Genomic DNA, 72,089 nt, shown 5'->3' with positions numbered 1-72,089 from the left:
CTAAGTCCCCGAGTGCGACGTTTAGTGCACACTCGGAGAAAGTTAGTACGTAGGCGACTCTGGTTCGCAGCTAAGTTTTTTTTTTGAGATCGGAGTCTGCGACCGCGGAAGAATTTTGAATCTGCAAAAACTCAATCTGCTTTGTATTACTTCAACGATACTTGTTCTTTACATTGCTTCAGTCGACGGTCACGTGTAGAAGCGCTTTAGGAGATCTCCTTTCATGCTCGCGGCTCGTCCGTTTCCCTGTCGAGGTTGTAGAGTCGATATGCTCCGTTGTTCAGAACCTTGGAGATGATGAAGGGTCCTTCCCAGGAGGGAGCCCATTTATGAGGTCTGTGCTGATCCACTCGGAGCACCAGGTCGCCTGCTTGGAATGTACGACTCCTGACGTGTCGCGCGTGAAAGCGCCGCAGATCTTGTTGATAAATGGTTGAGCGAGTCAATGCCATCTCGTGCTCCTCCTCCAGAAGATCCACTCCGTCTTGCCTTGCTTGCTATGCTTCAGCTTCGGAGAAGAGTTCAACTCGTGGACCGTTGTGAAGCAAGTCACTCGGAAGGACTGCCTCTACTCCGTAAACGAGGATGAACGGGGATCACCCTGTAGATCTATTTGGGGTTGTGCGGAGACCCCAAAGTACCGAAGGCAGCTCGGTGACCCATGCGCCAGCGGCATGTCCCACTTCTCGCAGGAGTCGAGGCGTCAAACCTTGCAGAATAAGTCCATTCGCCCGCTCTGCTTGCCCGTTTGTTTGGGGATGCGCCACAGATGCAAAATCCACTCGGATACCTTGGCCTGTACAGAAACCTTTGATTCTGTCCGAGTCAAAGTTTGTTCCGTTGTCAGTGATCATGCTGTGAGGTACCCCGAATCTGGAGATGATGTCCCTGACAAACTTGATGGCCGTAAGGGCGTCGAGCTTCTTGATGGGCTTGGCTTCAATCCACTTTGTGAACTTGTCGACTGCCACCAACACATGTGTGAATCCCCCTTGGCCTGTCCTGAGTGGACCGACTGTATCTAATCCCCATACCGCAAACAGCCAAACAAGAGGGATTGTCTTCAACACAGATGTTGGCTTGTGGGACTTGTTAGAGTAGAACTGACAGCCTTCACATCGGTCGACCATATCTTTCGCCATTTCATTCGCCTGCAGCCAGAAGAAGCCAACTCTGAATGCTTTGGCGACGATTGCTCTTGAAGAGGCGTGATGACCGCAGGTTCCCGAGTGATTTTCTTCCAGGATTAACTGTCCCTCCTTAGGGGAGATGCATCGTTGAAGGACGCCTGAAACGTTTTCCTTGTACAACTGGCCATCAATGACAGTGAACGACTTTGACCTGCAGACGATTTGTCTGGGTTGGACTTCATCTTCTGGTAATTCTTTCCTCAAGATGTATGCAATGATCGGCACAGTCCAATCGGGGATGATGGCAAGAATCTCCATGATCAAATCAACCACAGCAGGTACTTCGACTTCAGTCGGATCTGTCGAGCTCTTTGGTTGTACTGGTTCCTCTATGAAAGGATCTTCTTTAACTGAGGGAAGGTGGAGGTGCTCGAGGCAGACGTCACTCGGGACTGGTCTCCGAGTGGATCCGAGTTTTGCTAACTCATCAGCTGCTTGGTTTTTCAGTCGCGGAACATGGTGGAGTTCTAGACCTTCAAACTTTTTCTCGAGCTTCCTCACTTCATTGCAGTATGTGGTCATGGTGGGATTCCTGATGTCCCACTCCTTCATCACTTGATTAACCACCAAATCCGAATCGCCATAGACCATCAGGCCACGAACGCCGAGTGCGATGGTCATGCGCAGTCCATAAAGGAGAGCTTCATACTCTGCCTCGTTGTTGGAGGAATCAAAGTGTATCTGAAACACATACTTGAGTTTGTCACCCTTTGGCGAGATGATCACAACGCTAGCGCCGGAGCCATTCAAAATCTTGGACCCATCGAAGAACATTGTCCAATGAGCCGAGTAGATGTGGGTCGGTTGCTGTTGTTCTACCCATTCTGCTATGAAGTCAGCCATAGCTTGAGACTTTATAGCTTTCTTGGCCTCGAACTTGATGTCGCAGTATAACATCTCCATTGCCCACTTCGCCACTCGACCCGATGAGTCCCGATTGTGGAGGATTTCCGACAACGGAGCATCAGAAACGACAGACACCGAGTGGTCTTGGAAATAATGAGCCACCTTCTTCGCAGTCATGTAAATCCCGTAGATAAGTTTTTGATAGTGGGGATACCTCTGCTTGGAAGGAGTCAGGACTTCGGAGACATAATACACTAGCCGCTGAACCTTGTATGCTTTGCCTTCTTCTTCCCGTTCGACTGTGAGAACAGTGCTGACGACTTGATTTGTAGCCGCGATGTACAGAAGAAGGGGCTCTTTACTAAGCGGAGCAGTAAGAACCGGCTGGGTGGAAAGTAGGACTTTGAGGTCGTCGAATGCTACTTGGGCTCCGTCTGTCCACTCAAAAGTATCTGATTTCTTCATGAGTCGGTACAGAGGAAGCGCCTTCTCATCGAGTCGACTGATAAACCTACTCAATGCCGCTAGGCAACCTGTGAGCCTTTGAACATCGTGTATTCTGACCGGCCGCTCCATTCGGACGATGGTCCCGATATTTTCGGGGTTGACATCGATCCCTCGTTCGGAAACAAAGAAACCGAGTAACTTTCTGCTGGGAACGCCGAATGAACACTTGGCTGGGTTGAGCTTGGTATCGTACCTACGAAGGTTGACGAATGTTTCTGCCCAGTCAGTCAGCAGGTCGGAACTTTTGCGTGACTTGACTACGATATCATCCATATACGCCTCCACATTTCGACCGATCTGGTCGAGGAGGCATTTTTGGATCATGCGCATAAAGGTTGCTCCCGCATTCTTCAAACCAAATGGCATAGTGATGTAGCAGAAGCACCCGAATGGGGTGATGTAGGCTGTTTTCAATTCATCGGGGCCATACAAACGGATCTGTTGATAGCCCGAGTAGGCATCAAGAAATGACAAATGTTCGCAACCCGCAGTCGAATCGACAATTTGATCGATGCGGGGGAGCGGAAAATGGTCTTTCGGGCAGACCTTATTGAGATGCTTGAAGTCGATGCACATTCGGAGCGACTTGTCCTTCTTGGGCACCATGACAACATTGGCGAGCCACTCGGAGTGGTGTACCTCGCGAATGAAGTTGGCTGCCAAAAGCTTGGCCACCTCTTCTCCGATTGCCTTCCTCTTGTGCGCGGCGGACCGACGCAGGCGTTCCCGGACAGGCCGAGCGGCGGGATCCACATGCAGTCGGTGCTCAGCCAACTCCCTAGGTACACCTGGTATGTCAGCGGGCTTCCATGCGAAGATGTCCCAGTTCTCACGGAGGAATTGGATGAGCTCAGCTTTCTATTTAGGATCGGGGGTGGTGGAGATGTTCGTCGGGGCAGCGGGGTCGTCCGGCGGGTGGATGCTGACCTTCTTCGTCTCTCCCGCCGACTAGAATGCGGACTCCAAAGCTGGCTTCTTCGAACGCATCAAGTCAGCGGGGTTGACTGTCTTCTTGTACTCGTCAAGCTCGAGGACAACCATCTGCTGATCGGCGATCCTCGATCCCTCCTGCAGACACTCCTCGGCCCGGTGCCGATTGCCTGTGATAGTGATCACACCTTTCGGGCCTAGCATCTTCAGCTTCAGGTACACGTAACATGGACGGGCCATGAAACGCGCATATGCCGGGTGGCCTAGAATTGTGTGGTACGCACTCTGGAAGTCCACCACCTCGAACGTCACCTTTTCCTTGCGGAAGTTCTTGTCGGAGCTGAAGACGACGTCCAACGCGATCTGGCCGAGTGACTTGGCCTTTCGTCCAGGGACGAGTCCATGGAACTGCAAGCTGCTCTCGCTATGTTTGGACATCGGAATGCCCATCCCCTTGAGAGTGTCAGCGTACATGATGTTCAAACCACTGCCGCCGTCCATGAGGACTTTGCGCAGTCGGACTCCTTCCACCACCGGGTCGACGACTAGAGCCTGCCTCCGTGGGGTGGGTACGTGTGCTGGATGATCCGACTGGTCAAAGGTGATCGTAGTCTGAGACCATTTGAGGAACGTGGGGTTGGTCGGCGTGGCCATGTTCACCTCCCTGTTCACCAGCTTCAGTCGACTCTTGCTCTCAACGTCAGCAAAAATCATCAGTGTTGCATGGACTTGGGGGAACGAATCCTCCTTGTCCTCCTCATCCTGTTCATTGCCCTTTTCACTCGGTTGCCCTTCACCGAACCCCCGGATCAGGAGGCGACATTGCCGAGTGGTATGCTTCGGATATATGGCGTTGCCCTCTTCATCCATCTTCGTGTGAATCGGACAAGGCTGGTCCAGGATGGGGTTTCCGAACTGCTTCTTCTTGGGGGTGAACTGAGCCTTCCCCTTGCCCTTGAACTTGGCATTAGTAACGGCTGCGGCCTCTGCCTGCGGAGTGGACGGAGCTTTCTGCTTCTGCTTCCGAGTGTTGTTCCCATCTCCATCGGCGACTGCTTTGTGCTTGCCGCTACGAATGCGGTCCTCTTCTTCGCCATTTGCATAGCGCGCCGCTATCTCCATCATCTTACTCGTGGAGATGTCGCCTGTTCTACCGAACTTCAGGTACAAATCTCTATACCGCATGCCTGCCTTGAAGGCGCAGACTGCTTGGTGCTCTGTGACGTTCTCCACCGTGTGGTAGAGGGTCGTCCAACGCTGAATGAAATCGCACAGGGGCTCATTCTGCTTCTGGACACAGTGCTGGAGCTCCACGAGGCCATCAGGGCGTTTGCACGTCCCTTCGAAGGTCCTGATGAAGACTCGGCCAGATCTGCCCAGCTGTAGATGCTTGAGGGAGCCAACTGGTTTAGCCACGCTCGTGCCGAGCCGTCGAGCATCAGAGGGAGGTGTTTCATGGCGACGTGGTCGTCCCCTCCTCCGATCTGGACTGCCACTCGGTAGTCGTCTAGCTATGTTTCTGGCTTGGACTCTCGTGTAAACTTGCTGATCCCCGTCGCCAATCGGAAGTTGGGAGGGATGTCAGCCGAGCGGATGGCTCGACTGAAACACTCGGGACCAGAGACGATGGTCCTGCTTCCACTCGGACGGTCCATATCGTGACAATCACGGTGGGCCCGGCCCCTGTCGACCCTCCTCTGAGCGATATGCCCTCTTGCGTTGGGCCTTGGATCATAAGTGTCACCGACTGAACGCCGATCATCAGGATGTCGGGGCCCGTAGGGCCCACCCCGCGGAGGGGTGCGTGAACGGCAACGATCTTCGGGATTTATGGAACGGCTGCCTCCCCTGTGTCGCTGATGAGAACCGGGGCTGTGAACTGACCAATGCGTGTTTGCATGAACAGAACTATTGTGGATCCTGTTGTGCAACTGGGAGATCGCCGAATTTTGCTGCTGCGCCGTGTGTAGCAGGGCACGGATTTGCTCGATCCCCCTGCCAGCCTCTGAATCAGTCGGCTGGAGGGAATCGGCTATCTTGGCGGCGGCAGCCAGGTTGAGGACGGGTGTGCGGAACACCTCCACGTTGCTCCGCCAGTGTGCCGACTGGCAGAACGGCGGGGCTGACGGCGAGCGCCGGATGTTTCGCCGACCTCGTGCTCGTTCCGGCCAGTTTGGCAGGGACTTTCATGGGAGTTGGCCATGTGCACTTCAGCTGCAGGCCCGCGACCCAAGTACTCGGAAGGAAACTCAGTCGGAACTGAGTCCGAGCGCTGGGACAGCGGCGCAACCACAACCGACTCTAGGACCGCCACTTGTGAGGACGTGTTCTGGCGCGCCTGGGCGTGTTGCACCTAACGCTGGAGCCGCGGATGGCAGGACCGCTTGTTGCGGCGCGCGACGGCGGCGTAGGTTGACACCGGAGCCGACTGTTGGAGAAGAAGAATACCACGGGCGCCGGCACGGAAGTGCGTAGCCCCGCGACTGGGGAGCGCCTCGACGTCGAGAGGGGCATCCCGAAGCCGTGCCGAATCATCGACGATGAAGGAGAGAGCGCCGAAGAGGATCTCGTGACCCATGCTCAAATCTCCACCGGATGACATGACAAAAAGATGTAGTCGCAAACTCGCCGGAAGTCGCTTAGACGCCTGCCCCACGGTGGGCGCCACCTGTCTTGGGTATAAGTCTGACAGTAGATGTGTAGGGTACGAAAGGATGGGCAGAGCCTTAGCTACGGCGAGGTTGTATGAGTTCAGGCCCCTCTACGGTGGAGGTAAAAGCCCTACGTCTCAGTGCCCTTGGGAGCTTGTTGTCGAGTGGAATATGGATTACAATGAATTGCTAACCCCTGCACCAGTGGGGATGGGCGGCTTATATAGAGTGCGCTGCCCTTCACAACAGTTCGGTGTACAGGGGTGGAGTAGTGTCGTGGGTATAAGTCTAACAGTAGATGTGTAGGGTACGAAAGGATGGGCAGAGCCTTAGCTACGGCGAGGTTGTATGAGTTCAGACCCCTCTACGGTGGAGGTAAAAGACCTACGTCTCAGTGCTCTTGGGAGCTTGTTGTCGAGTGGAATATGGATTACAGTGAATTGCTAACCCCTGCACCAGTGGGGAAGGGCGGCTTATATAGAGTGCGCTGCCCTTCACAACGGTTCGGTGCACAGGGGTGGAATAGTGTCATGGGTATAAGTCTGACAGTAGATGTGTAGGGTACGAAAGGATGGGGAGAGCCTTAGCTACGGCGAGGTTGTATGAGTTCAGGCCCCTCTACGGTGGAGGTAAAAGCCCTACGTCTCAGTGCTCTTGGGAGCTTGTTGTCGAGTGGAATATGGATTACAGTGAATTGCTAACCCCTGCACCAGTGGGGAAGGGCGGCTTATATAGAGTGCGCTGCCCTTCACAACGGTTCGGTGCACAGGGGTGGAGTAGTGGCGAATAAATGCCTACATTACAGGTAATGTATGTCTTAAATGCTAATAAAGGTACATGGAAACGTATGACCGTTGCCCTCCAGGGGGGTTACGATGCACAGAGTGGAATCCAGTCGGTAAGTTTGATACGCTCCGAATGCTCATCTCCGACTGGATGATGGAGGAATCGTCACCAACTGGATGATGGGAAGTCCTTAATTCAGTCGGAACTGACTAAGGGCCTTATCCCTTATGAAGGGTAGTCCTTGGGTAGGACCCATAGGGCAGGCCTATGACCCTACCCTAGGACTATAACCCCATCAACTGTCACTGTTTGAAGAATTTGCTGAAGACTTTCTCTGAAATTCCTCAACCCCAAATTCTTCATGCTAGTTAATCCTTATCTGTTTTCTGCGTGCTTGCTTACTGTGCAATCTGTTTTCACATTCCTCATACTGAAAAACTGTTGTAGTGAAACTTTGCACTCGTGATCCTTTACTGTTTCCGCTATAAGTTAGTCATCAGTGAGGAATTTTCTCAAAAGGAATTTCCTCAGTGATGAAATTCTAAAAATATCCTATTCACCCCACCCCCCTCTAGTCGATATAACGCACTTTCAATTGGTATCAGAGCAAGGTACTCCCTTGTTATGTGTGATTTTGGTTTAACCACCTGGAGTTTTAGTTATGTCGACTACAGGCATGATTAAGGTTACTGCAACATGTCCTACTTTTGAAGGAAAGAACTTTCCCTTCTGGAAGACCAAGATGCAGATGCATCTACAAGCTATTGACAATAATCTCTGGTATATTGTGGAACATGGCGTCCCCATCATCTCTGCTAGTGTCTCTGGTGCTTATGTGAAGAAATTCAAGCAACTTGATTCTCAAGCGAAGAATATCATCTGTGGCCATCTTAGCCCAGGCCAGTTTGGAAGAGTGAGTGCTTTTGGCTCAGCGACACTTATCTGGGAGAGACTGTGCAAAGTAAATGAAGGAGTATCAACCCAGCGTGATTCTCGTGTTGATGTTCTTCGCAATCTCTTCAATCGCTTCAAGAGGCTTGACAATGAAAGCTGCCAATATACCTTTGATCGCCTCACTGACATATCAAATGAACTGCAAGCACTGGGAGCTCGAGACATTACTGATCACGAAGTTGTGAAGAAACTGCTAAGATCTTTGGATTCTTCATTTGATACTTTAGTCCTGATGATTCAAGAAAGACCAGACTACAAGATGCTTGATCGAGCTGATATACTCGAAAGACTCAATACTCATGAATTCCAGTAAGAAGAAAAGAAAGATCTATATGGAACAAACTATTATAGACCACGTGCACTGAAGGCTAGAGCAATTTCCTCATCTGAAGAAGAAGACTCGGATGATAGCATTGGTGACCTTGAAGAATTTGGACAGGAGCTTGCAATGCTCGTGAGGAAATTCCAGAGGTTAACATGACGTTGCCAGTTCCGTAAATCTTCAAGAAGAGATATGAGGAAATCAGAATCTTCATGTGAGGACTACAAGAAAAGAACCTGCCATAAATGCAAGAAATCAGGTCACTACATTGCTGATTGTCCCCGTTGGGGAAAGGAATCAAAGAAGAAGAAATACAAGGATGACAGTTCTGATGACTCGAAGAAGAAGAAGAAATCTTCAAAATCCTCATCTTCAAAGCCCTCATCGCACAAGAAGACTAGTTTCAGAAAGACTAGGGCACTTATTGGCAAGGAAATGGATTCCGAGGGAGAACTAGAGGAATGTGATGAAGAGGAGGGTTCTGATGAAGACTCGGAATATGAACAGGCCAGTCTTGCACTTGCAACAACTTTCGTCAGCAAGTCAATCTTCAACCTTGAAGAAGATGATAACACCATCCACACTGATGACTATCCTGATGACTTCGCTCCAACCTATTGCTTCATGGCAAAAGGTCCAAAGGTACCGAATGATGCTTCCTCCTCTGATTCAAGTGACTGTGAACCTGATGATTATAAAAAACCTAGTTACAGTAAACTTGCTATCATTGCCACTAAACAACAAACTGCCCTGGAAAAGCTTCAGAAACTGCTAGATAGAAGTGATGATCTGTTGAATGATGAAATGAATCTTACCCAAATCCTCACTGAAGATGTGAAAATTATTCAGTCTAGATTTGATAATCATCAAGATCGTTATGTTACACTCCTCACTGATCATGAGAAACTTTCCTATGAATTTCTTCAAAGGAAGCTTAATCTAGAGAAGCTGAGGATTTCTCATGATGATCTTCGTATTGAAAATGATTCATTACTAGCTCAACAGATCAGCGCTGCTCAAGCTGAATTCATTCCTCCATGTCTTAAATGCATTGAACGCGAAACCGCTAATTCTTCACCAGAATCATCAAATGCTTCAATTGCTACAAATTCTTCAACTGCTCCTATAGTGTCAAATTCCTCACTTGAGGAAAACACAAATGTCACTGATGAAAATGCAGGGCTGAAGGAATTGTATGTGACATGCATATACAAAAGCCTCAAAGGACATCAAACCCTTTGTGATGTGCTCAAAAAGCAGATCTTGAATAGGAACCTGAGGAAAGAAGGAATTGCCTTTGAGAGGAAATTGAATGCTGATGGATCTTATTGGAAACCTGAGCAGTATACCAAAACCTCATGGGTTGCTGCTACTGGGCCTCCTTTTGATCCATCCAATCTAACTGGCTTTTCATGTGAATTATACTATTCTTTAGATGAGTCATTTGACTCCAACTATAAACTATTCAAAAATCAAGCTGGTGAAGTATTTGCTCGATATGTTGGAACTAACTGCAGGAATGGCCCTCCCCTAAGGAAAATCTCGGTTCCCAAAAGTTGTCTTGAAAAACTTCAGGTGAATGTCCTCATGACACCACCAATGAAGAATCTGAACCCTAGATCAAATTCCTCAGGAGGACCAAAGACTTCAAGAGGATCAAAATCCTCAACTGGTCAAAACTATGCTCGTGCCCGTGCTAATGCTTCTAACATACAGGGAAACTACAAGGAATATGAATATGAGCGTTACTCTTCAAATCATTATGTTCATAAATCCTCAAACCAGTTCTCTGCATATTCATATGAGTACTTTAACCCCCTACTGCTAAGAGAAGTGCATTAGCTTCAATGCCTCCTTTCTCATATGGTGCTCGCAGGATGATGAATGCTTTACCACCCCTTTAGATGTGTGTGGTGAAGAAATTGAACTAATTTCTTCTGCAGGACAGGTCTCCAGATGAAAATCATCATCTGAAGAATTTGCTGGAGACCTGAGGAAACGCTCGATAGGACGCAAGCTAATATTGATGAAATAGAAATATTTCACACGTCCTTATAATTTTGTTATGATGAAATTCCTATCTAAAGAAATTGATATCATATTCTTCAAGTTTGAAGCATATGAGATGGTAAGCTGTACTAATTCATCTGCAGGATGAAAAAAGCCAAGAGTACTGAGTGGGTTCTTGATAGTGGCTGCACACATCACATGACTGGTGATAAAAGCTTGTTGATGAATATGCCACTAATTCCATCACCTCTGAAGCAAATCACATATGCTGACAAAGGTAAAAGCAAGGTATTGGGACTTGGCAAAGTGGCTGTTTCCAAGGATAGGCATATGGACAAAGTGATGCTTGTTAAATCCCTTGGATTTAACCTCATGTCAGTCTTGGTGCTTTGTGATCTTGATATGATTGTTATCTTTGGTAGATATAGATGTGTTGTGATCATGGAATCTGATAAATCCAAAGTCTTCGAAGGTGTAAAAAGAGGGGATTTGTACATTGTTGATTTCTCTACAGGTCCTCAACCAGCCACTTGCCTACTAGCAAAAACCTCAGAAGGATGGCTGTGACACCGAAGACTAGGTCATGCAGGCATGAGGAATTTGCACATGCTCGCGAAGAAGAAGCATGTCATCGGCATCGAATCAGTCAAATTCCTCAAGGATCATCTCTGCGGTGCATGTGAATCTGGGAAAATGACCAGACCCAAGCATCCCTCGAAGACTATCATGACCACTACTCGTCCCTTCGAATTGCTTCATATGGATCTATTTAAACCTACTCACTATGCCACACTAACCAATGCAGCATCTTTATATGGCTTTGTCATAGTTGATGATTATTCCAGATATAGATGGGTGCATATCATCTTATATAAAACTTAAGTGCAGGAAATCTTCAAACGATTTTCTTCAAGGGCCTCGACGAACTTCGGCATCAAGATCAAACATATCAGGAGTGATAATGGAACAGAGTTCAAAAACACTGGTCTTGATGATTATCTTGATGAACTTGGTATTACTCACGAATTATATGCTCCTTATACTCCTCAACAGAACGGTGTCGTCGAAAGGATGAACAGGACTCTGGTTGAGATGGCTAGAACCATGCTTGAAGAATATCAGACTCCTCGTCGCTTTTGGCTTGAAGCAATCAACACTGCATGCCATATCATCAACAGAGTATATCTTCACAAATTCCTCAAGAAAACCTCATATGAATTCCTCACTCATAAGAAACCCAATGTAAGTTATTTCAAAGTCTTTGGTGCAAAATTTTGGATTAGAGATCCTCACCATAGCTCAAAATTTGCACCTAAGGCACATGAGGGTTTTATGCTCGGTTATGGAAAGGACTCACACACCTACAGAGTCTTCAACAACTATCACAACAAAGTTGTTGAGACTGTAGATGTGCGGTTCGATGAAACTAATGGCTCGCAAAGAGAGCAATTGCCTTCTGATCCAGATAAGTTGTCTCCTGAGGAAGCAATAAAGCTCAAACCTACTGAAGACATAGTTCCCACTGAGGAAATTGATGAAGAAACCATCCCCATCACTGACGAAAATCAAGAAGGTGCTCCTGAGGAAATTGCTCGAGAACCACTTCCTCAGCCCAGACGAAATCCTCAACCAGCTCATTCGAGGATTGCAAATGAAGTAGAACTTGACAAAATCCTCAATGACATCAACGCGCCAGGTCATCTCACTCCCTCAAAAGCTTCACACTTAGTTAAGTTTTGTGGGCATTTCTCCTTTGTATCTATCACACAAACCTCAAAAGTTACCGAGGCTTTCCTGGAACCGGAGTGGATCCAAGCTATGCAAGACGAACTTCTTCAATTCAAGCTGAATGACATATGGGAGCTCGTCAAACGACCAGATCCTCGCAAGCACAACATCATCGGAACCAAGTGGATTTTCCGAAACAAGTAAGATGAGGATCGTCAAGTGGTGAGGAACAAGGCACGACTTGTAGCCCAAGGCTACACCTAGGTTGAAGGAATAGATTTCGATGAAACTTTTGCACCTATTGCTAGACTAGAAGCTATTCGAATACTAATTGCTTATGCTAATCATCATAACATCATATTATATCAAATGGATGTGAAAAGTGCATTCCTCAATGGTAAGCTTGAGGAAGAAGTATATGTTGCTCAACCCCCAGGTTTTGAGGATCCAAAGAATTCAGACAAAGTCTTCAAACTCAAAAAGGCGCTCTATGGCCTCAAGCAAGCCCCTCGGGCATGGTATGATACATTGAAGGAATTCCTCATGAAGAAAGGCTTCAAACCTGGTTAACTCGATCCAACTCTTTTCACTAAATCCTATGGTAATGAGCTATTCGTGTGCTAGATATATGTCGATGACATTATATTTGGCTGTAGTGACAAACGATACAGTGATGAATTTGCTTACATGATGAGTGAAGAATATCATATGTCTATGATGGGGGAGCTAAAATTCTTCTTAGGTCTTCAGATTCGTCAACAATGCAATGGAATCTTCATATCATAGGAGAAATACCTCAAGGATGTTCTGAGGAAATTCGACATGCATGAATGCAAAGGTGCCAAGACTCCAATGCCTACCAACGGCCACCTCGGCACTGATGAAAATGGTAAAGAATTCGATCAACATGTATATCGCTCTATGATTGGCTCTTTATTGTATCTATGTGCATCTAGGCCAGATATAATGCTTAGTGTTTGCATGTGTGCACGTTTTCAAGCAAAACTGAAGGAATCACACCATAAGGCTGTGAAGCATGTTCTTCAATACTTAGCTCACACACCAACACTAGGATTATGGTATCCCAAGGGCTCAAATCTTCATCTGGTAGGGTGTTCTGATTCTGACTATGCTCATGACCGTGTGGATCGCAAGTCAACATCTAGCACATGCCATTTCCTCGGAAGATCACTAGTTTGCTGGTCCTTAAAGAAGCAGAACTGCGTATCACTCTCCACTGCCGAAGCTGAGTACATTGCTGCTGGTTCATGTTGTGCTCAATTGTTGTGGATGAAGCAAACCCTCAAGGACTACAACATCAACATGAAGAATGTGCCTCTCTACTGCGACAATGAGAGTGCAATCAAGATTGCATACAACCCAGTACAGCACTCGAAGACCACGCACATCCAGATTCGTCATCATTTTCTTCGGGACCATGTCCTCAAGGGCAATATCCTCATCGACCATGTGAAGACTGATGATCAACTGGCAGATATCTTCACTAAGCCCTTGGATGAGAAAAGGTTTTGCAAGTTGCGGTGTAAGCTAAATATCTTAGAATATTCAAATGTTTTGTAGAAACATGCACACATCCTAACACTTATGCAAAATTGATGACTTAGATGTGCAACACACGATGAATCGATTTTCTTCAACTAATGAAGAATATCACTCTGAGTGTGAAGAACTCAACGAAGAAATTGATTCTCAGGGCCCTACGATAATTGTACGCGGCGTCTATAATCAACGTTGTTATATGGTGGGTCACGCCACCGCCCAACGTGAAATTCCTCAAGTTGATTTTCTTCAGAGTTCAATCTCTTCAAAATTTGATTTTCTTCAAAAGATTGTTCTTCAAAATCATTTTTCTTCAAAAACACTTGATGATTTTCGATTACCTAGATAGACTGTGATTTCAAGTCCTCAACAACATTCACTTATAGCTATTTCTTCAAGTTCATATTTCATCTAAGTGAATGTAATCGGACCCTACTTTCCCTCTATGCTATTCTCATCCAGTCTATTCAATTCTTCATATGCGTTCTACTTGAAAATTTGTTCGAAATCCTCACTTCGTCCTTGTGAGCTGATGATTTTGTAACAAAATCCTCAAATATTCAAAAATATTTTTTAAATGAACAGTAACTGAAACCCACTTTCCTCGTTCGGATAACCACGATCTCCATCGCTTTGCCCGCAAGCTACACGTGTCCTGCGGAGACGTAGATGCAGGGGCTATTTGGTCTGATTTCTTCACGCCAACAGTAACTGCCTGGCTATAAATATGTCCCCATCCCCCTCGGTAAAACACTTCTTCGCTCCATCGCACTCCTGCTACAGCAAAAGCACCGAACCCTAGCGCCACCGCTGGAAGTCTCGTCGCCGGCGAAGAAGAGCTTCACTGCCTCGAATTTTCCATCGCCGAAACCACGCCGGAGTCGGACCATCCTCGTCCGCCGCCGCCGTAGACGTCCTCTGCTGTCGGGTTAGGGTGCATTGGACACGCACCAAAAGAGCTTCTCCCTGCAACTCTTCGCTGTTCTTCGTGCGCGCCATTTAGGGTAAATAAAAACCCTATTTTTACAGAAAGTTTGATCTACTATTTTACCTCTGAGATGTGAAATCTGTTTTTCCAGAAGAATCCATATACATCTGATTCCTCAAACACTGCCTATCACCACACTATTGATGAACTTCACTAAGCATCTAAGATTTTCAAGAGATTCCTCACTTGTGCGAATTTTTGGATCTGTACAACTCTGGAACCCAAGAACAGTATGCTTAGCCAAATTCCTCAACCACTGGTCAAATTCCCGAACTGTCAATTTTTTTCATTTTCTTCAAATCTGAGAACGCATATGACCTCTCCAAATTCCTCGCAACTATACTCTATTCACAGGTACACACATGCCAGCTGATGAATCTCTCAGTTCTCATCAAATTAACTCATTTGCAGCATTTCTTGAAGAAAATCTTCAAGTCTCATCTGAGTCCTCAAGAGTTCAATCTCATCAGCAAAATCCTTAGTTGAAGAAAATGGAGGATGACAGGAAGCAAAAGGGAGGCAAGAAACTTGAGCAGAATACAACCTTAGACATTCCTCAGGATATATACCTGGATTATTGCACCCCTGATGAACATGAAACTATGGCCAAGAGAAAGATTCGGCGTCAGAAGATAGAACGCCGATGGGCTAAGGAGTGGAAGGAATGCAGATTCGTCACTCCTAAATATGCGAAGAAATTCGCTCTGAAGCCTCCTGGCAAACGGGCTCCACTTGAGGAGTATCAAGAAGCACATCCATCAAGCCCCAAGACGCTTTATGATTATCCTGATGAAAAGTAAAAGCACTTGGCAAAGCTCAAGAAGCAGGCAGAGGCTGCTGTGAGGAAATTCAACGAATCATTTGCTGCTGCTTCAACTGCCGCTACTTCCTCTGCTGCTGAGACTTCTGGCTCGGCAATTCCTCAACAAAAGTCTGTGCCATCAAAAGCAAAGGCTTCAAATCGTCAAGAGAAACCAACTCCAGCATCAGCTCCAAAACCATCAGCGCCAAAACCCTCAGCTCCAAAATCCTCAGCACCACCACAGGCTTCAAAAACAGAACAGAAGCCCATAGTGAAGCCACTGCCAGCTACCTCAAGCTCCTCACTCCCAGCTACAACCAGCTCAGAGAGAAAGTCTTCACCAACTCCTCTGAACACTAAGGTGACTGCTGGGAGAGGAACAAGACCCAGCCCAAGGAAAATCATCACGGTCCCTTCTGCATCAGAGGGTAGTGATGAATATGATGATGAAACCTTGCAAGCAATGATGAGAAACAAGCAGGAGAGGGTAGCTCAAGATTCTGGCAGCTCCATTCCTCTATCCATGGACCCAAAAGTCCTCCTAGACTACATCAATATCTGGTATCAGGACCCCAACACTCCGCTTGATGATTTGAAACTTCCCCCTGGGATCACCAACATGGTGGCCACATTCATCAACGAGGCCAAGTGGAAGGAGGAGCAAGCTAAACAGGCCAAGGTGGCTAAGCTCAAGAAGGAGAAATTCCTCAAGTAGAATCCCCTCAATCTGAGGCCTGATGATCTTGTGTCAACACAGGCAGACTTGAAGACTTTGACAGATAAGTACTCCAAGCTTTCTGACCGTCAAAGTCTCAAAAGCAATTTCATCAAACTTGCTACTGAAGCTGTTAATAACTACAACAAGAAAGGTGCCCCTCTAGTACCAACTCCTCAGCCTCTGATTGAAGAACTAGCTGATGAAACTCCTCAAGTTAAGGAAATCCCTCAAGAAAGCCATGTGGATGAACCGGCAATTGAGGAAATCACCACGGAAAATCCAGCTGATGAATCTGCTACAGCAGGTGAGACTGACCCTGCTTCAGCTGCTGCTTCAAAGCTAGCTGATGACTCTGCTCCAGCTGCTGCTTCAAAGCAAGCTGATGACTCTGCTCCAGCTGGTTCCTCAATGCCAGCTGATGAATCTGCTGAGAAAACACCTTCACCAAAAGCTTCAAAGGTGAAGAAGATGACTCCGTATGCATCAGACGTGAAGAAGACAAGGGCTGCTGAAAAGGAAGCCAAGAAGAGAAAGGCTTCTTCAGCAGAAGAAAACACTGAGGCCAAACGCCTCAAAGCACTTGAAGAAAATGCTCCACTGGACCCTGTGCCTCTTAACATCGCTCCATCCTATGAAATGGTCACCTTTGAAGACCAGGAGAAAGGGACAGATGAGGAGATGAAGGATGCTGCATCTGACGAACATACTAACAAACAAATTCGCATTGACGACAATCCTCAGCCCTCTATTCCTCATGAAGAAACTGCACAAGGATCAGCTGCACCAGCTGATGAATCTGGCTCTGTCACCAAGTAAGCTGAGGAAGAACACAGTGAAAATCCTCAAGCTGATGAAATTCAGAGCCTTGAGAAAAATCCTCATCATGAGGATCAGGCTGCCCCAACTCCTCCTGAGCAAGATCCTCAAACTAAGGCACAGGGTGAACCCATTCCTCCTCCGGAGCAAAAACCTCAACAAGATGTTCCAGTTGATGACATTCCTTAGCCCGAAGCTCAGCCAGATCACATTCCTTAGCCTGATGCACAACAAGAGCATGCTCCTCAGCCTAAAGCTCACGCTGATGAAATTCCTCACCCCGAGGACCATGCTGAGGAAAATGCACCAGATCAAGACAATGCTTTCGTTGTGCTCAACCCAGAGTCTGCAATTGTCGTATCCCCTCAAGTCCAACATCAAAATGTTCAGCCAATGCAGCGTCAGCCATTCTCCAAGCGGTCAAAGTTTCAAAAGGAGAACTTCTTTGAAGAACGCATGTACTTCATTGGAGAAAATCCCTATGACAAACCTCAAATTAGGCATCTGAAGTCTTGGACGAGGACACAACTCAATTACTATGCCTCTGTGCTGTGTGGAAGAAACAAGATTTTCCAGCACATGCATATTCCTCATGTTGAACTTGAAGCAATACCTTGCCTAGCTCCAGTCCTCAACGTCCTTCATGAAGCTGGACTTTTCCCATGTGCTCTGATATCTGTTATTGGAACAGTGAGCTTATTCTTTACTTTTATTCCACTCTTCACATATCTGGGGATCCAGCAGATATCAACACTTGGGTGTTTGACTGGATGACACAAACAACACACCACAAGGCTCCTGCCATTGAGCTTCTACATGAACTGCCAATATCAATTCCTTCAGAACAAGCCGTGAAGCTTTATGATGAACGTGAGCTGCCCAACGGGATGATGGAAGTCCTCATGAAGCCTTTGGATAAAGGGAAATCACCGAGAAAAACCTTTCTCGTCCATGAGCTCAAATATGAACCAAGGTCTGTTTACAGAATCCTCTGCAACGTCCTTGCGCCAATCAAGGGACACGATGATGAAGAAGATGTTGTAGGCCTCATGCAGAATATCCTCTTCAACATCATTCATGGTATTCCTATCAACATCCATGATTTCTTCTTGAGGACTTTGGCCGACAATGCGATGTGTCCTTTTGACCACAAGATATATGCTCCATGGATCATGAGATTCATCAGGAAAAGGACAGGCATCAACTTTCATGTGGATAGCAACAACCATGTTGGTTACATGCCTTCTATCCAGGTCAACAAGAAGACTTTCGAGCCAGTTGAAGTAAAAGGCAAGTCTGTCATTGATGAAGGAAGTAGGCCCCTTGATGGTCAGTTCAGAGAGTCTGAGCCATATTCCTCATGGGATGATACTGAGACCTTGAAGACAGTTCTTTTTCTTCATTCCACACTGCTGAATCTGATGAAGAACAACAAGACACTGCCACCGGTCCAAGGAAGAAGACTACTCCCAAGAATCCTCACGTGTCTTCATCAACTCCCAAGGAGTGAAGTCTTCAAGAGCGTTAGTCCTCGGTTTGTCCCTTTTTGTCACTTAATGACAAAGGGGTAGAAACTTGAGAGTTAGTCTTCAAGCGGGATATTTTGGGGCTTCTGAAGTGTTTATGTAATGAGTTGTAACTTAAGCCCAATGGTACTCCGAGGCTTTTGAACGTTTTTATTCGCATGCTTATTCCTCAAAATTTTAATGCACGCATGCTGGAATTCGTCAGATACCATTTTTCATCATGCATCTTCAGTTTCTCAATACTATATGTCATATGTATGCATGATTTACAAGACTCAGGGGGGAGATCTCCATGATATAAATCATCAATGTGCATTTGTTGTGAAAAGAAAAATCTTCAAGATATGCACATCTTCAAGGGGAGTCTCTCTGAATCTTGTTTTCAAATTCCTCAAATGAGTATTTACACTTCATATTTTTATCCCTGTTGAAGACTTAACCTGATTGTCATCAAACACCCAAAAGGGGGAGATTGTAAGTGCATCTAATGCCCCTTAGTGATTTTGGTGGTTTGAAGACTTATAGGTTAAGTATCTATAAGTCTTCGATTGAAGAAATTGTCTGAAGCTGAAGAATTGAATCGTGAAGAATCTGCGATGAAATTGATATTCCTCATGAAGATATTTAAATTGAGGAATTCGGTGTGTCCCGAAGAAAATAATTCTGAAGACTTTGAAGCATGAAGATTTACTCTTTTTGTTTTGTTTTCTTCACACTTGAGTAACAGGAACACCGTACTGTTAAAGGGGGTCGAAGTTACACTTTGGAATGAATTTCCTCATGATGCTCAACCCAAGCCTAATCCTACCAAAAGCCTCAAGTGAGGAATACGATTGACATGAGGACTCTCACACTTGAGGGTTCCCACCGTTTCGATAGCCACGCCACATCATTGGTCTTATCCACACCAACGGTCATATTATTTAAGGGCATTAGTGTCAAATCATGTCGGGATGCTCCCAGGCTATAAATAGCCACCCCCACAACCATTAGCTGGTTGGCTGCTCCGTTAGAAACTGACACTTGTCATAAGAGCAACCCAATTCCTCAGAGTCTTCGAGAGTAATTCATTAGTGAGGAAATACCCCAAACACCAAACCACAAACCGAGAACCAAGTGATTGAGCATCACTAAAGAAGTTTTTCTTGTGTATGACTGAAGCCTTTTACCTTTGATGACTGTGCATCCTCTAGACGGTTAGGCGTCCTGGTCTAGAGCAATCCAACAGTCAATTGTGGATCGCCGGGTGACCAAGTCTGTGAGGGTTTGGAAGTCTTCCCTGAAGACTTACCACGAGTGTTGGGCGAGGACTGTGTGTTCTTAGCCCAAGGAGAATACGGTAGGGACTGTGTGTCCCAGGACTGTGTGTCATTTGGTTTCAATACCAAGCCACTCCAAACCAGATGAACAACTATCACAGCAGTTGGAACTGGGTCATCAACTACTGTCTTCGCTGTGAAACAGATTCTAATTCCTCAACTCTTTATATTGCTCACATTATGTGTTGATGATTTCCACTGTCACTGTTTGAAGAATTTGCTGAAGACTTTGTCTAAAATTCCTCAACCCCAAATTCTTCACGCTAGTTAATCCTCATCTGTTTTCTGCATGCCCGCTTACTGTGCAATCTGTTTTCACATTCCTCATACTGAAAAACTGCTGTAGTGAAACTTTGCACTCCTGATCATTTACTATTTCCGCTGTAAGTTAGTCATCAGTGAGGAATTTCCTCAAAATGAATTTCCTCAATGGTGAAATTCTAAAAATCTCCTATTCACCCCTCTCTAGTTGATATAACGCACTTTCAAAACTATTCCTTTGAGGAGTTTGTTCGGGGTATCTTCACCACGAAAGGAAGCACGAGGAGTTATTCCTCAACCTGAGGTACCTACTGAAAATATCTTTTATGAAATTCCTTCGGGTATGCTTGAGAAACTCCTGGCTAATCCTTTCACAGGAGATGGATCTTCACATCCAGACTTGCATCTGATCTATGTAGATGAAGTTTGCGGTTTATTTAAGCTTGCAGGTTTGCCCGAGGATGAGGTAAAGAAGAAAGGCTTTCCTTTATCTTTGAAGGATAAGGTGTTGACATGGTATAGGCTATGTGATGATACTGGATCATGGGGCTACAATCGGTTGAAGTTGGAATTTCATCAAAAGTTCTATCCTATGCATTTAGTACATCATGATCGGAACTTTATTTATAACTTTTGGCCTCGTGACAGGGAAAGCATAGCTCATGCTTGGGGAGGCTTAAATCAATGCTATATTCATGCCCCAATCATGAGCGCTCTAGAGAAATCATCACTCAAAACTTTTATGCTTGGCTTTCTCATGAAGATCGTACCATGCTTGACACTTCTTGTACCAGTTCTTTTATGAAAAAGGATATAGATCACAAGTGGAATTTATTGGAAAGAATCAAAGGCAACTCTGAAGATTGGGAGCTGAAGGAAGGTAAGGAGTCAGGTATGAATTTCCAGTTTGATTGTGTTAAATCTTTTGTTGAGACAAACACTTTTAGAGATTTTAGCGCTAAGTATGGACTTGACTCTGAGATAGTAGCTTCTCTATGTGAATCTTTTGCTGCTCATGTTGATCTCCCCAATGAGAAGTGGTTTAAATATCATGCTCCTGTAGAAAGCAACATATCCAAAACCAATCTAGTTGAGGAGAAAGTCATTGCTTTTAGTGATCCTGTTGTTCCATGTGCTTACATTGAGAAACCACCATACCCTGCTAGGATAAAGGATTATTCTAAAGCCCCAACTATGATACGTAGGGGTTACATTAGACCACTTGCACCCCCTGAGGAGATTAGAGTTGAACCTAGTATTGCTATTATCAAACATCTCATAGCCGAAGACGTAGACGGGCATGTTATCAAATTCTGTGAGGACTCTGCTAGAATTGCTAAACCTCACGCGAAGGACAAATACATACCTGTAATTGGCCTGCCCGTTGTTTCTGTCAAGATAGGAGATCACTGTTACCATGGTTTATGTGATATGGGAGCTAGTGTTAGTGCAATACCCCGTTTTCTATATGATGAAATCAAAGATGAGATTGCACCTGCTGAGTTAGAACCCATTGATGTCACTATTACACTAGCTAATTGAGACACTATCTACCCTTTGGGAATTGTGAGAGACGTAGAAGTCCTGTGTGGTAAGACGAAGTATCCTATTGATTTCCTCGTCCTTGCTACTGCACAAGATAACTTTTGTCCCATCATATTTGGTAGACCCTTTCTCAACACTGTCAATTCTCACATTGATTGCATTAAGCAGACTGTCACAGTTAGTTTCGAGGGTGTGTCTCATGAATTTAACTTCTCTAAGTTTGGAAGACAACCCCATGAAAAAGAGTCGTCTGGTAGGGATGAAATCATTGCTCTTGCCTCTATTGCCGTACCTCCTACGGATCCTTTAGAGCAATACCTGCTTGAGCATGAAAATGATATGCATATGGAGGAGAGAGATGAGATAGATAAAATTGTCTTAGAACAATATCCTATTCTCAAGAATAATCTGCCTGTTGAACTGCTTGGGATCCTCCCCCACCAAAGGGTGATCCTGTTTTCGAGCTCAAACAGTTGCCTGATACTCTTAAGTATGCCTATCTTGATGAGAAGGAGATATATCTTGTTATTATTAGTGCTCTCCTCTCAAAGCACGAAGAGAAGAAGTTACTAAGAACTCTGAGGAAGCACCGTGCTGCTATTGGATATACTCTTGATGATCTTAAGGGTATTAGTCCTACTCTATGTCAGCACAAGATTAAAACCGATCCTGACTTTAAACTAGTTGCTGATCATCAAAGGAGATTAAATCCTAAGATGAAAGAGGTCGTTAGAAAAGAAATATTAAAGCTTGTGGAAGCAGGAATCATTTATCTTGTTTCTCATACTGATTGGGTAAGTCCAGTACATTGTGTACCTAAGAAGGGAGGTATCACCGTCGTTCCTAATGATAAGGATGAACTAATCCCACAAAGGATTATTACCGGCTATAGGATGGTGATAGACTTCCGGAAACTGAACAAGGCAACCAGGAAAGATCAGTATCCTTTCTCGTTTATCGACCAAATGCTAGAAAGGATATCAAAACACACACACTTCTGCTTTCTAGACAGTTATTCAGGTTTCTCGCAAATACTTGTTGCACAATCTGATCAGGAGAAAACCACTTTCAGTTGCCCCTTCGGTACCTTTGCTTATAGACGTATGCCTTTTGGCTTATGCAATGCACCTCCCACTTTTCAAAGATGTATGATGGCTATATTCTCTAACTTTTGTGAAAAGATTGTCGAGGTTTTCATGGATGACTTCTCCGTTTACGGGTCTTCCTTTGATGATTGCCTCAGCAACCTTGATTGAGTCTTACAGAGATGCGAAGATACCAACCTCGTCCTGAATTGGGAGAAGTGCCACTTTATGGTTAATGAAGGTATTGTCTTAGGACACAAAATTTCTGAGAGAGGCATTGAAGTTGATAAGTCTAAGGTTGATGCAATTGAGAAAATGCCTTGCCCCATAGATATCAGAGGTATACGAAGTTTCCTAGGTCATGCTGGTATATATAGAAGGTTCATTAAAGACTTCTCTAAGATTTCTAGGCTTCTTACCAACCTCTTGTAGAAGGATGTTCCTTTTGTTTTTGATGAGGATTGTGAGGAAGCTTTCGAAATACTTAAGAAGGCTTTGATAACCGCACCTATTGTTCAACCACCTGACTGGAACTTGCCCTTTGAAATCATGTGCGATGCTAGTTATTATGCTGTTGGTGCTATTCTAGGACAAAGAGTTCACAAGAAGTTGAATGTTATTCACTATGCTAGTAAAACTCTAGACAGTGCCCAAAGAAACTATGCCACTACGTAGAGGAATTTTTAGCAGTCGTGTTTGCATGTGAAAAGTTCAGATCTTACGTAGTTGACTCCAAAGTCACTATTCACTCTGATCATGCTGCTATTAGGTACCTTATGGAGAAGGACGCTAAGCCTAGACTGATCAGATGGGTTCTCCTGCTACAGGAATTTGATTTGCACGTCGTTGACCGAAAGGGTGTTGATAACCGTGTAGCAGATAACTTATCTAGACTAGAGAATGTCCTTGATGACCCACTACCTATTGATGACAGCTTTCCTAATGAGTAACTAAATGTCATCCGCATTTCACATAGTGCACCATAGTATGCCGATTATCCAAACTATATCGTAGCCAAATACATACCACCCAGTTTCACCTATCAGCAAAAGAAGAAATTCTTCTTTGACATGAGACACTACTTTTGGGATGATCCTCACCTTTATAAGGAAGGAGTAGATGGTGTTATTAGACATTGTGTGCCTGAACATGAACAGGGACAGATCTTGCAGAAGTGTCATTCCGAAGCCTACCGAGGACACCACGCTGGAGATAGAACTGCCCATAAGGTATTGCAATCAGGTTTCTATTGGCCCACTCTCTTCAAGGATGCCCGTAAGTTTGTCTTGTCTTGTGAAGAATGCCAAAGAATAGGGAATATCAGTAAGCGCCAGGAAATGCCTATGAACTATTCACTTGTCATTGAACCATTTGATGTCTGGGGCTTTGATTATATGGGACCCTTCCCGAGTTCCAATGGGTACTGTCGAGTGAATTAAGGGATTACAGCAAGTGCAAACCCTTGTACCAGTCGTGAAGGGAGGCTTATATAGAGTGTGCAGCCCTTCATAATGGCCCGGTGGACAGGGGTGGAATAGTGGCGAGTAAAGGCTGGCGTTACTAGTAACGTAAGCCTTAAATGCTACTTATGGTGTATGAAAAAGTATGACCGTTGCCCTCCTGGGAGGTTACGACGTACAGAGTGGATTCCATTCGGTACGTTATATATGCTCCGAGTGGACCGTCGCCGACTGGATGATGGGGGCGTCCTTAGTTTAGTCGGAACTGTCTAAGGTCCTTGTCCTCTATGAAGGGTAGTCCTTGGGTAGGACCTATAGGGCAGACCTATGACCCTACCCTGGGACTATAACCCCATCATTAGACCCCGAATGGATCGGGGCTGGAACGATGAAGTGAAGTCCGGAGTTTGGAGCCGACTGGTATTGAGGTGATCTTAGCGTTGTCTGCCTCGATCTATTTTATCTTTGTGACAAGTGATCCGAGTGAAAATGCAAGCGAAACGAACCGTGAGTGACCGATTGCTTCCGCGGAATCTTTCGACGTGACCGGTCATACTGACAGCACCGGATTTTCCGGGATCCTCAAATTTCGGTTGCCACGCGCTCAACGGGGATGACGACATCGCCATCGAGTAGATTTCGCCTCCTCGATTACCGCGCCGCGATCTTCTGCACTAATGTTGCAGCGGCTGGTTGGGCGGATAAGATCCTGGGCCCACCTGTAGGTGACTCACTCGGAGGCCTATTAAAGCTTTCCCGGCGGTCCTTCCTGTTGTGCTGCTCGTCTTCCTCCCATCGATCTCGCCTCCCCGCAACTCCCTGCACATCTCTAGCCACCTCCTTCCTCTCCTCCTCTGCGGATCCGTTGCCCTCGCCATGACGAAGGGGCAAACCAGCAAGCTCGAGGCGAAGAAGAAGAAGAAGGGGTGGCCCCCACTCAGCAGCGTCAGCGGGCGTTGCTGGCGGGCTGGATCCAGGGGGACTTCCTCCCCTCCACGGTGACGGAGAACGACGTGCTGGAGCTGGTGGAGCACGGCATGGTCTTCAACAAGTCTTCGAGGCTGCCGTAAGGCGAGACGGAGCCAGCGCCGAAGGAGGGGGAGCGCGTTCTGCTGCTCAGCCACGTGGCTAGAGGTTTCTCCTTGCCTCCCCATCCTTTCTTCCGAGGTATCATGAATTACTTCGGGGCGCAGCTCCATCACTTTCCGCCGAATGCGATAGCTCACCTTTCCGCAATTATCACCCTCAGCGAGTGCTTCATAGGATGTCCTCCTCACTGGGGGCTCTTCAAATATGTTTTCTCCGCTAGATCCCAAACTGTTAAGAAGCTTAGCTAGTCTGATGATAAGACACACATCCTCCAGCTCTGCGGGGGTTCAGGATTTCAGAAGAAATCGAAAAGTAGTTATCCCTCCCTTCACCTATCCGAGTCGGTTAGGAACTGGCAATCGTCCTGGTTCTATTGCCAGGACATTGCCTGCCCGAATGCTTCGAGTGGGTTACCACCCTTCAGTTTAGACCGTCCGGGCCCTCCCAGGAAGCTAGCGCTCTCTAAGGGAGAAAGAACCCAGATCCAGCCTTTTGTCGACGCGCTGATAGCCGTTGTCCGGAGGGGAGTCACCGGCATGGACCTGTTGGAGACTTTTCTGAGTCGACGCATCCAGCCGCTCCAAGCCCGAGAACATGCAATGTGGCATTACACGGGGCCTTCGGATACCACTCGGTCTCATCCTCAAGACGTGAGCAAGGAGACCGTGAGTGCGTGGGTCCGCAGCATCACGGGCACATGTGATAACCCCGTGGGAGCTCGGCGGGTGAAGGCCTTCCGCGCCGAAAATCCTCCTCCGAATGAGGTGAGTACATGTTGTCGAGTGCTTTTAACCTTCTCAGTTTTATTGCTTTTCTTGTCTAGCTGACTGACGTTGCCGACTATGTTTTGTGCATGAGTGGACGAATTGGCATTCTGTAGTCTCAAATGGGAATCCTGTCGAGGTAGAAGAAGGCAGCATGGAGGGTAGCGCGGGTAGTGCCGAGTACGTCTCTGACAGTAGGGAGACGGAGGAGGAAACAGAAGAGGAGGAGGAGGAGAGTGAAGAGCAGAGCTCGTCATCCTCACCACCAGAACACCGAACGAAGCACCGTCATGACCCCGCTGTTCCGCCGGCTCCTCCCGTGGCTCCGAGTGCTCGGAGTGTGAAGAGAACCAAGGGTGCTTCTGCCGAGCCCGTGGATCAGCCGTCCAAGGGGGCTAAACCCAGCGGGTCTAAACCTCAGAAAGCTTTGCCTCGGATGAGGATCGCTGTTCCGGTCGCCTCAGCGTAAGTGTCTTTTCTCTTCCATCTTCCTTTAGTATCCGATTGGACTCTTCTTTTTGGGAATTCATGTTTACCCGTCGAGTGGATTTCACTCAACAGAGCTGCTACCTCCGCCACCTCTCTGCCACATCAGGATGATGATCCCATGGACACTAATAACGCCGCCACGTCCCAGCAGGGTACGTTGTCACGACTCCGAGAGCTGTATTACCGTTTCGTGAGTGCTATCTTTGTGTCACATCCCTGACACCTTAAGCAAGTCAGCTTGTGCTCATGTTTTCTTTGCATTGCATCTAGGAAACTATCAACAAGAACAAAGCAAGTGGTGAAGGAAAATTCTAAAACCCTAGACATTTCTTAAAATAAAGGAAATTCCAAACTAGTTAAAATCAATGAACCCAAAATGGCCTCAAGAAAAGTTCAATCTTTCTGTTAAATCATGAAAGTAAATGAGCAATGAAGAAAACCATTTTCTTGACACTTTAAGCATTTTAAATAAATGCAAAAAGCTACTGGTTTCAAGTTTTAAATTTGAAATCAGAAACTTTAAACTTTAAAAAATATTGAAAAATTTGGGAATGGTTGGAAATATTCCAAAAAATATTCTGGTGTGTTTAAAATAGCTTTTACAAACTATTTGGGAGTTGAAATAGATAGCAAGTTAATGAAATAGCAAAACAGAAACAAATCAGAAAAAAATAAAAGAGAAAGAATGAGAAAACTCTTACCTATCGCCTGAGGAGGCCCAGCCCACCAGGGGCAGGGTCGTCTTCTTCTTCTGCCTTCTGGCAGAGGGGAGATCGAACACGGCGGCCCCCTCCACGTCCTGCTTCGCTGTGGCGACTCCAGAGCCCCCCAAGGACAGCGCGACAACGGGGATAACCTCCCCGAGGCCGTCCCTATCCGTTCCCCAGCTCCAGTTCCCCCTCCTCTCGGGATCTCTCCTCCCTCCTTCTGCCGCCATTGCCACGAGCTCGAGCTCGAGCCGCCGCGCCTCTAGCCACAGGAACCTCCCTCCGAGTAGACCAGCAGCTTCGCCTCGTCGAGCTGGTTCTCTCTGCAATGGCCGAAGTCTCCCCGAGCCCTGCAACGCCCCCAACGCCATCGTCTTCAACCTTCGGTCGCCGGAGAATCGACGGTGAAACGCCGGCAACAGCCCTTCCCCGAGCCGTCTAAGCCCTGCTCTGCACTCCCCGTATGCATGCGGTCGTTTCCCCTCTCTTTCCCCTCGGATCCGAGCCTCCTAGCCACTGGACCATCGAACCCGTACTCCGGCAGCCGCCCCGGCTCGTCGCCGGCTTACTCCGGCCACCTATAGCTCTCCCTGAGGCCAGCGTTGGATGTGGTCGAGCCTGGAGATCACTCCAGTGCTCTCAACATTCTTTTCCGAGCACCACAACACGTTTTAGCGTGTCTATGGCGAGGTTCTACTGCGGATCTGGTCGCCGCCGGCCAGGCTCCGGCAAGGGCCGACGTGGCCAACCTAATCGAGCAGTTTAAATGCTTAATCTCTCGCTGGCAGTGGGCCCAAGGCCAAGTCAAACTCAGTTAGGGGCTGGTCAGCGTGGGATTAACCCCTGAGATGCTCACCAGTGGGTCCCCCCTGTCAGGTTTGACCTGAACAGGTCAGTTGACCTGCTCATGTCAGGCTGATGCAATAAAGGGATTTTCCAGTATAAGAATAATTCCAGAAATGTTTAAAACTTCAAAAATTCATAGAAATTAATCTGTAACTCCAATGAAAATAATTTATATATGAAAAAGTATCAGAAAAATTCAAGGAATCTGACTATACTGTTTTCAATCATGTTTAAAAAATTTACAGAACCCAAACATGTAGATTAATGAATAAGATAATCCTTATAAATACTTTATAAATGAAATTTGGAAAATATTTAAATTTCACTATGAATGGCATGATCAAACACTGTTCTAATTATAAACCAGCAACTTAACATGTTAACAGCAAGTTGATCTGAGCATCAGGTCGAATCAATTAAAGTGGTATCCGAGAATACCTCGTTTGAAGTGATATTTGAATTTGATTCAAATCAACTTCAAACCTAATATATGCTAAATATATTAGTTTTTCACCTTGCATTCTCATGCCATGCTCATGCATCATCTTGATTGCATATGTTTGTTATTGATTGTTGTCATTCCTTTCGGTAGGCTCCGCTCCCCCGGATTCAACCGAATATCCGTCTGACGGATATTGTCACTCCTCTAAGCAACAAGGCAGGCAACCATTTTGATCATCCCGATAAATCCCATGTTCTTGCTCCTGCACTTACTTATTGCATTAGGATCAAATGCTTCAACTGCTTTTGCCACGTTAGTTGAACCCACTTCATTTGCATGACCTATCCTTGTCACAGTAAATAGCCAAACCTTGCAACCTAGCATACCTGGTAGTTGCTTGAGCCATGATGTGCCTTATCCTGCTATGCATGCTATGCTTAGAGTTGTGTATGGTCTGTCATCTGGGAGATGAACAGAATTGTGAGAATGTGTTCGGTAATCAAAGGTTGTGTGTTGAACCTGATTTGGTAAAGGTACCAGTGAAAGGCTGTGTAGGAGTACATGGCGGGTTGTTTCATTGGAACCGTCCTTAGGAACTGAGTTCCGTGTATGCAATCCAAGACGAGATACTACCACATGCTGGGCCCTGAAATATGACCCCGCTCGACCTATTAATCGCTTAGTACTCGGTCCAGGAGTTGCAAGTAGTTTCTGGTGTTTATAGTCATGCTGGAGGCCGTGCATAGAGCTGACCTGAGAGGTGGGCTGTGATGCGGTAGGCAGTGGCACGATGTACCAAGTGGCACCCGGATGGTGGGCTTGGGAACCCTGCGCACATCGTTTGAGGCCGTGGCGGAAACCTCTGCCGGACTTCTGTACGGGTTACTCTTAGATAGGCGATAAACCTGGACTAGGTACTAGTGTGGTTAACGGTCGTGGCCGACTCCCTCGCTGGGCTTCCGCTTGAAGGTTGCCGAGGTGCATGACGTGCACATGGCGATAAGTGGCGAGAGCGTGTGTGACGAAGTACACCCCTGCAGGGTTATGATCTATCCGAATAGCCGCGTCCGTGGATATGGACTTCTTGGAGACATATGTTGTTCATAGATAACTTCAATGGCTACTCATAAAATTGTCAAGATAAGCGTGAGTGTCGTGGACGGCATTTCTGTATGGAGACGGAATGGTTCCACGATGGAGTATTGTTGTGGTGTTAGTGGACTCGTGTGCGAGAAATCAAGTTGTCAAAATTATTTAAAAATGCAATTTGTCTAGCCACAAGTCAAATGCTGGCTTTCCGCTTGAAACCCCACCATACCTTATTGATACTTTGCATGAGTAGTTAGTTATCGTAAAGTCTTGTTGAGTACCTCCGTACTCATGTTTGCTTAATAAATGTTGCAGAGGTTGCGAATGACCCTAATGCAGGGTACTTCATAGACATCGACGACGACGAGTAGCTGGTGTCCCAGCTACTATCTGGCCCTAGGTTGGGTCTGTAGTATAGTCAGGCCATGTGCCTTCTAGTTGCACCTGTCTGTACTCAGACAGTTTTAAACTCTTCCGCTGGCTTGTAACTGAATGACTGCTATTATGGGTCGTGAGACCCTTAATGTGTAATATTATGTGTGTGGCTCTTCCGAGCCTCTTAAATAAAGCTTGTATGTTATGGTTATGTTGTGATGCCATCGATGAATCTATACATATCGGTATACCATGCGTACGTGTGTCGTACTTGATATGTATGGGGTTCGATTACCTAGTCGTGAACTTTAGTAGCACTCCTTACAAGGAAATGCCCCTTTGTGATCCAACGAGCCCTGGTAGTTCGCTACTGTTCCAGACACATTGGTTGACCGACATGTGTCCTTCTTAGCTGCTGTGTCTGTCCCCTTTGGGGAAATGTCACGCGATGTAATGGAGTCCTTGTAGCTTGCTACGACTCGTCTACACTCGCTGGTGACCAACACCTGCTTTGTTGGGTCATGTATGCCTGTCCTTGTGCGGTACTGCCACTTTGGTTTGTGACTAGACTTGTCGATCCGGGTTCTTTGACATTGGAATGCTAGCGACACTGTTGCATACGTGAGTCAAAAGATGCAAACGGTCCCGGCTAAGGTAAGGCTGCAGCCGTGGAGTTAACCGTGCGTGAGACCGCAAAGGGATGCAATGTGTTACAGGCTGGATTCCTATGACTTAGGATCGGGGTCCCGACAGCGTTGGTATCAGAGCCTGACTGAATGTAGGATTACTAAGCCAAACTGGTCGAAGTTGAGTCTAGAATTGCTTTAGTTATATATAAGGGAATTGTTTGTGGAAGGGAACATAAGACTCTTGTTCTCTTCTCAAGTTATTCTATTCTGCTCATCCTCGTCTTTTCTGCGGGAATTAAGGACTAGGTTACTCATCTTCTTCTAGGCTCGTGTTTCTGATCGGTAGATTATAGGACTACGGGTCAAGAGATAATTGGGTTTCTTTCATTCCTAGGAAAAGGGAAGTAAGTTTGATGATCAGAGAGTTGAACTTGATAGTTGAGTGGTTACGCTATTCCATTTTGGGTTGTCTCAAAATTTATTTTTGAGCATTTACAGTCGTTATGCTGCCCAATTTTGCATTCGGAGCTCTAATGCTTTTGCATTACTCTCTATTTACAGATGCCTGGTCGTCCTTCTCGACAGGTGGTATGTCTGACCAGGTGCATTAATGTACCAGGTCATATGGCCGTGCTGGTCAGGGTGATGTCGTTGTGCGGTTACCGCTGGTACCCCGAGTACACTGTGGAGGAACAGTACCAAGACATCAACCAGAGCCAGTACATCTGCACTGTTAGGGTATTTCCAGACTACCCTGGAGCTGAGGAGCCAATCCATTGGTCCTATGGGTTGGGAGTCACTGTTGACATGGAAGTACAAGATGCTGCCTATTCAATGCTGACCATTATGAGAGCGAGACATGCACTGCTGCAGAATTCAGAGTTCTCCTATGTTCCGGCCTCTCAGCCTGGTGAAGAGGGATACCTCAGTGGAGTCTATTTTGATTCTTCTATGGAGGATCCACTACTGCAGTCCACTGTTGAGATGCTAGAGAACAGAGACAGGGATGCTCGTGCTCTCCGCATGGAGCTTTATGCTACCCGTGCCCGTCTGTGGACGGCTTTGACGCAGCTGGCACCGGTAGTCCAGACAGGGTACGGAGATATGGAGATGCTGAACCCTGTTAGGACCCATCTTCCGGCCCACGTTGACTGGCCAGCTATAGGAGGAGTCACCCCTCTTCGGGGGCCCCTCTTACCACCAGTCAGGGGACCAAGGCCACATCCGTGTCCTTATGGATCCCAGGGATCTCAGGCTAGGGTGTTTCCTGATCCGCAGGTTGAGCTTCCAGGTCATGGAGGTAATCTCTATGAGATGTTCTATGCGGATGCCTGAGCTGTGAGCGGAAGGATAGTATGGTAGTAGCCGTACGTTCACAGTCCTGCGTGACTTGTGAAGTGTGCATGTGATGTGAAATGAATTCCGGAGGCTTAGATAAATAATGTATAGGAAGCTTGTAAGCCTATGATGAGTAGTTTCATAATTTCAGTAGTTTGCTCCTCGAGTAAGTTTGTACTGAACTATGTAAGGGTGTGTATGAACCATGGTGTATATATAGCAGTTGCTTGTTACCATGTTGTTCGGGTATTCATTTCCGCATTCCGTGTCTTCAGTACATTCTTAATCCATAGCTAGTATTGATATGATATTGGTCTAAGCTATCAGTTTGTTTGTCAGGATGGTGTTCACCAGGTTGAACCGTGCCCCTGGTCATGAGCAAGGCGAGGGTAGTCAAGCGTCGCAGGAAGACCTGCCTCACCCGCCCTCTCTGGCGGAAGTTATGCTTGAGGCAGAGAGAAACAAAAGGGAGACCAACCGACTGTTAGAGCGTATTGAGAAGAATATGGCTCGTCAGCCTAGGAATGCTAAAGTGTCCCTCAACGACTTTGTGAAGCTGAATCCTCCAAAGTTTCATCATTCCGTCGATCCCCTCGACGCTGATGACTGGCTGTGCAACATCTCACGCAAGATTCGCTCTGCGAATGTTTCTGCGGCCGACAAGGTGACCTTTGCGGCGTATTTCCTGGAAGGACCCGCCAATCTGTGGTGGGAGAACTTTGAAGCTATGCGTCCTGCTGAACCAGTAGCCACATGGGCAGACTTTAGTGCAGCCTTTCGTCTGCACCATATTCCAGAGGGCCTGATGGACAGAAAGAGAGAGGAGTTATGTGCCTTCACTCAGGGCAAGTTGACTGTGGATGCCTATAGCCGCGAGTTCGGTAACCTCACCCGCTATGCAACAGAGGAGGTGTCTACTGACGCCAAGAAGCAAGCAAGATTCCGTAAGGGTCTGAGCCCTGAGCTTCGTCGTTATCTGCGCCTCCACGAGTGTGCAAGCTTTCAAGCCCTGGTCAACAAGGCGATCAGTGCCGAGACTGGCCATACTGATTTTGAAGCCACAAGGAAGCACTCCCGTGACATTGGCTCGTCTTCTGGTTCCGCGTTTCCAAAACGCAGGCTGTGGGTTCCCAACAGTTCTCTGCCACCAAGATACACTCCGAGGCCATCCTACGTGGCGCCTCAGACGAATCAGACCAACCCTCCAGCAAAAACTTATAGTAGTCCAGCTAGCAATGCTGCACCACGTGCCAACCAAGTGATATGCTACAAGTGTGGAGAACCAGGGCACTATTCCCGTGAGTGTCCTCAAAATGTGGGTGCCAAGCAACCCGGAAAGACCGTCGGGCAAGGCAAGTCGGGCAAAGCTTACTACGTGAAGCCAACTCCTGCACGTGGCCGTGTGAACTATGTCTCAGCAGAAGAAGTTGCAGAGGATCCCGACGTCATGCTGGGTACGCTTCTTGTTAATCATCACCCAGCGTCTGTTCTCTTTGACACTGGGTCTTCTCATTCCTTCATTTCAGAAAGTTATGCACAGTTGCATAACATGTCTTTTTGTGATATGCCAATTCCATTGGTTGTCCAAACTCCTGGTAGTAAATGGCAAACCTCTAGGATAACCCATGACAATGAAATTCTAGTAGACAGGCTAGTTTTTCTAGCTTCATTGATAGCCTTGAAATCTTTGGATATTAATATCATCTTGGGCATGGACTGGATGTCAGCTCACTATGCCAAGATTGATACTCATTCTGGAAATGTCCAGCTTACCCATCCCTCGGGTGAGATAGTAAATGTCTCTACCCGAGTTGCCAAATCCCAACTCTATTCCTTAAATGCCAACCCTCTTCCGGAACTTGAAGACATTCCGGTAGTCCGTGACTTCCCGGATGTTTTTCCAGAGGAATTGCCAGGAATTCCACCTGACAGAGATGTAGAGTTCGTGATAGATCTTGTTCCGGGAACTGTCCCAATAGCCAGAAGACCATATAAGATGGCACCCCTGGAGCTAACCGAACTTAAGAAGCAACTAGATGAGGCCTTGAATAAAGGTTTCATTCGTCCTAGCTCGTCTCCTTGGGCTTGCCCCATCCTCTTCATCAAGAAGAAATACGGAACGGATCGGATGGTTGTAGATTACCGACCAGTTAATCTGGTCACCATAAAGAACAAGTATCTGCTCCCCAGGATCAACGATCTGTATGATCAGCTCGCTGGGTCCTCAGTCTTCTCCAAAATGGATTTGAGGTTGGGTTACCATGAAATCAAGATCAAGAACGGGGACATTCCAAAAACGGCTTTTGTTACTCGTTATGGCCAATACGAGTACACCGTCATGTCCTTCGGTTTAACCAATGCCCCAGCCACCTTCTCTCGTCTGATGAATTCAATCTTCATGGAGTATTTGGATAAATTCGTCGTGGTATACCTCGATGATATTCTCATCTACTCGAAGAACGAACAAGAACATGCCGAGCATCTAAGGCTGGTATTGATGAAACTTCGAGAGCATCGCCTTTATGCCAAGTTTTCAAAATGTGAATTTTGGTTACCAGAAGTGACCTATCTAGGTCACGTAATCTCTGGTAAGGGTATTGTTGTCAATCCCGAGAGAGTTCAAGCTGTCCTTGATTGCACTCAACCTGAATCGGTTAGGCAAGTTAGGAGTTTTCTTGGTCTAGCGAGCTATTGTCGCCGCTTTGTCAAGAATTTCTCCAAGGTTGCAAAGCCTCTAACTGAACTCCTCAAGAAGGATAAAAAGTTCGAGTGGACACCATAGTGTGAGCATAGTTTTCAGGAACTGAAAAGACGCCTGACTTCCCCAGCTGTGTTGCTACCACCAGATTTTTCTAAGGACTTTGTTATCTATTGCGACGCCTCACGACAAGGATTAGGTTGCATTCTCATGCAAGATCGTCATGTGATCGCATACTTATCTCGACAGTTGCATCCACATGAGGATAATTATCCCATACATGACCTTCATCTTGCAGCTGTGGTCCATGCACTAAAAACCTGGCGACATTACCTTCTGCGTAATCGTTGCAAAATATTCACTAATCACCAAAGTCTGAAATATATCTTCACCCAGCCGGATTTGAATCTCAGGCAAAGACGGTGGGTTGAGTTGATCTCGGATTACGACTTAGGGATAACTTACACCCCGGGGAAGGCCAATGTTATGGCCGATGCACTAAGTCGTAAATCTTATTATAACAATTTGATGCTACAACAAGGTCAACCACATCTCTATGAGGACTTTCGGAAGTTGAATCTTCATATTGTTCCTCAAGGATTCCTTTCTACCCTGGTGGCGAAGCCTACCCTTAAGGATCAAATTATAGATGGCCAAAAGCGTGACAAGGGTATATCACGGATCAAGGATAATATTTTTAGCGGAAACGCTAAAGAATTTTCCATGAACGATCAAGGTGTTGTGTTCTTCCAGAATCGTCTAGTGGTTCCTAAGAACCCACATCTAAGGGAGTTAATCCTTAAGGAGGCCCATGATTCTCCTCTCACCATTCATCCCGGTAGTACTAAGATGTATCAGGACCTACGCCAGAGGTTCTGGTGGACTAGGATGAAGAGAGAAATTGCTGAGTTCGTTGCTAACTGCGACGTTTGTCGCCAAGTTAAGGCAGAACATCAAAGGCCTGCTGGCACCCTTCAACCTCTAGCTATTCCTGAATGGAAATGGGATAAAGTTAGCATGGATTTCATTACCGGATTTCCCAAGACCAAGAAAGGAAATAATGCTATCTTTGTGGTCATTGACCGTCTTTCCAAAGTGGCTCATTTTCTTCCCGTTCGTGAGAGTATAACAGCTAGCCAGCTAGCAGAGTTATATATCTCTCGAATAGTGTCTCTTCATGGTGTTCCCCTAGAGATTAACTCGGACCGTGGGAGTATCTTTACTTCTCGTTTCTGGGAAAGTTTTCAGAATGCCATGGGGACTCACTTGTCTTTTAGCACTGCTTTCCATCCCCAATCAAGTGGTCAAGTAGAAAGAGTAAATCAAATCCTAGAAGATATGCTCCGAGCTTGTGTTATATCGTTCAGTATGAATTGGGAGAAGTGCCTTCAATTCGCCGAATTCGCTTATAACAATAGTTACCAATCAAGCTTGGGCAAAGCTCCTTTTGAAGTTCTCTATGGACGAAGATGTCGAACACCTCTTAATTGGTCAGAAACCGGAGAGAGGCAACTCTTTGGCCCGGATATGATCCAGGATGCAGAAGAGCAGGTTTGCATTATTCGTGAAAAGTTGAAAACAGCCCAGTCTCGTCAAAAGAGCCAATATGATCGTCATCATAAGGCTGTGACCTTTGAAGTTGACGAGAAGGCTTACCTTCGGGTTACACCTTTGAAGGGTACCTATCGATTCGGTATCAAGGGCAAGTTGGCTCCTCGTTACATTGGTCCTTTTCGCATTCTTGCCAAACGAGGAGAAGTTGCCTACCAGTTGGAACTTCCTCCGCATCTTTCCAAGGTTCAAGATGTCTTCAACGTCTCGCAACTCAGGCGTTGCTTTTGGATCCTATCCGTGAAGTGGACCATGAAACACTTGATCTCCAAGATAACCTTTCATATCGAGAATACCCCGTGCGTATTCTTGATCAAGCTGAGCGTACCACTCGACGTTGAAACCTCAAGTTTCTTAAAATTCAATGGTCAAATCATTCTGAAAAGGAGGCAACTTGGGAAAGAGAGGATCGTCTCCGACTTGAGTATCCTGCGTTATCCCCGTCGACTTCTAAATCTCGGGACGAGATTCTTTTGAGTGGGGGTGAGTTGTCACATCCCTGACACTTTAAGCAAGTTAGCTTGTGCTCATGTTTTCTTTGCATTGCATCTAGGAAACTATCAACAAGAACAAAGCAAGTGGTGAAGGAAAATTCTAAAACCCTAGCCACTTCTTAAAATAAAGGAAATTCCAAACTAGTTAAAATCAATGAACCCAAAATGGCCTCAAGAAAAGTTCAATCTTTCTGTTAAATCATGAAAGTAAATGCGGAATGAAGAAAACCATTTTCCTGACACTTTAAGCATTTTAAATAAATGCAAAAAGCTACTAGTTTCAAGTTTTAAATTTGAAATCAGAAACTTTAAACTTTCAAAAATATTGAAAACTTTGGGAATGGTTGGAAATATTCCAACAAATATTCTAGTGTGTTTGAAATAGCTTTTACAAACTATTTGGGAGCTGAAATAGATAGCAAGTTAATGAAATAGCAAAACAGAAACAAATGAGAAAAAAATAAAAGAGAAAGAATGAGAAAACTCTTACCTGTCGCCTGAGGAGGCCCAGCCCACCAGGGGCAGGGTCGTCTTCTTCCTCTGCCTTCTGGCAGAGGGACGATCGACCACGGCGGCCCCCTCACCCTCCTGCTTCGCCGTGGCGAGCTCCAGAGCCCCCCAGGACAGCGCGACAATGGGGATAACCTCCCCGAGGCCATCCCTATCCGTTCCCGAGCTCCAGTTCCCCCCTCCTCTCGGGATCTCTCCTCCCTCCTTCTACCGCCATTGCAACGAGCTCGAGCTCGAGCCGCCGCGCCTCTAGCCACAGGAACCTCCCTCCGAGTAGACCAGCAGCTTCGCCTCATCCAGCTGGTTCTCTCTGCAACGGCCGAAGTCTCCCCGAGCCCTGCAACGCCCCCTACGCCATCGTCTTCAACCTTCGGTCGCGAGCAAATCGACGGTGAAATGCCGTCGACAGCCCTTCCCCGAGCCGTCTAAGCCCTGATCTGCACTCCCCGTGAGCATGCGGTCATTTCCCCTCTCTTTCCCCTCAGATCCGAGCCCCCTAGCCACTGGACCATCGAACCCGTACTCCGGCAGCCACCCCGGCTCGTCGTCGGCTTACTCCGGCCACCTATAGCTCTCCCTGAGGCCAGCGTTGGATGTGGTCGAGCCTGGAGATCACTCCAGTGCTCTCAGCATTCTTTTCCGAGCACCACAACACGTTTTAGCGTGTCTCCGGCGAGGTTCTGCCGCGGATCTGGTCGCCGCCGGCCAGGCTCCAGCGAGGGCCGACGTGGCCAACCTAATCCAGCAGTTTAAATGCTTAATCTCTCGCTGACAGTGGGCCCAAGGCCAAGTCAAACTCAGTTAGGGGCTGTTCAGCGCGGGATTAACCCCTGAGAGGCTCACCAGTGGGTCCCCCTGTCAGGTTTGACCTGAACAGGTCGGTAGACCTGCTGATATCAGGCTGACGCAATAAAGGGTTTTTCCAGTATAAGAATAATTCCAGAAATGTTTAAAATTTCAAAAATTCATAGAAATTAATCTGTAACTCCAATGAAAATAATTTATATATGAAAAAGTATCAGAAAAATTCAAGGAATCTGAATATGCTATTTTCAATTATGTTTGAAAAAGTTACAGAACACAAACATGTAGATTAATGAATAAGTTAATCCTTATAAATACTTTATAAATGAAATTTGGCAAATATTTAAATTTCACTATGAATGGCATGATCAAACACTGTTCTAATTACAAACCAGCAACTTAACATGTCATCCCATGCATGTTAACATCAAGTTGATCTGAGCATCAGGTCAAATCAATTAAAGTGGTATCCGAGAATACCTCGTTTGAAGTGATATTTGAGTTTGATTCAAATAAACTTCAAACCTAATATATGCTAACTATATTAGTTTGTCACCTTCCATTCTCATGCCATGCTCATGCATCATCCTGATTGCATATGTTTGTTATTGATTGTTGTCATTCCTTTCTGTAGGCTCCGCTCCCCCGGATTCCACCGAATATTCATCTGACGGATATTGTCACTCCTCTGAGCAACAAGGCAAGCAACCATTTTGATCATCCCGATAAATCCCAAGTTCTTCCTCCTGCACTTACTTATTGCATTAGGATCAAATGCTTCAACTGCTTTTGCCACGTTAGTTGAACCCACTTCCTTTGCATGACCTATCCTTGTCACAGTAAATAGCCGAACCTTGCAACCTAGCATACCTGGTAGTTGCTTGAGCCATGATGTGCCTTATCCTGCCATGCATGCTATGCTTAGAGTTGTGTATGGTCTGTCATCTGGGAGATGAACAGAATTGTGAGAATGTGTTCGGTAATCAAAGGTTGTGTGTTGAACCTGATTTGGTAAAGGTACCGGTGAAAGGTTGTGTACGAGTACATGGCGGGTTGTTTCATTGGAACCGTCCTTAGGAACTGAGTTCCGTGTATGTAATCCAAGACGAGATACTACCACATGCTAGGCCCTGAAATATGACCCCGCTTGACCTATTAATAGCTTAGTACTCGGTCCAGGAGTTGCAAGTAGTTTCTGGTGTTTATAGTCATGCTGGAGGCTGTGCATAGCGCTGACCTGAGAGGTGGGCTGTGATGCGGTAGCCAGTGGCACGGTGTACCAAGTGGCACCCGGATGGTGGGCTTGGGAACCCTGCGCACATCGTTTGAGGCCGTGGTGGAAACCTCGGCCAGACTTCCGTACGGGTTAGTATCAGATAGGCGATAAACCTAGACTAGGTACTAGTGTGGTTAACGGTCGTGGCCGACTCCCTCGCTGGGCTTCCGCTTGAAGGTTGCCGAGGTGCATGACGTGCACATGGCGATAAGTGGCGAGAGCGTGTGTGACGAAGTACACCCCTGCAGGGTTATGATCTATTCGAATAGCCGCGTCCACGGATATGGACTACTTGGAGACATATGTTGTTCATAGATAACTTCAATGGCTACTCATAAAATTGTCAAGATAAGCGTGAGTGTCGTGGACGGCATTTCAGTATGGAGACGGAATGATTCCACGACGGAGTATTGTTGTGGTGTTAGTGGACTCGTGTGCGAGGAATCAAGTTGTCAAAATTATTTAAAAATGCAATTTGTCTAGCCACGAGTCAAATGGTGGCTTTCCGCATGAAACCCCACCATACCTTATTGATACTTTGCATGAGTAGTTAGTTATCCTAAAGTCTTGCTGAGTACCTCCGTACTCATGTTTGCTTAATAAATGTTGCAGAGGTTGCTAATGACCCTAATGGAGGGTTCTTCATAGACATCGACGACGACGAGTAGCTGGTGTCCCAGCTACGATCTAGCCCTAGGTTGGGTCTGTAGTATAGTCAGGCCATGTGCCTTCTAGTTGCACCTGTCTGTACTCAGACAGTTTTAAACTCTTCCGCAGGCTTGTAACTGAATGACTACTATTATGGGTCGTGAGACCCTTAATGTGTAATATTATGTGTGTGGCTCTTCCGAGCCTCTTAAATAAAGCTTGTATGTTATGGTTATGTTGTGATGCCATCGATGTATCTATACATATCGGTATACCATGCGTACGTGTGTCGTACTTGATATGTATGGGGTTCGATTACCTAGTCGTGAACTTTAGTAGCACTCCTTACAAGGAAATGCCCCTTTGTGATCCAACGAGTCGTGGTATTTCGCTACTGCTCCGGACACATTGGTTGACCGGCATGTGTCCTTCTTAGTTGCTGTGTCTGTCCCCTTTGGGGAAATGTCACGCGGTGTAATGGAGTCCTTGTAGCTTGCTATGACTCGTCTACACTCCCTGGTGACCGACACCTGCTTTGTTGGGTCATGTATGCGTGTCCTTATGCGGTACTGCCACTTTGGTTTGTGACTAGACTTGTCGATCCGGGTTCACATTGGAATGCTAGCGACACTGTTGCATACGTGAGTCAAAAGACGCAAACGGTCCCGGCTAAGGTAAGGCTGCAGCCGTGGAGTTAACCGTGCGTGAGACCGCAAAGGGATGCGATGTGTTACAGGCTGGATTCCTATGACTTAGGATCGGGGTCCCAACACTTTGATCTTGACCTTTTTCTGTATTTTTATTTTGTTTAGTCGGGCTTCCTTCGGAGGTGATCCATCCAGACTAGCAAGCCTCGCAACGGTCGACTATATCTTTTTCCATTTCATTTGCCTCCAACCAGAAGAAACCAGCTCTGAATGCTTTGGCGACGATTGCCCTTGAGAAGGCATGATGGCCGCAGGTTCCCGAGTGAATTTCTTCCAAAATTAACTGCCCCTCCTCAGGAGAGATACACCGCTGAAGGACGCCTGAAACACTTTCCCTATATAAGTGTTTACATTCCTCTTGGTGCCCACTAGGGGTTTCAGCGAGATACTCGGATACAGTAGGTTGATTTTCCAGTGGGTTCACTCCGAGTGAACCCACTGGGTGTAGTCCCCGAGACTTCTGTCGAGTGCTTGCACCGGCAGTTGTCTTTATATGTATTTTCCATAATCTCTACAGATCAGAGCTGATCTACCCGAATGGTACCAGTGGGGGCACGCCGAGTGCACCCACTGGGTGTAGTCCCCGAGAGTAGTGTTACTCGGGTCGAGTAATAGTAATCTCATAGTGTTGTTGGTTTGCTATGGAGCTCAATGGGACCGACCTGTTCGAGCTTCATACCAGTGGGGTCACTCTAAGTGAACCCACTGGGCGTAGTCCCCGAGACCGCTGTCGATTGCTTGCATCGGCAGGGGTCTGAAGAATTTTGATTTTTGATGGCTTTGTCATATCTGTCGAGACTTTTTTCCTTGTTGAATCTGGCTGATCCTCCCTTTGTGTCTCTTTGACAAAAGACTTATGAAATGGGATCGGCCTATAATGCTCTGAAGGCTGAGAAGACTCAACTTGTTGCCGACTTGGAGGTAGCTGCGAATGATCTGGCTGGCATGAAGAAGGCCCTTGCTGAACGAGAAAAATCTTTGGAGGAATCTCGGGAGACTAACAAGGCACTGCTAGCCGAGGTAGAAAAAATGAAGAAGGAGAGATCTTAATGGATGGGCCAACTGAAGTTAATGAACACTCGGTGCAGAGCGCAGGAGAACTACGTCGGCGACTGGGCGAAGAAGATGGTCTTACTGCTTGGTGGTAAGTTGCTTGCCGAGTGCTCTTTGACTTTGGAGTTCACTCCGCGCTTATTTTCTCCCTGTCTTTTCTTTGCAGATTTCTGTCGGGACGTTGAAGCCGAAATTGCTGAAATTGAACAGTCGCTTGGGCAACCGAATGTTCCAATCGGTGATGAAGCTAACCGGGACATGTTCCGAGTGAGTTCCTGCCTTACCAAGGTGGGTCCTTTCATTGGTCACCTGAGAGGAGTTGTCGGCCGAATTGACAAAGAGCTCTGGCCTCAAGATGACTCCCGGAATGAGATAGAGGGGCTGATGACTCGGTTTGAGGATGTTCCAAGCAGAGTACAGGCATGGAAGAAGTCTGTCGCTCGGTGTGGCGCGGACGTGGCGCTGTCTCTGGTCCGAGTGCATTGTAAGGAAACCCGCGAAGACAAGCTGAAGACGTTGCAGGTCGCCAACGCCAAGAATCTTCAATTTGAAGACTTTATCGAGACCTTCCTCGACACGGCCACTCGGATTGCAGATGGAATCGACGTCGACACATTCGTGGAGCCTGCCAGCCCCGGCGATGCTTGATTGACGTTATGCTGAACGCACATTTACCTCGGTATGCCGAGTGGAGTTTGTATTAAACTTTGGCCACTGCTGTTGGCCGGTACATTCGTGGCTCAGTGTGGATAAACTTGATTCAGACCGAGCCGACTGATCATAGAACTCAATTTGAATTCGAACAGTATCTTTTTCTCTTCTTTCGCTGAGTTTTTTTGACACGATTTTAGCTCGTGGTTTTTGTTTAGGCGACTCAGCTAAGCCTCCGAGTGTAACTCGAGTGCCCACTTGGAGGAAGCTCTTTACTTAGGCGACTCTGGGTCGCAACTAAGTCTCCGAGTGTGACTTTTGGTGCACGCTCGGAGCAAGTTTTTACTTAGGCGACTCTGGGTCGCACCTAAGTCTCCGAGTGTGACTTTTGGTGCACACTCGGAGCGAGTTTTTACTTAGGCGACTCTGGATCACAGCTAAGTCCCCGAGTGTGACTTTTGGTGCACACTCAGAGCAAGTTATTACTTAGGCAGCTCTGGGTCGCAACTAACTCCCCGAGTGTGACTTTTGGTGCACACTCAGAGCAAGTTTTTTACTTAGGCGACACTGGGTCGCAGCTAAGTCTCCGAGTGTGACTTTGGTGCGCACTCAGAGCAGGTTTTTTTACATAGGCGACTCTGGGTCGCAACTAAGTCTCCGAGTGTGACTTTTGGTGCGCACTCGGAGCAAGTTTTTTACTTAGGCGACTCTGGGTCGCAGCTAAGACCCCGAGTGTGACTTTAGGTGCACACTCGGAGCTAGTTTTTACTTAGGCGACTCTGGGTCACAGCTAAGTCCCCGAGTGTGACTTTTGGTGCACACTCGGAGCGAGTTTTTACTTAGGCGACTCTGGGTCGCAGCTAAGTCCGCGAGTGTGACTTTTGGTGCACACTCGGAGCAAGTTTTTTACTTAGGCGACTCTTGGTCGCAGCTAAGTCTCTGAGTGTGACTTTTGGTGCGCACACGGAGCAGGTTTTTTTACATAGGCGACCCTGGGTCGCAGCTAAGTCTCCGAGTGTGAGTTTTGGTGCGCACTCGGAGCAAGTTTTTTACTTAGGCGACTCTGGGTCGCAGCTAAGTCTCCGAGTGTGACTTGAGGTGCACACTCGGAGCGAGTTTTTTCTTAGGCGACTCTGGGTCACAGCTAAGTCCCCGAGTGTGACTTTTGGTGCACACTCGGAGCAAGTTTTTACTTAGGCGAATCTGGGACACAGCTAAGTCCCCGAGTGTGACTTTTGGTGCACACTCGGAGCAAGTTTTTTACTTAGGCGACTCTGGGTCGCAGCTAAGTCTCCGAGTGTGACTTTTGGTGCGCACTCGGAGCAGTTTTTTTTTACTTAGGCGACTCATGGTCGCAGCTAAGTCTCTGAGTGTGACTTTTGGTGCGCACTCGGAGCAAGTTTTTTACTTAGGCGACTCTGGGTCGCAGCTAACTCCCCGAGTGTGACTTTTGGTGCACACTCGGAGCGAGTTTTTTACTTAGGTGACTCTGGGTCACAGCTAAGTCCCCGAGTGTAACTTTTAGTACACACTCGGAGTTAGTTTTTTAGACCCGAGTCTGCAAACACGGAAGAATTTTGAATCGGCAAGAAATTAATCCGCTTTGTATTACTTCGATGACATTTGTTCTTTACATTGCCACCGTCTCAGTCGGCGGTTATGTGTAGAAGCGCTTGAGTAGATGTCCATTCCATGCTCGCGGCTCGACCGTCTCCCTGTCGAGGTTGTAGAGTCGATACGCTCCGTTGTTCAGCACCTTAGAAATGATGAACGGTCCTTCCCAGGCGAGAGCCAACTTGTGTGGTCTCTGTTGATCCACTCGGAGCACCATGTCGCCTACTTGGAACGTGCGGCTCCTGACGTGCCACGCATGAAATCGCCGCAGATCTTGTTGATAAATTGTTGAACGGATTAATGCCATCTCGCGCTCCTCTTCTAAAAGGTCTACTTCGTCTTGCCTGGCTTGCTCTGCTTCGGCTTCGGAGAAGAGTTTGACTCGTGGAGAGTTGTGAAGCAAGTCACTCGGAAGGACCGCCTCTGCTCCATAAATGAGGAAAAACGGGGATAGCCGTGTCGATCTATTCGGAGTTGTTCGGAGGCCCCATAGCACCGAAGGCAGCTCGGTGACCCACGCGCCGGCGGCATGTCCAACTTTCCGCAGGAGTCGAGGCTTCAACCCTTGAAGAATGGGTCCATTCGCTCGCTCCGCTTGTCCATTTGTTTGGGGGTGCGTAACGGATGCAAAATCCACTCGGATACCTTGGCCTGCGCGAAAACCTTTGAACCTGTCCGAGTCAAAGTTTGTGCCATCGTCAGTGGTTATGCTGTGAGGAACCCCGTATCTGGCGATGATGTCTCTGATAAATTTGATGGACGTAAGGGCATCAAGCTTCTTGATAGGCTTGGCTTCAATCCACTTGGTAAATTTGTCGACTGCTACCAGCACATGGGTGAATCCTCCTTGGCCTGTTCTGAATGGTTCGACTGTATCTAATCCCCACACGGCGAATGGCCAAGAAAGGGGAATTGTCTTCAGCGCGGAAGTTGGCTTGTGAGACTTGTTTGAATAGAACTGGCAACCCTCGCAACGGTCGACTATATCTTTTTCCATTTCATTCGCTTGCAACCAGAAGAAACCAGCTCTGAATGCTTTGGCGACGATTGCCCTTGGGAGGCATGATGGCCGCAGGTTCCCGAGTGAATTTCTTCCAAAATTAACTGCCCCTCCTCAGCAGAGATACACCGCTGAAGAACGCCTGAAACACTTTCCCTGTATAAGTGTTTACATTCCTCTTGGTGCCCACTAGGGGTTTCAGCGAGATACTCGGATACAGTAGGTTGATTTTCCAGTGGGTTCACTCCGAGTGAACCCACTAGGTGTAGTCCCCAAGACTTCTGTCGAGTGCTTGCACCGGCAGTTGTCTTTATATGTATTTTCCATAATCTCTACAGATCAGAGCTGATCTGCCCGAATGGTACCAGTCGGGGCACGCCGAGTGCACACACTGGGTGTAGTCCCCGAGAGTAGTGTTACTCGGGTCGAGTAATAGTAATCTCATAGTGTTGTTGGTTTGCTATGGAGCTCAATGGGACCGACCTGTTCGAGCTTCATACCAGTGGGGTCACTCTAAGTGAACCCACTGGGCGTAGTCCCCGAGACCGCTGTCGATTGCTTGCATCGGCAGGGGTCTGAAGAATTTTGATTTTTGATGGCTTTGTCATATCTGTCGAGACTTTTTTCTTTGTTGAATCTGGCTGATCCTCCCTTTGTGTCTCTTTGACAAAAGACTTATGAAATGGGATCGGCCTATAATGCTCTGAAGGCTGAGAAGACTCAACTTGTTGCCGACTTGGAGGTAGCTGCGAATGATCTGGCTGGCATGAAGAAGGCCCTTGCTGAACGAGAAAAATCTTTGGAGGAATCTCGGGAGACTAACAAGGCACTGCTAGCCGAGGTAGAAAAAATGAAGAAGGAGAGATCTTAATGGATGGGCCAACTGAAGTTAATGAACACTCGGTGCAGAGCGCAAGAGAACTACGTCGACGACTGGGCGAAGAAGATGGTCTTACTGCTTGGTGGTAAGTTGCTTGCCGAGTGCTCTTTGACTTTGGAGTTCACTCCGCGCTTATTTTCTCCCTGTCTTTTCTTTGCAGATTTCTGTCGGGACGTTGAAGCCGAAATTGCCGAAATTGAACAGTCGCTTGGGCAACCGAATGTTCCAATCGGTGATGAAGCTAACTGGGACATGTTCCGAGTGAGTTCCTGCCTTAACAAGGTGGGTCCTTTCATTGGTCGCCTGAGAGGAGTTGTCGGCCGAATTGACAAAGAGCTCTGGCCTCAAGATGACTCCCGGAATGAGATAGAGGGGCTGATGACTCGGTTTGAGGATGTTCCAAGCAGAGTACAGGCATGGAAGAAGTCTGTCGCTCGGTGTGGCGCGGACGTGGCGTTGTCTCTGGTCCGAGTGCATTGTAAGGAAACCCGCGAAGACAAGCTGAAGACGTTGCAGGTCGCCAACGCCAAGAAGCTTCAATTTGAAGACTTTATCGAGACCTTCCTCGACACGGCCACTCGGATTGCAGATGGAATCGACGTCGACACATTCGTGGAGCCCGCCAGCCCCGACGATGCTTGATTGACGTTATGCTGAACGCACATTTACCTCGGTATGCCGAGTGGAGTTTGTATTAAACTTTGGCCACTTCTGTTGGCCGGTACATTCGTGGCTCAGTGTGGATAAACTTGATTCACACCGAGCCGACTGATCATAGAACTCAATTTGAATTCGAACCGTATCTTTTGCTCTTCTTTCGCTGAGTTTTTTTTGGCACGATTTTGGCTCGTGGTTTTTGTTTAGGCGACTCAGCTAAGCCTCCGAGTGTAACTCGAGTGCCCACTCGGAGGAAGCTCTTTACTTGGGTGACTCTGGGTCGCAGCTAAGTCTCCGAGTGTGACTTTTGGTGCACACTCGGAGCAAGTTTTTACTTAGGCGACTCTGGGTCGTAGCTAAGTCTCCGAGTGTGACTTTTGGTGCACACTCGGAGCGAGTTTTTACTTAGGCGACTCTGGGTCACAGCTAAGTCCCCGAGTTTGACTTTTGGTGCAAACTCGGAGCGAGTTTTTACTTAGGCGGCTCTCGGTCGCAGCTAAGTCCCCGAGTGTGACCTTTGGTGCACACTCAGAGCAAGTTTTTTACTTAGGCGACTCTGGGTCGCAGCTAAGTCTCCGAGTGTGACTTTTGGTGCGCACTCGGAGCAAGTTTTTCACTTAGGTGACTCTGGGTCGCAGCTAAGTCTCCGAGTGTGATTTGAGGTGCACACTTGGAGCGAGTTTTTACTTAGGTGACTCTAGGTCACAGCTAAGTCCCCGAGTGTGACTTTTGGTGCACAATCGGAGCAAGTCTTTACTTAGGCGACTCTGGGTCGCAGCTAAGTCCCCGAGTGTGACTTTTGGTGCACACTCGGAGCAAGTTTTTTACTTAGGCGACTCTGGGTCGCAGCTAAGTCTTCGAGTGTGACTTTTGGTGCGCACTCGGAGCAGGGGTTTTTTACTTAGGCGACTCTGGGTCGCAGCTAAGTCTCTGAGTGTGACTTTTGGTGCGCAGTCGGAGCAAGTTTTTTACTTAGGGGACTCTGGGTCGCAGCTAAGTCCCTGAGTGTGACTTTTGGTGCACACTCGGAGCGAGTTTTTTACTTAGGTGACTCCGGGTCGCAGCTAAGTCCCCGATTATAACTTTTAGTACACACTCGGAGTTAGTTTTTTAGACCGGAGTCTGCAAACGCGGAAGAATTTTGAATCGGCAATAAATTAATCCGCTTTGTATTAATTCGATGACATTTGTTCTTTACATTGCCACCGTCTCAGTCGGCGATTATGTGTAGAAGCGCTTGAGTAGATCTCCATTCCATGCTCGCGGCTCGACCGTCTTCCTCTCGAGGTTGTAGAGTCGATACGCTCCGTCGTTCAGCACCTTAGAAATGATGAACGGTCCTTCCCACGCGAGAGCCAACTTGTGTGGTCTCTGTTGATCCACTCGGAGCACCAGGTCGCCTGCTTGGAACGTGCGGCTCCTGACGTGCCGCGCATAAAATCGCCGCAGATCTTGTTGATAAATTGTTGAACGGATTAATGCCATCTCGCGCTCCTCTTCTAAAAGGTCTACTCCGTCTTGCCTGGCTTGCTCTGCTTCGGCTTCGGAGAAGAGTTCGACTCGTGGAGAGTTGTGAAGCAAGTCAGTCGGAAGGACCGCCTCTGCTCCATAAACGAGGAAAAACGGGGATAGCCCTGTCAATCTATTCGGAGTTGTTCGGAGGCCCCATAGTACCGAAGGCAGCTCGGTGACCCACGCGCCGGCGGCATGTCCAACTTTCTGTAGGAGTCGAGGCTTCAACCCTTGAAGAATGAGTCCATTCGCTCGCTCCGCTTGTCCATTTGTTTGGGGGTGCGCAACTTTGGCCTGTGCAAAAACCTTTGAACCTGTCCGAGTCAAAGTTTGTGCCATTATAAGTGATTATGCTGTGTGGAAACCCATATCTGGCGATGATGTCTCTAATAAATTTGATGGAGGTAAGGGCATCAAGCTTCTTGATAGGCTTGGCTTCAATCCACTTGGTAAATTTGTCGACTGCTACCAGCAGATGGGTGAATCCTCCTTGGCCTATTCTGAATGGTCCGACTGTATCTAATCCCCACATGGGGAATGGCCAAGAAAGGGGAATTGTCTTCAGCGCGGACGTTGGCTTGTGGGACTTGTTTGAATAGAACTGGCAACCCTCGCAACGGTCAACTATATCTTTTGCCATTTCATTCGCCTGCAACCAGAAGAAACCAGCTCTGAATGCTTTGGCGACGATTGCCCTTGAGGAGGCATGATGGCCGCAGGTTCCCGAGTGAATTTCTTCCAAAATTAATTGCCCCTCCTCAGGAGAGATACACCACTGAAGGACGCCTGAAACACTTTCCCTGTACAACTGGTCATCAATGACGGTGAAGGACTTCGACCTGCGAACGATCTGCCTAGCTTGGACTTCGTCTTCCGGTAACCCTTGCCTCAAGATGTACGCAATGAATGGCACAGTCCATTCGGGAATGACAGCTAGAATCTCCATGACCAAGTCAACCACAACGGGAACCTCGACTTCAGTTTGATCTGTTGAGCTCTTTGGTTGTACAGGTTCCTCTATAAAAGGATCTTATTATACCGAGGGGAGGTGCAGGTGCTCGAGGCAGACATCACTCGGGACAGGTCTCCGAGTGGATCCAAGTTTTGCCAATTCATCTGCTGCTTGGTTTTTCAGTCGGGGAACATGGTGAAGTTCCATACCTTCGAACTTCTTCTCGAGCTTCCTTATTGCATTGCAGTATGCAGTCATGGTGGGGTTCCTTACATCCCACTCCTTCATTACTTGATTAACCACTAGATCTGAGTCGCCATAGACCATCAGGCGACGGACGCCGAGTGTGATGGCCATGCGCAACCCGTAAAGGAGAGCTTCGTACTCTGCTTCGTTGTTGGAAGAATCAAAATGGATCTGCAACACATACTTGAGTTTATCACCTTTCGGGGATATGAGCACTACGCCGGCGCCGGAGCCATTCAACATCTTGGACCCATCGAAGAACATGGTCCAATGAGCCGAGTAGATGTGAGTCGGTTGCTGTTGTTCTACCCATTCTGCTATGAAGTCAGCAAGAGCTTGAGTCTTTATAGCTTTCTTGGCTTCGAACTTGATTTCGCAGTACAGCATCTCCATTTCCCACTTTGCCACTCGGCCTGATGCGTCCCGATTGTGGAGAATTTCTGACAACGGAGCATCATATATGACAGATACCGAGTGATCTTGGAAATAATGAGCCACCTTCTTTGCAGTCATGTAGATCCCATAAATAAGCTTCTAATAATGGGGATACCTCTGCTTGGAAGGAGTCACGACTTCGAAAACATAATATACTGGCCGCTGAACCTTGTACGCTTTGCTTTCTTCTTCGCGTTCGACTGTCAGAACGGTGCTGACGACTTGGTTTGTAGCCGCGATGTACAGAAGAAGGGGTTCTTTACTGAGCAGGGCAGTAAGAACCGGCTGGGTGGAAAGCAGGGCTTTGAGGTCGTCGAATGTGGTTTGGGCTTCGTCTGTCCACTCGAAGGTATCGGATTTCTTCATGAGTCGGTACAGAGGTAACGCCTTCTCGCCGAGTCGAGCGATAAACCTGCTCAAAGCCGCTAGGCAACCTGTGAGATTTTGTACGTCATGTACTCTTACCGGCCGCTCCATTCGAACAATGGTCCCGATCTTTTCGGGGTTTACATCGATCTCTCGTTCGGAAACGAAGAAACCGAGTAACTTCCCGCTGGGAACGCCGAATGAACACTTGGCTGGGTTGATCTTGATATCGTACCTACGTAGGTTGGCGAATGTTTCTGCCAAGTCAGTCAGCAGGTCGGAACCTTTGCGTGACTTGACTACAATATCGTCCATGTATGCCTCCACATTTCAACCAGTCTGGTGTAGGAGGCATTTTTGGATCATTCGCATAAAAGTTGCTCCCGCATTTTTCAAACCAAATGGCATAGTGATGTAACAGAAGCACCCGAATGGGGTGATGAAGGATGTCTTTACTTCATCTGGACCATACAGACGGATCTGATGATAGCCCGAATAGGCAACAATGAAGGATAAGCGCTCGCAACCCGCAGTCGAATCAACGATTTGATCAATGCGGGGGAGCGGGAAGTGGTCTTTCGGACAGACCTTATTAAGGTGCTTGAAATCGATGCACATACGGAGAGACTTGTCCTTCTTGGGCACCATGACAACATTAGCGAGCCACTCGGAGTGGTGCACCTCGCGAATGAAGTTGGCTGCCAGAAGTTTAGCCACCGCTTCTCCGATTGCTTTCCTCTTGTGCGCGGCGGACCGACGCAGGCGTTCTCGGACGGGCCGAGCGGCAGGGTCCACATGCAGTCGGTGCTCAGCCAACTCCCTGGGTACACCTGGCATGTCAGCAGGCTTCCATGCAAAAATGTCCCAGTTCTCATGGAGGAATTGGATGAGCTCGGCTTCCTATTTTGGATCAAGGGTGGTGGAGATGTTTGTTGGGGCGATGGTGTCATCCGTCAGGTGGATGCTTACTTTCTTCGTGTCTCCCGCCGACTGGAATGCGGACTCGGAAGCTGGCTTCTTTGAACGCATCAGGTCAGCGGGGTCGGGAGTCTTCTTGTACTCATCCAACTTGAGTACAGCCATCTGATGGTGTGCAATTCTCGACCCCTGCTACAGACACTCCTCGGCCCGCTGCCGATTGCCGGTGACAGTAATCACGGCTTTGGGACCAGGCACCTTCAGCTTCAAATATACGTAACATGGACGGGCCATGAAACATACGTATGCTGGACGGCCCAGAATGGCATGGTATGCACTCTAAAAGTCTACCACCTCGAATGTTAACTTCTCTTTGCGGAAGTTCTTGTCAGAGCCGAAAACAACATCCAACGCAATCTGGCCGAGTGATTTGGCCTTTCTTCCTGGGACGACTCCATGGAACTGCATACTCCTCTCGTTAAGTCTGGACATCGGAATGCCCATTCCCTTGAGAGTGTCGGCGTACATGATATTCAAGCCACTGCCACCGTCCATGAGGACTTTGCGCAGCCTAACTCCTTCCACCACCGGGTCGACGACCAGAGCTTGCCTCCCTGGGGTGGGTACGTGTGTTGGGTGGTCTGACTGATCAAAAGTGATTGCAGTCTGTGACCACTTGAGGAACGTGGGAGTGGATGGGGTTGCCATGTTTACCTCCCTGTTGACCAGCTTCAGTCGACTTTTGCTTTCTACATCAGCAAAAATCATTAACGTTGCATGGACTTGAGGGAACGGATCCTCCTTGTCCTCATCATCTTGCTCGGTGTCTTTCTCACTCGGTTGTCCTTCACCGAATCCTTGGATCAGGAGACGACCCTGCCGAGTGGTATGTTTCGGCAATATGACATTGCCTTCTTCATCCGTCTTCGGGTGGATTGGACACGGTTGATCTAGGATGGAATTTCCTGACTGTTTCTTCTTGGGGGTGTACTGTGCTTTCCCCTTGCCTTTGAACTTAGCGTTTGTAACGACTGCCGGCTCTGCTTGCGGAGTGGATTGAGCTTTCTGTTTCTGCTTCCGACTACTGTTCCCATCTCCATCGGCGACTGACTTATGCTTGCCGCTACGTATGTGGTCCTCCTCTTCGCCATTTGCATAGCGCGCGGCTATCTCCATCATCTTGCTCATGGAGATGTCGCCTGTCCGACCAAACTTCAGGTATAGATCTCTGTACCGAACGCCTGCCTTGAAGGCGCAGACTGCTTGGTGCTTTGTAACATTCTCCACCATGTGGTAGAGGGTAGTACAATGCTGGATGAAATCGCGCAAGGGCTCATTTTGCTTCTGGACACAGTGCTGAAGCTCTATGAGACCAGCAGGGCGTTTGCACGTACCCTCGAAGGTCCTGATGAATACTCGGGACAGATCTGCCCAATTGTAAATGCTTGATGGAGCTAACTGGTTTAGCCAAGCTCGAGCCGAACCGTCGAGCATCAGTGGGAGATGTTTCATGGCGACGTGGTCATCTCCGCCACCGATCTGGACCGCCACTTTGTAGTCATCTAACCAAGTTTCTGGTTTGGACTCTCCTATGAATTTGCTGATTCCCGTCGCCAATCAGAAGTTGGGAGGGATGTTAGCCGAGCGAATGGCCCGACTGAAGCACTAGAGACCAGAAACAACGGTCCTGCTTCCACTCAGACGGTCTCTATCGTGACCATCACGGTGGGCTCGACTTCTATCGACCTTCTTCTGAGTGATATACCCTCTTACATCAGGCCTTGGATCATGCGCGCCACCGCCCGAACGATGATCATCGTAATGCCGGGGTCCGTAAGGCCCACTCCGCGGAGGAGTACGCGAACGGCGACGATCTTCGGGATGAGACCGAATGGAAAGCGGATTCCGACTCGGGTCCCTGGAACAGCTGCCTCCTGTGCGTCGCTGGTGAGACTCGGGACTAAAAACCAACCGATGTATGTTCGCTTGAACGGAACTGTTGTGGATCTTGTTGTGCGACTGGGAGATCGCCGAGTTTTGCTGTTGCGCCGTATGTAACAAGGCACGGATCTGGTCGATTCCTCTACCAGCCTCCGAATCAGTCGGCTGGAGAGAATCAGCTATCCTGGCGGCTGCAGCCAAGTTGAGGATGAGTGTGCGGAACACCACGACGTTGCTCTGGCGAGTGCGTCGACTGGAAGAAGGAAGGTGCTGATGACGAGCGCCGGATGATTCTCCAAACTCACGCTCGTTCCGACCAGTCCCGAGGGGACTTTCATGGGAATCGGCCATGAGTACTTCGGCTGCAGGCCCGTGACCCTGATACTTGGAAGGTAGTTTAGTCGGAACTGACTCCAAGCACTGGGATGACTGCGGGACCACAACCGATTCGAGCACCTCCACTTGAGACGACATGTTTTGTCGCGCTAGGGCGTGTCGCACCCAACGCTGGAGCCGCGAACGACCGGATCGCTTGTTGCGGCGTGTGACGGGGGCGAGGATCGACACCGGGGTCGATGGCTGGAGAAGAAGAACGCCACAGGAACTGGCACGGAAGTGCGTAGCGCCGCGACTCGGAAGCGCCTCGATGTCGAGGGGCGCATCCTGAAGCCATGCAGAATCATCGACGATGAAGGAGAGTGCAGCGAAGAGGATCTCATGACCCATGCATAGATCTCCGCCGGATGACATGACGAAAAGATGAAATCACAAACTCGCTGGAAGTCGCTTAGACGCCTGCCCCAAGGTGAGCGCCAACTGTCGTGGGTATAAGTCTGACACTAGAAGTATGGGGTACGAAAGTATATGGGCAGAGCCTTAGCTACGGTGAGGATGTATGTGTTCAGGCCCTTCTACGGTGGAGGTAAAAGCCCTACGCCTCAGTGCTCTGGGGAGCTTAGTGTCGACTGAATTAAGGGATTACAGCAAGTGCCACCCTTTGTACCAGTGGTGAAGGGCGGCTTATATAGAGTGCGCAGCCCTTCATAATGGCCCGGTGGACAGGGGTGGAATAGTGGCGAGTAAAGGCTGGCGTTACTAGTAACGTAAGCCTTAAATGCTAGTTATGGTGTATGAAAACGTATGACCGTTGCCCTCCTGGGAGGTTACGACGTACAGAGTAGATTCCAGTCAGTACGTTATATATGCTCCGAGTGGACCGTCGCCGACTGGATGATGGGGGCGTCCTTAGTTCAGTCGGAACTGTCTAAGGTCCTTGTCCTCTATGAAGGGTAGTCCTTGGGTAGGACCTATAGGGCATACCTATGACCCTACCCTGGGACTATAACCCCATCAGGTACACTCACATCTTAGTTGTTGTGGATTACGTAACTAAGTGGGTAGAAGCTATCCCCACTAAAAAAGCTGATCACCACACCTCTATTAAGATGCTTAAAGAAGTCATTTTCCCAAGATTTGGAGTCCCTAGATATCTAATGACCGATGGCGGTTCACACTTCATTCATGGTGTTTTCTGCAAGATGCTCGCTAAGTATGATGTCAACCATAGAGTTGCATCTCCTTATCATCCTAAGTCTAGTGGTCAAGTGGAGTTGAGTAATAGGGAGATCAAATTGATCCTACAAAAGACCGTCAATTAATCTCGAAAGAATTGGTGTAGCAAACTTGACGATGCACTATGGGCTTATAGAACTGCTTATAAGAATCCCATGGGCATGTCACCATATAAAATGGTTTATGGTAAGGCCTGTCATTTACCTCTTGAGCTGGAACACAAAGCTTATTGGACAATCAAAGAGCTCAACTTCGATTTCAAACTTGCCGGTGAGAAGCGGTTGTTTGATATCAACTCGTTAGATGAATGGAGGGCCCAGGCATATAAGAATGCCAAGTTGTTCAAGGAAAAGGTTAAGAGATGGCAGGACAAATGAATACAGAAACGAGAGTTCAATATAGGTGATTATGTCCTCTATACAATTCTCGTTTAAGATTCTTCGCACGCAAGCTTCTCTCTAAATGGGAAGGTCCTTATGTTATCGAGGAACTATATCGTTCCGGTGCCATAAAAATCAATAACACGGAAGGAAATTATCCTAGAGTGGTAAATGGTCAAAGAATCAAGAATCTGTGGTACTCCTGTAAATGTTGAGACCAATATCATAAATGCCATAACTCCAGAGGAGTACATAAGGGATGTTTATCAGCCTGTTTCAAACCCTGAAAACGAAGAGGTATCTGTTTCGGTAAGAAATTGTACACCGATGCTTTCCCAATAGGAAATTTCCTCCGTTTTGGATTTTTTTGGAAATTAGAAAAATAAAAAGCAGTCCGGAGAGCGCATGAGGCGGCCACAAGCCCTGCCACCGCCACCCCCTGGTGGCGGAGGGCAAGCTTGTGGGCACCTCGTGTGCCTCCCGGACTCCATTTTCTTGCAAAGCACTCCTTCTAGTCCAGAAAAAATCAATATATACTCGCTCGAAGGTTTTGATCTCCGTATCATGCAGTCTTCCTCTGTTTTCGTTTCGAGCCTGTTTCTTTGGCAGATCTAGATCATCATGACTTCCCCAAACGCTCCTAAGGACAAGATCTTCGAGAAGGTCATCAATCCCTACCTCACAGAAGTGCTGAAACACCCTCAATCTATCAAGATGAGTGAGGGGATGTTGCACATCCTTGATGTTGAGGGGCCTAAGAAGACCGAAAGCGTGGAGACGAGGCATGAAGCAATGGAGCAACAAGTCTTCAAGTGAAAGGGGATGGTGGAGCATGGACTCAACGCCAACCACATGATGATCACGGAGTTCACTAGTAATCACAAGATGGATGCCATTGACATTGGGAAACACCTCTCCAGGCTCTATGACAGGGTTGATCAACTTCAGGGCCAGATCTATGACCTGCAGAACCAAAACTGCGAGTATGAGTACAGATTTAAATCAATAAGGTTGGCTGCAGATTTGAGGATTTCGGCGACTCGTTCATCTTGCCATGATGGAGCACCTATGCCTTGGAAGACGGAGGATCAGACTACTCCACCACCATCACCACCAAAGGAAGACAACTAAGCATTGGTATGGGCAATCCCCTGGGCTTCTGCCAAGCTTGGGGGAGTTTCCCTCGTATCGTAGCACCTTTATATCTTTTGCTTTTACCTTTGTTTTAGTTCTTTCCTTTTCATTTTTTATTTCTTCTCTTAGAGGAATAAGTCTTTAGTGTTTAGTTTGAGTCTTTTTCTTTTGTCTCTCCCCCGATGTATTCGAGCTTATGAGCTATATAATAAAGAGTATCTTAGTCAAGGGCTTTGCTTTGTGCCATGATCAATAGTACGAAAAGAACGGTAGCATGAAAAATCATGAGACGATCTTATGGAAAGTGATAACTTCACATATGACACGTATGATGATTGAAACTTGTTGAGAATAAATCAACATAGACCTCAGTCATTGTTGCAATTAATAATAAGTAATAAGGAAAGAGAGGTTCACATATAAATATATCATCTTAGACACTTTTTACAATTGTGAGCACTCACCAAACTATTACATGCTTAGGAGTAGATGTTGGACAAGGAAGACAACATAATGAATTGTGTTTTCTTGGTTCCAAACAATGTTATATGATTAGAGATCCCTTAGCATGTGACGATTGCTTCCACCTCATATTAGCCAAAACTCCCACACCAAGTAGAGATACTACTTGTGCATCCATAAACCTTCAACCCAGTTTTGCCATGAGACTCCACCATACCTACCTATGGATTGAATAAGATCCTTCAAGTAAGTTTTCATCCGTGCAAGCAATAAAAATTGCTCTCTAATATGTATGATCTATTAGTGTATGGAAAATAAGCTTTGTACGAACTTGTGATGAGGAAGACATAAAAGCGACAGACTACATAATAAAGTTCTTTATCACATGAGGCAATATCAAGTGAAGTTCCTCCGCACTAAGAGGACACGCATTCAAACCTCAAAAGTGCATGACAACCTGTGCTTCCCTCTGCGAAGGGCCTATCTTGTACCTTTACTTTTTGCCCTTGTAAGAGTCATGGTGATCTTCACCAATTCCCTATTTTTGCCTTAGTCTTGGCTACCGTCACATGCTTGGGAAAGATCTATATTCATATATCAACTTGGAGTTGAGTACTCATGCTTTATTATTGTTGACTTTACCCTTGAGGTAAATAGTTGGGAGGCAAAACTATAAGCCCCTATCTTCCTCTGTGTCCAGCTGAAACTTTGACACCATGAGTACCACGTGAGCTGTAACAATTATGGAAAACAAAAGAGATGATTGAGTATGTGTATTTGCCTTACAAGCTCTTATTTGACTCTTTCTGATGTTGTGATAAATTGCAATTGCTTCAATGACTTTGGACTATTGTTGGTTACTTCTCGGTAAGGTTTTTGCTTCATTCTTTGCTTTGTGAAGGAATTGTTACTTTCCCATAAGAATCTTTATGATGTATTGCTATCCTATGTGTGATCATGATGCTCTCATGTCCGTATTATATTTTCGCGACACCTTCGTCCCTCAACATGTGGACATGTTTATGGAACTTGGTTTTTGCTTGAGGACAAGCGAGGTCTAAGCTTGGGGGAGTTGATACGTGTGTTTTGCATCATGCTTTCTTGTTGATATTTATTGCTTTATGGGATGTTATATTACTTTGTGGTACCATATTTCTGCCTTTTATCTCTTATTTTGCAAGGTTTAATTGAAGAGGGAGAATTCAGGCAGCTGGAATTCTGGACTGGAAAAGGAGCAAATCTTAGTCCACTATTCTGCACATCTCGAAATGCCCTAAAAAGTTACGTGGAATTTTTTGGGATTATATAAAAAATACTGGGCGAAAGAAGTAATAGAGGGGGGCTGCCAGGGCGCCACAAGCCCTGCCACTGCTACCCCCTGGTGGCGTAGGGCAAGCTTGTGGGCTCCCTGATGGCCCACTAGCCCCCCTCTTTTGCTATATAAAGGGTTTCGTTGCAGAAAAAAAATCAATCGGGAGCTTTTTCATGGTTTCAACGCCACCACGAGGCGGAACTTGAGCAGATCCAATCTAGAGCTCCGGCAGGACGATCATGCCGGGGAAACTTCCCTCCCTGAGGGGGAAATCATCGCCATCATCATCACCAACACTCCTCCCGTCGGAGGGGAGGCATCTTCATCAGCACCATCTCCTCTCCAATCCGTAGTTCATCTCTTGTAACCAATCTGTCTCACGACTCCGATTGGTACTTGTAAGGTTGCTAGTAGTGTTGATTACTCTTTGTAGTTGATGCTAGTTGGATTACTTGGTGGAAGAGTTTATGTTAAGATCCTTGATGCTATTCATTACACCTCTGATCATGATTATGATTATGCTTTGTGAGTAGTTACTTTTATTCCTGAGGACATGGGATAAGTCATGTTAATAATAGTCATGTGAATTTGATATCCGTTCGGTATTTTGATATGCTGTATGTTGTTTTTCCTCTAGTGGTGTTATGTGAACGTCGACTAAATAACACTTCACCATACTTCGGCCTAGAGGAAGACATTGGGGAGTAGTAAGTAGATGATGGGTTGCTGGAGTGACAGAAGCTTAAACCCCAGTCTATGCGTTGCTTCGTAAGGGGCTGATTTGGATCCACTAGTTTAATGCTATGGTTAGACGTTGTCTTAATTCTTCTTTCGTAGTTGCGGATGCTTGCGAGAGGGGTTAATCATAAGCGGGATGCTTGTCCAAGTAAGGGCAGTACCCAAGCGCCGGTCCACCCACATATCAAACTATCAAAGTAACGAACGCGAATCATATGAACATGATGAAACTAGCATGACAGAAATTCCGGTGTGTCCTCGGGAGCGTTTTTCCTCCTATAAGACTTTGTTCAGGCTTGTCCCTTGCTGCAAAAGGGATTGGGCCACTTGCTGCACCGTTGCTACTACTTGTTACTTGTTACTCTTTGCTTGCTACGTTTCACCTCGCTACACCATCACTTGTTACCGCTACTTTCAGTGCTTGCAGTTATTACCTTGCTGAAAACCGTTTATCAGAGCCGTCTGCTCCTCGTTGGGTTCGACACTCTTACTTATCGAAAGGACTACGATTGATCCCCTATACTTGTGGGTCATCAGAAACCCACTGAAATCTCTCTTCAAATGGACGACAAATCAACTGCTTTCCCTGTCGGCATTTGTGAGGATGTGCCTGTTGTGGTTGCTAACACCACTATCTTAACAGACTTTGTTATCTTGGATATTCCCGAGGATGATGCCATGGCTGTCATCCTCGGAAGACCCTTTTTAAACACTGCAGGGGCTGTTATAGATTGCAACAAAGGCAATGTCACTTTCCATGTGAACGGTAATGAGCATACCGTGCACTTTCCGAAGAAACGATATCAAGTACATTGCATCAATGCTATCGAAAAAACTTCATCGATTCTTATTGGGAGCTTTGAATGCCCTATTCCTCGTGTCAAGATGAAGTATGATTTGCTTGTTGGGGAGATTCATATCCCCATTGAGGTAACTTAGTGGCTATTCGAAAATTCTCCGTTCTCTCTTGCGATTCGAGAAAGTTTTGTCATGAGGATTTGATCAACCCCATTGACGGATTTCTTTCGATGACCATGAAATGGATGAATCAAAGAGTCACATACCTTTGTTTTAAGCTTTCATTTTCTTTTGCTTAGAAGAAAAATGATAGGTTTAGTTTAGTTTTTCCTGTTTTCTGTTTTAGCGTCCCGGAGAAAAATACCCCGAAAATAAAAGTTCTCCGATGGTCCTGAAAATATAGTATGATTTTTTCTAGAATATTTAAAAAATACTGGGACTGCGAGCTGGCTGGGGGCCACCCTAGTGGGCCACAAGACCTGTCACCACGGCCACCCCCTTGACCGCGACAAGCAAGCTTGTGGGGCCCACAAGGCCCCCTCCACTCATTCCAGCTCCCATCCTCTTCTTCTTCCTCTAGAAAAAATAGTTTCGCAGCTCAAACCCGTGTTCTTGCTCATTTGGCTGTGATTTTCGATCTCCTTGCTCAAAGCATCATTCTCCGAACCGTTTTGGGGAAATTTCTCCTTGGTAAGTGACTCCTCCATTGGTCCAATTAGTTTTTGCTCTTGTGCTTTATCCTTTGCGTATTCTTGCTACCTTGGTGACCCTGTTCTTGAGCTTGAAATGTTTATTTTAGCTGGTCCCAAGTAGTTTTAACGCGTGATACGCTCTCTAGGCACTAGTAGGAGTAGTTGCTACGAGTTGGGTTAATCCTTACTCATTTTTCTTTCGAAGTCTCTAAAAATTTCAGATTTTTCAGAGCTAGAAAAAGAAAAAGATGAGGAGGTTCTTGAGAGGCTCTTCAAGCCGTAACCCCAAGGAGGATGAGAAGAACCACCCCAAGTACGTGGTTCCTTGAATCACAGAAGTTCGAGCGTGCGAGTGGCCAAGTGATGAATTTTTACGCGCCGCCAGGCTTTATGAAGACTTTTATTACTTGCTGGAGAATACAGGTCTTACCGCATTCGTTGAAGATAAGTTCTCATAATACCTCCTCCTCACCAATATTTTCGTTCAAAGCTTCAACTTTTATCCGAGGAAGAATCCTCCCATGGTTGAGTTCATGTTGTACGATATCCCCCAGTGCATTACACTACATGATTTTTGCAATGCATGCAAATTACCTTATGTTGGGGATATTCATGATCCTCGTCCACGGGACTTGGAAGATTTCATAGGTACTATTGCTATTGGAGAGGAGAGAGGAGTGTCTCGCTTTAGAATTACTAGCATACATTTTCCTGTGCTTTGGTACTTCTCATTATTTGTGGGAAAATGTTTGATTGTCCGTAGGGAGGCTGGATCACTTAGCTCTCCAGACCTTGCGGTTTTGCGCGAAGGCCTTCATAGCACTAAGACTTATAGCCTAGGTGCTATAGTAGCTCAGCGGTTGAACACAAACCGTTCCAAAGGTGTCGTCTATGGAGGTATCTATGCTACTCGTCTTGCTAGACAGTTTGAGATACCTATTAGACTTCGCGAGGAAGAAGAGATGCTTCTTCGTGAGAAATATCTGGATTATGATAGCATGGTTCGCTATGATTTTCTTGATAGAGATGCTAGTAGACAGATGATTTATAACCTGGTATTTAGTCAGGGTACTCGAGAGACTATTACTTTGCGTTCTCCTTCTTTGTTCGATCTTCATGCAGGCAGGTACACTATTACGCCCTCGGACATCTACGCATATTGGGGTTTAGCCCAACCACAGGTGCCCATGCCCGAGCAACCGGTCGAGTACCAGACGCCAGTTTATCAGTGGGAGCCAGAGGAGCTCACACAACAGTGGCATCTACAGTCCGCTCCGGAGTATCCCGGAGCTGGTTATTTCCCGCCTTGAGAGTAGACAAGCTAGGACAAAAGCCTAAGCTTGGGGGAGTATGTGTTCTCACCGACCTTACTTTCATGCTTATGCTTTTACTTTGTTCGTCGGTGTTCACACTTTGCCATTGTATTATCCATGCTAGTTTATTTTCGTTTTCTTGTTTTCTTGTTTTGTGTCCTTTTGAGAAAACCCAAAAAGATTTTCCTTTCTTCTTTTGCGTGTTGGGAGCTTTCCCGTGTAAATAGTTTTTCTTTTTCTTTGGGTCAAGGTATAATATATTGGTTACAATGTTTAGTGGCTCTTGCATGCACACCTGTTTAGCTTTGAAAGAGCCATATTACTTTGTCTTGTCCTTTGTGTTTGCCTACAGATTCAGCTTAGTCCATTGCACGAGCACACTTATTATTGTTCACATCGTTCTATCGTGCAAGTGAAAGGAAATAATGATGATATATGGTGAAGTGACTGAGACTGGAAAAGCTGGTATGAACTCTATCTATTTTGTTTTTGTAAATATGACTAGCTTGTCGTTCCAGATTCAGCTTTGTTGTGCGAAAACCATGTTTGCAATGACAACTTAGAGATCATAGTTTCTGATGCCATGCTTATTTATCTAGGAGCTTATGATGGTTTGTCTTGAATGCCAACATAGATTTTGAGATGACTATGATGTAGTATGATAGGATGGTATTCTCCTTTGAATGATTCAAGTGGCTTGACTGGGCGCATGTTCATGCATGTAGCTGAAACAAAATCAACATAGACTCTATGATGTTCGTGTTCATGGTGATTCATATCCTGTTCATGCTTGCACTCCATGTTAGTCAAACTCATTGCATCTTGATGAATGTTGTCGCTCTCTAGTTGGTCGCTTCCCAGTCTTTTGCTTGCCTTCATTTGTACTAAGCGGAATACTGCTTGTGCATCCACTTCCATAAACCCAAAACTTTTTCCATGAGAGTCCACCATAACTACCTATTTGCGGTATTTACCTGCCATTCCAAGTAAATTTGCATGTGCCATTCTCTAAACCTTCAAGAAATAATAAGTTTTGCATGCCCGAACCGCTCATGTGGTGACAGGGGGCTATTAGTATCTTCCATGTTAGGCTTGCTATCCTCGACATGTGTTTATTCACTGCCATTCACGAGAAAGGGGCCGGTAATTGGAATGCCCAGTCCCATGCTTAAATCGAAAACATAACTGTAAAACAAGACTCCCCCTGCATTGATGTTAGTATGGACGGTACCCGAGGATTCGGCTAGCCGTGGAGGATTGATGTTAAAACTTTACTTTTCTGTTTGGGAACCGCCTATAGCATGAATAGCATGAAGATATTGAGAACTCTTGGTCATTGCGTTGACAATGACAGCATGCCACCCAAAATTATTATCTCTGTTTTCAAAGCTAGAGCTCTAGCACCTCTGCAAATCAATGCTTCCCTCTGCGAAGGGCCTGTCTATTTATTTTCCTGTTGAGTCATCCTCTTCTTATATAAGCACCAATTAGAGAGCACCTCGGACATTTTTATGCTTTTATTTTGATTGATATTGAGTATGACTATGACTAGATCTTCGTTGCTATGAATTACAATGTTTAGTCAACCCTTGATCTTTGAAAGTGCTCTGCATTTATGTTTTGCGGTCTCAGAAAGAGCTATTGAGATACCACTTATTCATATTGCTTCATGCTTGTTTTGATTGAATTGTTGATATCTGAAACTCATTATTATTTGCTCGCTAGCTGATTATGCCATTGATATTAGTTTACCGTGAGACCTTTGTGTCACTTGCTTATGTGGTTAACTTGTGATCTTGCTGAAATTCTGGTTACGAGTTAGACATAGTTGCAACATCAAGATCAAACAGAGTTTGTCAAAGTTTTTCTTTCTCTTTCAGTTTGTCAACTGAGTTGCTTGAGGACAAGCAAGGTTTTAAGCTTGGGGGAGTTGATACGTCTCCGTCGTATCTACTTTTCCAAACTCTTTTGCCCTTGTTTTGGACTCTAATTTGCATGATTTGAATGGAACTAACCCGGACTGACGCTGTTTTCAGCAGAATTGCCATGGTGTTGTTTTTGTGCAGAAATGAAAGTTCTCGGAACGTCCTGAAAATTTACGGAGAATTTTTCTAGAAAATATGAAAAATACGTGCACAAAGATCCACCGGAGGGGATGGGCCAGTGGGCCACAAGCCCTATTGTCGCGGCCACCCCCTGGCCGCAGCAACCAAGCTTGTGGAGCCCACGTGGCTCTGCCGCCCCCAAACTCAGCTCTATAAATTCACTTTCTCCTAGAAAAAAATGAGAAGAGAAGATTTTGTCACGTTTGCGATATGGAGGCGCCGCCACATCCTGTTCTTCATGTTGAGGACAGATCTGGAGTCCGTTTTGGGCTCCGGAGAGGGGAAATCGTCGCCATCGTCATCATCAACCTTCTTCCCTCTCCAATTCGATGAAGCTCTTCATCGTTTGTGAGTAATATATTCGTAGGCTTGCTGGGCGGTGATGAGTAGGATGAGATCTATCATGTAATCGAGTTAGTTTTGACGGGGATTGATCCCTAGTATCCACTATGTTGTGAGATTGATGTTGCTACTACTTTGCCATGCTTAATGCTTGTCACTAGGGCCCGAGTGCCATGATTTCAGATCTGAAATTATTATGTTGTCACCAATATATATGTGTTTTAGATCCGATCTTGAAAGTTGTAGTTACCTACTATGTGTTATGACCCAGCAACCCCGGAGTGACAATAACCGGAACCACTCCCGGTGATGATCATAGTTTGAGGAGTTCATGTGTTCACCAAGTCCTAATGGGTTGCTCTGGTTCTTTATTAAAAGGAGAACCTTAATATCCTGTAGTATCCTTTTGGACCCCGCTGCCACGAGAGGGATGGACAATAGATGTCATCCAAGTTCTTTTCCCTAAGCACGTATGACTACACACGGAATGCATGCCTACATCACATTGACGAACGGGAGCTAGCCACATATCTCTCGGTGTTATAACTGTTGCATGATGAATATCATCCAAACGAATCACCGACCCATTGCCTACGAGTTTGTCCCACTGTTGTTGTTACTTGTCTTGCTCTGCTGCTACTGCTGTTACTACTGTTGTTGCTGCTGTTACTTACTACTGTTGTTACTTGCTACTGTTGCTACTTGCTACCGCTGTCACTACTTCTATTCCTTGCGACTTCTGTTACTCGTTACACTACTGCGACCTGCTACAATTCTGGTTCGCTCGGCGTTGACGGGAAAAGACAATTTCCGTCAACGGGGAGCTTCTGGCGCCATTGATACGACAGTTAGGAATAGTCTACCCTCAACAAATCGTTTCTGACACCGTTGTTATCATAGTACTTTGCTGTTGATACTTTGCTTGCACATACTAATCTTTTAGGTGTGGTTGAATCTGATACATTCATCTGCTAATACTCGAGAGTATTCTCTCACCTCCTGACTAGTGTATCAACAAATTTGTGTCAAATCATCTACCCTCGAAAACTGTCGCGAACCCACGCGCTGGTGGGCCATTGCAAGACAATTGCTAATTGTTGAGCAACTGGGAGCAATTCTAGCTCTGTTGTCGCGAAGGCATCAAGTCAGGGACTCGACAACAACATTCTTCTTGTGTCGTTGCCGGGGACTGCTAGCAGATATCATCAGATAAAAATGGCAGTGGCGGATCAGGAAAAGACATCCTTCATAACCCCTTTCGGAGCTTTCTGTTATGTGTCCATGCCATTTGGGCTTAAAAGCGCGGGGGCGACTTACGAGCGCTGCATCCAGAACTGTCTACACAGCCAGATAGGCCGTAACGTCCACGCTTACGTGGACGACATCGTGGTCAAATCTCATCGCAAGGAATCACTGTTGGAAGACCTCAAAGAAATATTCGACAACCTGCATGTTTACCAGATGAGGATCAACCCCACCAAGTGTGTGTTTAGTGTCCCGGCGGGGAAGTTGTTGGGTTTCTTGGTGTCATAAGAGGAATCGAGGCCAACCCAGAGAAGATTGCCGTGATTACTTCGCTTGGGAAACCAGCCAACGTCAACCAAGTACAGCGTATGGCGGGTCGAATCGCGGCTTTGAGCCATTTCATAAGTCGCCTTGGGGAGAAGGCCTTCCCTCTCTATCAGCTACTCAAGAAGACCGATCGTTTCGTGTGGACGGATGAATCCAACGATGCTTTCGAAGCCTTGAAGCAGCAATTAGCTAACCCGCCCATGCTAGCGGCTCCGGCAGACAAAGAGCCTATGCTCCTATACATTGTGGCTAATTCCAGAGCCGGCAGCATGGCAATGGTTGTCGAGCGAAAGGAGGAAGGGAAGGAATATCCCGTCCAAAGGCCGGTATACTTCATCAGCGAAGTCCTTACTCTCTCCAAGCAACGTTACCCGCATTGGTAAAAGTTGGTTTTTGGAGTGTTCATGGAGAGTCGAAAGTTGAAGCATTACTTCCAGGAACATCCGGTCACGGTCGTCAGCTCCGCTCCCCTCAGCGACATTATACATAACCGAGAGGCCACTGGACCAATTGCTAAATGGGCCATCGAGCTGGGTCCTCGTTAGATTCGGTACACACCGCAGATGGCTATCACGTCTCAAGCGCTCGTGGACTTCATCAATGATTGGACCGAGTTACAAATCCCTGAGGAAAGACCAGATCTTACATACTGGACCATCTACTTTGATGGGTTCAGACAGTTGGAAGGCTCTGGGACCGGCGTGGTGATAAATTCTCCTCACGGTGACATGTTCCGCTATGTCCTCCGACTCATGTTTCCATGCACTAACAATGCAGCAGAATACCAAGCTTTGCTTCATGGTTTGCGACTCGCCAAGGTGATGAACCTCACAAGAGTGAGATGCTTGGGCGATTCCGATCTGGTGGCGCAGCAGGTTTGTGGCACTTGGGATTCACGAGACCCTTTGATGGCGGCTTACAGACAGGTTGTGTCGGACATGGCGGGTCATTTCAGTGGCTACCAAGTGGATCACATCGATCGATGGCTTAACGAAGCAGCGGACGCTCTTTCCTTCCTCGGTTCACAGCGTAAGCCGGTTCCTCCCAATGTCTTTTTGGATATATTATATAACCCGTCAGTAAAACTTCCTTCGGAAGAAGACCTGGCGGTACCAGACCCCGAATCTCAACTTGTGGCGGCTCTTGACGCTACTCCGGATTGGGCAATTCCCTATATGGCGTATCTCACCAGAGGCGAGTTACCTGCCGATGAGTTGCTAGCTCGCTAAGTTACCACCGGTGCAAATCTATGGTCATACGTAATGGTGAGTTACATAAGCGTAGCACCTCGGGAGTATTCCAACGATGCGTTTCTTCTGAGGAAGGTTGTATGATCCTCAATGAGATTCATGCGGGCGATTGTGGTCATCATGCTGGATCATGTTCCTTGGTTTCTAAAGCCTTCACACATGGGTTATATTGGTTGACGGCTCACGCAGATGCGGAGGAAATCGTTCGCCGATGTGATGGCTGCCAAAAGTTTGGGCGACAGACGCATGTGTCGGCTCAGGAATTGCGGATGATACCAATCACTTGGCCGTTTGCAGTCTGGGGGCTCGATATGGTCAGCCCTTTCAAAATGTCGTCTAATAAGAAAACTCATCTATTGGTGGCGGTTGACAAATTTACCAAATGGGTGGAAGCAGAACCTGTTAGCAGTTGCGACGCCGAGACGGCTGTAAAATTCTTGAAAAAGCTAATTTTCCGGTTTGGATATCCACATAGTATCATTACACATAATGGTACCAACCTTTCCAAATGTGCAATGCAAGAGTTTTGCTCACGGGAGCATATCTGACTTGATGTTTCTACGGTGGCGCACCCCCAGTCTAATGGACAGGCAGAGAGGTCGAATCAGGAAATATTACGAGGGATAAAGCCCCGACTCATGGTACCCTTGGAACGCACGCCACGGTGTTGGGTGGAGGAATTTCCATCAGTTCTGTGGAATATCAGGACGACTCCAAACCGCTCCACGGGTTTTACTCCTTTCTTCCTGGTTTCTGGGCAGAGGCGGTGTTACCAAGCGACATCAAACATGATTGTCCGCGAGTCGCCGCTTACCTGGAGCAGGATAACGAGTCAGCACGGCAAGACTCGCTGGACGCCTTGGAGGAGGAACGTCACTTGGACGCGTCACCATCAGTGATTTATCAACAGGATCTACGCCGTTATCATAGCCGCTGGGTCAAGAGCCGAGCTTTCCAAGAAGTCGACTTAGTGCTCCGTTTGATTCAAGATCATACCGGTATGCACAAGTTGTCGCCTCCATGGGAGGGACCGTTTGTCATTAGCAAGAATCTTCGGAACGGCTCTTACTATTTGATGGATCTTCGTCCGGATCGACCAACCACGGAGGTTGAGACAACTCGCCCCTCGAACATAGCCCATCTTCGGCCTTATTATACATAGAGCCATGAGATCCCTTTTTTCTATTTTATCAAGTCTTTGTAATACATGAATTATGAAAGCAATAAAGCCGACACCCACGAATTTCGGGGTCCTTTGCCGTTTCAGCTATTGAAAGAATGAGTCTTTATTGTTCTATAAGTCGCCCAAACATGGACGCTGTCAGCATCACAGAGCATAATTCGCCATGCTGCACTTATTTCAAAATTGGATGCTCGTAAGGCAAAGAGGACCAAAAGTTGCCATGTCGCACAGTTCAAACATAGGCACATTATATGGTTTTTTGAGAAGTAAGCCGCCTTACTTGGGGGCTACTAGTCCCCAAGTCGTTTTGCAGTAAGAGCGTATATGCTTTTGTAATCCTATGCCTAGTTTCTTCCTAAACCATTGGTCACTTGGGGGCTTCCACTCATTGAGTTCAGCCTGAATACCCTCTTGGCTAGCGAAAAATTACCGCATTACAAATGGTTATACTCGACTATGTGTTGAACAAGTCGCCACATGGACCTATGTACTCAAGGCGAGTTAATCTGTTATTTGGAACCTGAACTCGTTTTGGTTAAAACATAAAAGGTACCGGCCAGAGTCACACATGGAAAATAGAGAAACCATTGGTTCATTGAACCCGCTTCACAGAAGCCTGACTCGCGCCTGATCAGCCGGTCTAAAATAACAAAGCTCTCTTAAAAAGCTTCCTAAGGGTAACAATAGAGTTATTTAAACTCGTCTTATCCTATCGAAACTCATTGAGTCGATAAACTTTTCTTTGCACTAGCCTTGATTATAACTCGCCCCGGCTCATGTTTTTTTAACCCGGGGGCTGATTTATCTCTCGCCATGATTCAGGGGGCTGGTTTATTCTTGGACATAGACTTGATAAAGTAAAGGTATTTTCTTCCTAACAGACTAGGACATATTTGGAGCCATTGCCTGATTCACGCAAAAGTCGTAGGCGAGTCATAAAAAGGTTCAGGTACTACAAGTAGGTTCCATCCAGAAGACAATATGGCATGTTTTGTGTTTCACACACACTAGGATGATAAATTACATGGCTCTCATGGCCAAAATGGGCATCGTTCCCCAGCAAAGGAGAATCCATGGGTGAATCAAGCCGCCGCCGAGTTGCCTTGCCTTGAGCTTTCGCCACTTTCAATTCGTAAGTCGCCCAGTTTCCAGTTACACTTGGACAAGGCGATGAACTCATCCTCCTCAGCCAAGAAGTCAGACAAGTCCAAGTCAAGGTTAAAAGGATTCCTCGGGCGGCTCGGAACCAATCTAGCAATCTGGTATGAAGGAGGCGTCACTTTCTTTTTTATTTTCATCATAGGCGGATTGATACTTCTTTAGGTCAAAACTCGCCGTGAACTGAGTCGCCGCGTAGCGCGATTCTACGATGGTCTGGTTATAATCCACTTCGGTGAATTATGTGCCATCAACCTTCAGCTCCGGGTAGCTGGCGACTATTTCCTCGATTTTAAGTTCCGGGGCATACGCAAGACACCAACTTAGGGTGTTCAACACACCTGTTCGGGCGGCTGATCTCTTCAATTCTTCTACTTGACGAGGCAGCGTGGACAAGAAGCCGAGCATTTGCTTGATGGTCATTGTTGGCTCCTGATTGCCCATCACTGCCTTGATTGATAACACGCCTCCCATGTACAGCTGCTCAGCAAAAGTGTATATGGCCCTCAATTTAGTCATACAGTCGTCTGGCAGCTTCACGGCTCGGGCACCTGCAACAGGGGCATAAGTATTTGGCTATTTCTAATCCCAACATGGTTAATCAAAAGGCATTCAGCGATCAAACTTACCAAACATGGCGACTGTCATATTGGATATATGCTTTTTCAAGCTAGTCAGCTCCTGTTGGGCGGCTTTCAGTTTTTCTTCTGCCTGTTCAGCATGCTTCAAGATGGCGGCTTGGTCAGCGTTGGCTTTCTTCTCAAACTTTTTTTGGTTGGCCTTCATTTTTTCTAACTCGGCCTGCAACAAGAAGAATTTAGCTTCTAGCCCAGAGTAAGCATCCTATTGACCAACCAAATTCTTCTTTAAATCGGCTACCGCCGCCTCACTCTGGGCCACAGACTCCTGCACATAATATTTGGGGAGACAAGTCTCAGAATTTGTGCAAGCAATACTCCTGACACTTGGGGGCTAATGTATGATTTTTTTATCAAAAAATCATACCACATACAAGACCCGGCTCATCTTCTAAACAGATGACCCGACCCTTGGGTGCTACAGGTTGATGTTTTCTATTTCAAGACCCGGCTCATCTTCTAAAAGATGACCCAGCCCTTGGGGGATACAGGTTGAAGTTTTTCTATTTCAAGACCCGACTCATCTTCTAAAAATATGACCCGGCCCTTGGGGGCTACAGGTTGAAGTTTTTCTATTTCAAGACCCGGCTCATCTTCTAAAAGATGACCCGGCCCTTGGGGGCTACAGTTTGAAGTTTTCTACTGCAAAGACCCGGCTCATCTTCAAAAAGATGACCCGACCCTTGGAAGGCTAATTAGTATAGAAACATATATCCGCATACCTCGTGTTTGGTCTTCATAAGTCGGAGCAGGCTTTTGTTCAGCTCAAAGTCCTTCTCCAGGTGCGTTGTGAAGCCGGAGCATATCTGGTCGAATTCCAGCTTCTCGTATTGAGTAAGTTTGAGGTGTTCTGAGTCGCCGTCGGGAGAAAGACGACTTCCCTTTGATGTATGTTTGGAGAGCACGGCAGTTAGAGGAGTAGAGTAACCAAAGCGGGTAACCACGACGTCTGGATCGTCGGTCGCCTTGAGAGGGCTTGGCGGGTTACTCGGGCCAGCAGTTTCTTTCAAAATGACGGGCGAGTCATCCCGGAATATCACAAGCCGCCTTTTGCTCCCCTTCAGCATCAGGAATAGGTGTATCCGCACCTAAGGCATCAGATGATTGTTGTGCAGAAGGAGAGTCGCCGGTTTTCCTTTTCTTTGCTTGTGCCCTGCGATAAAGCGCCAAGGTTAAAAGCACATGTTACGGTTTAAAGAGCTTGGGTTAACAGTGTAAACTTACCCTTGCACGCGAACCATCGGCGGAAGAGCAGAGATAGCCGAGTCGCCGTATGTGGGAGGAGAAGTCTGACAGGACAAAGACTTGAAAGTCACAAAAATGGCGGGTTACATTTCACACGTCAGAAGATATAACAAAGACACACGTACCTCACTGGTCCGTTTGCGACCAATCTTTTTCTCGGGTAGTCCTGTGACCAAGTCGCTAGAGCGACTGCGGGTCTTGCGTGAGGGGGTGAATCTTGCTTTCTTCAAAAGGAAATCAGGGTCCATATAAGCATGAGGATGAGATATAGGCACTTTTCAGCAGATCCGCCTGGCTGGTCTAGGGGAAGAAGAAGGTGAGTCAGAAGAAATGGAAATTACCTCGACTGCATCATTCTTGCTCTCATCGTTATCACCCTACATGAAAAGATATATGGTATAAACTTAAGTCGGAACATGTAGAGAAGGTACAAGGGAAAATCCTTACCTTAGAATTTGCTTCGTCTGCATGAGAGTCGCCAATGAAAGATGAATCTTTGATGGCAGTTTTCTTCCTGCTCACCGTCTTCTTTTTCTTGGGCGGCGCCTTGGCGGACTTTGGGGGGACGCCCTTGGGACCCCTCCTCCAAAACACATCAGTTTTCTGACAAACAAAGGCAGGACTTTGACCATGAAAGTTGCTAAAGTATAAACAAGACAAATGGCGGCTTAGATTCTTACTGGAGGCATCAGGTTGGCACGGCACAAGCCTCTAAGGCCGACTTTGGCACATTCTTCCAGAGACTCACCGGTTAATCTCTTGATGACTCTGACTATTTCGCTCTCTGAAAGTTGGTGGCGACTGGCACGCTGTGGATGCTCTAAAGTGCCATCATAATCATACATCAACCCATCACGGCGGCTCAAGGGAAGGATGTTCCACTCTATCCAGCAACGGAACAGGTCGATTCCGATGAGCCCGTTATTGTACAAGAATTTCAGACCTGAATAAAGTGAAATGAACTCCGACTCCTCTTCTTAAGTAAGTTTGTCAGGGAATTTGAAATCCATAGGCAAGCGCCCCGCTCTGAAACCCGGAAGAGGATTCTCGCCTGGTGGAGCAGTGTTCTGGCAGTAGTACCATGACTCTGCCCATCCTTTGGGGTGGCTGGGCAAAAGAACTGCCGAGAATCCACGCTCGTGGCACCTCTGAATGTTGACTCCTCCAAGCTCATGGTTAGGGCCGTTGGAGAACTCGGTTTGGCGGTTCAAGTGGAAAAAGTTCCAGAACAAAGGGATCGAGGGTTCTTTTTGTAAGTACACTTCACAGAAGACCTGGAATTGGCATAGATTGGTAATGGAGTTGGGTCCTAGGTCCTGAGGATGAAGGTTGAGGAAGTGCAGGGCGTCTCGGAAGAACTTTGATCAAGACGGCTTGAATCCGCGCTCGAGGTAGTCGATAAAGATCACCACTTCTCCTCGTCCCGGGTTGGGAATCGGCTCGCCCGGGG

The sequence above is a fragment of the Hordeum vulgare genome, chromosome 2H (genome assembly GCF_904849725.1).
Source record: "Hordeum vulgare subsp. vulgare chromosome 2H, MorexV3_pseudomolecules_assembly, whole genome shotgun sequence".
Lineage (NCBI taxonomy): Eukaryota > Viridiplantae > Streptophyta > Magnoliopsida > Poales > Poaceae > Hordeum > Hordeum vulgare.
This window is presented reverse-complemented; position numbering follows the sequence as displayed.